Consider the following 63,782-nt stretch of genomic DNA (forward strand, 5'->3'; position numbering starts at 1 on the left):
GTAAATTTTTGACAATACTTATTTTTACATTTGGAAAATGTAATTTTAGGCATTTATTAATATCATATCTATTTTTATTACATCTTCTTTAGTTTTTTCTCTAATTTTTTATAATGTATATTATGAATATATTATCCAAAAAGCCCTTAACGGCTGAACAAAAGACTTTACAAATGGAAGAAGGAAGTTATTCAACCTGAGGTATCCTGATGACATAACACTTATTGCTTTATCAGAAATTAAAATTAAAGAACTCATTGTTCAAATAGATGCTGCTTGTTCAGACCTGGAACTCTCAATTAATATGAGCAAAACTAAGCTTATGATTATTGACCGCGAGCTAATAAAGTAGCACCATTATCTTTAATGCATAACTTAGAAAGAGTCAACGATCTCATTTATCTGGGGTCTCTCATCAGCAATGGTGGCGGGTGTGAGGATACGATGACGTGTTGGTATTGCCAAAAGTGCAATGAGTCGGCTGGTGAAGATTTGAAAGAATCGCAGTATAACCATTAACACCAAAAACAGACTGATAAAGGCTTTGGCTTTCTCAGTGTTTATGAACGGTGTGGAGTGTAAGAGAACATGAAAAGGTAAAAAATCGAGACATTAGAAATTTGGTGTTTGCGGCAAATGTATTTTTACTTTACGTACTTTAATGTATTTTTTTTCACCACAACAGTCCAGGAGGCCCAATTACCGTGGTGTATTACATCACAGAATACCCAGGCTTGAGAAAAATCACATTTGATTTTTGTGTTCTTACCGGGAATCGAACCCGGAACCTTCCGTGTGTGAGTCAAGCGTCTTGGCCACTACACCATGGAGGCCGCCAGGAATGTTGTGGATTCCGTGGACAGCCAGACATACAAACATATCTATACTCTAGGAACTAGACATAAGAGAAAGACTAACATCCATGTGCGAGAAAAGAATCCCGAGTTCTCTGGATACAATTCCAGGGGGAGCTTTGATAGTTTGAAGAAAATTGTCCTGAAAAAAAGAAAGGACAAGGCCGCGTGGACCTCAACTGACAAGATGGAGTGGTTTAGACACTGAACTATCAGGACTATCATTGACAAATCCCTACAGAACAGCACAATACTATTCCAGATGGAGGGAGACTGTCCGCGGACGAGCCATGTCTAAATTCGGGCGTAATCACCATCTTCAGATATCAGGCACGGATTGAGACATTAATGCCTACAAAACAATACAAGACCATTCCAGATGGAGGAAAACTGTCCATTTCTATTTAGTGCTTATTATTCCACATTGATAGTTTAAGCTCTTTGACTTCACAAAAATATACCGACGGGAAAATTAATGAAATATGGATATTCAAATGCCAATGACAGGTTGCAAGCCTTGTAAATGACTTCAGACTTCAATCTCCATTCTTAAAAATGTTTTGGATCTGTCAAAGAGAAATAAAAATGTTTTTTCAGGCGTGATTTAAACAGAGCCAGTGTAAAAATATATTTGATAGAGGATGAGAGATGATTCCACAGTCGAGCCGCATGGACACTATGAGACAGAATTTAACAGATGTTGTTAAATAAAAGAAAACATTATAACTGTTTTGTTGATTACACATTTATTATATATTTATTATTTCATCTCCGTAAATACATACTCACATACTGCATACAATCACAACATCACGTTATCCCTTTCAACCCGGGTGGTTAATAAATATAAATACGTCATTTGAAATTTTATATTTATTTGGTATTTTAAAAATAGTATGCACAAATGTTTGTAGACGAGGTTGAATTTCACTGCGTAGAGAGCTATTAAAATTGAAATTTACTGCAATAAAGATGGAAAAAATAATTAAAAAGGGAATGTGGAAGTCTCCACAGGTACAGGTATTCATCTCTGAAAGGGTTAAACGTAGCCCTCCGGCATATGAGATATTAAATTGAAAACATTTATAAATCAAAGTGTATTTATTTTTGATAACCGACAAAGTTTTTAATTAAAATCTGAAAGTAATTTGTAATAGGGAGTTTTAAATAATTTTAATATTAACTTTCATTTGAAAATATTTATGTTTGTTTGTGTTCGTGATTATCCCTAGAGTAAAATAAAAAGATATTCAACACCCACCATTAACCCGGATACAACAACAAAATAAATATTTAAAGTTAACGTATTTCAACAGAGATGAAGAACATTTTAGAGAAGGTAATAAATAATGGATACATTGAAGGAATATAGATGTTCAAATATGGGCAGAATGGTGAATGTTACACAGTGTGTAAAGTTGCCACTTAAACCAGCCAATGACAGGTCATAAGCCCTGTAGATGCTTAGACTTTTATATTACCTTACCTAAAATATTCTTCATCTCTGTTTTAATAAGTTAATATTAACAGCTAACCAGGGAGTTGAATCCAATCCTTGTCTACAAAGATCTGGACAAACTCAAAATACTGTTTTTACACTTTTTTGTCAAAAAGTTTGCCCATTTAACAAGGGTACATACCCCGTTCCAAGCGAGGCAATTACATAATAATAATTTACAAGTTAATTTATTTCAATAAAAGAACGGACAAAATTACTATTACACCTATGCGCATACACATACATTTTATGGAACGAATTACCATTGCCGCACATACGTTGATTTAAATAATTTAGGCGGTCAAAATTATTTTACCGAGCACTTTGACTTTAAATTATAAATTGTACTCTTTAGTATTGCCCTTTGTAAAATTTAAATATTTTCCCGGCCAAAAAGTAAAGAAAAAAAGCGTGAACCTAAAAAACACCAAATTTATTTTTAATGATGAAAAAAAAAATTTAGGCACAGACTGCGAGTACATATTTTGGATTTGATTATTCATTTAAAAATAATTCTAAATCCGTATCTAAAATGTTTAATTCGATATTTGGGTCAGCTCGTAGTAACATATTTATTGTTTCAGGGCAAAATGATCTTGGTTGAGTTTTTTTTATATTTGTTTCACGCTACTTAATGATAATGAGTCTGAACTCAATAATAGTCGACTGTTTAATCAAGGTTACATTTCTCCCTCTAGAACTTTCTTGTGTAGTTTTCACGGTATAACCAAAAGTACTTATTCCGGGCCTCTATCCTGCCTCTTTCGTCAAGACGATAAGGCATTTTCAGTTATTCTTTTTAACTGAGCTTCATTGGTTTTGAGAAATAATGCTTATTTTTTATGGGATTTAAACCCTTTTTCTTCTATTGATGTTTTAAGGTACGCAAATCTTTGTTTTAAAGTGCGTAAATTATCTAATGTAGCACCGTTACTTGACAAAAGGTGATTTTCCATAAATGTGTTTACTTTTTTCATACAAATTAGGCAAATATTGCTGTTGTATTTCACCAGAAAGATATTAACGGCTCACTGTTTTTGTACTTGAGGTACCAGGTGTACCTAAAATAAAATGAAATCGCAGTTTATTACATTTTAAAAGAAGTTGTTTTTATTTATGTCATCCTAAAAAAAACCTATAACTTGGCCATCCGCAGCTATCCGCACTCAAATTTTATGTTATTATTTAGCCCAATATATGTATGAAGTATACAGCACAATAACAAACATTACACGGTAAGAGGCGATAATATAACAAAATGTCTTATAAACATGAAAATTAAAATGAAAAATCATTTCAAAACAACCTTTTTATGAAGTTCTACAAATAGTATAAAATTAAGTTAAAAATCGTGCAGAAGTATCAAGACATATAAATTATTATCTGAGTAATTCGAATCCATTACAATAATTTTAAAAAAATAGGTGGACATTTATACAGAACAAAAACATCATTAAAAAATACTAGGCAGATCAACATATAAAATAACAAACAAAAAAAAACATTTAAAAAATAAATTAAAATTGACAAGGGTTTTTCAAGAACAACAGTCAAGTAAGTGTCAAAATGTCACGTCTTCCCAGCATATGCCCCCGGGACTGAATCTGAATTATTTAAACAATCACTTTGCCCTCTTGTATAAAATGATTAAGATACGTTGCAATTGGAGTACCAATGTAGCAGGGGCGAAACGTCCATATAATCGATTATTCGCAGCTTACCATTATATTTCACTACCAATAATAATGTTTTATAGTAGTTTTAATTATAGGAGAATTAATAAAATAATCTATATTTATTATAAATTAACGTCACTGTTTATATCTTCCTCAAAAAATAAATATAAGCTGCTAAATGCGCATCCAGCGCATTGCCCGGTTCCGATTATTGCAGCTTATTTTTCAATACAAAATGTATACTGTATTTTAACATTCAAAAACCCAGTGCGTATATTTTCCTTGCTAAGTTCACTCGCAGATTACAGATATTATTTCAAGCTTCTCTATTTGGAGAGTAGCATTTCGAGCGTTTTATCTTAAACCATTTTCGTTTGATAGTATTCTGTTGACATATGACGCCAGTTTTTTAGTCCGCGCGTTTTAGCGAGTGGCGCCCCGCTCGGTGTCGTCAATTTCTTGCATTATTCATTCTCAGTTTAGAAGGAAACGGAGCTGACGGTCGGCGCGGCGCAACGCGGCTGTCACGACGGTCACGTGACATTTTTGTTGCAATATTATTGCGAATATTTCTAGTGAATGTTATTGTTATGTTATGTTAAGTAATGTAATATGTAAAGTTAAAATTATGTATTTTGGCATAAATTAATTAATTTAAATCTAATCTTATTGTTTTTTTTTTAATTTTTCAGAAAAAAAATATATATTAAAAGAAAAAATATTTTTTTGTGTACATAATGGGAGTGACATCTTATAATAGAATGTTTACTTAAGTTATTAATTGTTGTTTGTTTGTTGGGTTATTGGTTAAAATTCTTTTGGTTAAAAATAAGTAGGTATTGCGTCTTCTGTTGCCAGCAGGTGAAACTGGAGCTGGAGAGATGAAATTGTTTTTACACAAAACCATAAAAAAAAATCCGTGTACCTGGATATACTTTTTTTTATACGCCTCCACTCATTTGCGAGATTACTTATATGTATGTAGTATGTATGTACATGCAGGTACAAATTATGAAAAAAAATAAAGCTTACCTATTAAAAAAGTCACCGTTCGCCACTGCAATGTAGTGCCTTATGCACCAGTGTTTGCAATTAGGGAAAAAATAATAATTATGGTTTTATACTTACTTGTCCCTGCATAAAATACTGTGAAATTGCCCAGATTATTAAACACCTTGTCGACTACAAACACTGTGAAAATGACATATTTTTGTATGTAAATTGGTCCATCAAATTCAGGAACTATAGATTCATACATCAATGGATGTGATCTAAAACAAAAGAAAACATTATTTGTATTTTATGGGTTTTCCTCGGGAGACAAAATCGAATTATTATTATAAGAGTCCTTTATTTAAAATGACAACAAAACATCATTATTGGTACATAATATTTTCCTTGTATAAAATTAATGTAAATACCTGTACTTCAATATTACCTTCTCAAAAATATATAAAATATGCCATCTAGACCGACAAGACAAAATCTTCTGTTTTACACAGAAAACGCGTCAACCAACTACTTTAAACAATCTACAATACCTAGAATATGCGACCAATATAACAATATATTTACCGAGGCTGATATTTTTTGTGACAATGTATGTAAATTTAGGTCAAAAATTATAGAAATTTTGAGAGAAGCAGATATTTAACTTTATTATTATAAACATTTTTTTCATTTCGTTTCTTTTACATTTATTATATTGAACATAATTTAAATTATTGTATTAAGTTTAAACATTTTTTTGGTGTGTGCATGAGTTTCTTACACTAATATACAAAGAAATTGGCAATATTTTTGTACATAATGTTTGTTTACCTAATAAAATAAATATATAAATAAATAAAATGTTCTCCCTCTCTGTTGTTATAAATTTAGGTAAAAAACCTCCCAAAAGGAATTAAGAAAATAAAATATTTCCAAATAAATTGAAATTTGAAAAGAAAATTAGAGGGCTTTTATCGAAAATAATCATCGGAAACATTCTAGCATCCCTCGTATTTGTGAAACATTAAAAAATAATTTTAATAATCTAGATATAGTTTTTAACACTTATAGAGTGAACACAATTGTCGTTCAATGTTTATTTTATATTAAAGAAACGTACATTGGTTCGAGTTCAGTAATTCGGTAAAACAGCGATGATCTAATTAAATCACAATAAAAATTGTTAACACAATTTACTGTGAGCAACTCGATAAACTTGAACGACTTCAGAATACATGCATAAGGTACATTTTTGGTCTTAGGAAATATGACCACATTTCTGATTATCGTAGGCAACTGAAATGGCTCAAAATTAGACAGCGGAGAGACTATCACTCCCTCTCACTTCTGTTCAATGTACTTCATAGTCCTAACGCTCCTATATACCTGCGTGAAAAATTTCAACGCTTACCCTCCACCTCTCTTCATCACCTTCCTTTTTTTTCCTTCCCACTGTCCCCTTGTTTTGTCTTTATTTCTTTTATTTGAATTTATATGAATAACATTGTTTCAATAACTTACTATTTAATTTTTATATTGTTTAAACAATTGTTATTATAATAAACTGAATACATGTTATTGAATGGCAACGCTCTAATATTTTTAAACACAGGTAAACGTCGTTTTGCACCGGTTCGATTTACGCCGATTTTCAACTACGCCGGTTGGTGCCGGCGTGGAATTTTCGGTAGACGACAGTAGGCACCGTGATTATAATAGCAGACACACTTTTACATTTTATTTTATTCTATTACCATGTACGGGAGCAGCCTATTATATGTGTAAAATTGTTTCTGAGTAAATTTTCGTTTTGTTTTTAAGAAAAATAAAATGGTATGAATATATTTTTTATTTTATTATTATTAAAATTAAAAGAATATTCAAATATTTGTAGTTTACGCCATGATTCTGCAAGAAAGGAAGCAACAATCAAAGCAAATAAAATTGGATGCTTTTTTTAAAAAAGTGTCCAGCCAATGACAGGTCATAAGGCCTGTAAATGCCTAGACTTCCATATTCCCTTCTCAAAAACGTTTTCCCTCTTTGTTGAATTAAATTAAAATAAACATATTTGATTGTTTTTAGACTTTTGATACAGAACTTAACCTTATAATATCTTCCATTATGTTTGTGTTCATTTTACGTCAGGGTTTCGTTCCGAGAGACTCAAACGACGTTTACCTTTAGATATTTTTAATAGTCTTCATGAATAAACACTTAACCTGTAGATCGGTTTGAATTATTAATAAATAAAATTAATCAGTCCCGTTTTTGAAAAAAAATATTTTTTTGGTACATTTTCAAGAAACTTGGCCGCATAATTAAATGCTCTTCTTTTAACCGCGCATAAGAAAACATTTTTGTTTTTCCAATTTCCCGTAGGGATGAAGTGACTAACTAATGATTTTCTTGATACCACCTCCCAATCGCACTTTCCTTTGATCAATCAATCATTTGTCTTATCCTCAAGAAGCATTTATTACGTCTCAGGACATAAATAATACAATTTTAACAGGAAAATATGTTTTACCGAGGATATTAATAAATCACCGAGGTGTAAAAGGATTTTCTTCTATTATAAAGTCTTGTAGGACTTTTCGTTTTTTTTATTTTATTCATTTATTACAACAGAGATGAAGAACATTTTAGAGAAGCTAATACAGAAGTCTAGGCAGCTACAGGGCTTATGATCTGTCATATGCATCACAAATATGGAATCCTATGTACAATATGCAGATATCACGCATTGAAAATATTCGAAAAAAAATCGTAAAGTTCATGTGTTTCCGGTTAAAACTTGAGTTTAAATCCTATCAGTATATTCAAATATGTAAAAAACATCACCTTTTGCCTCTACAAAAACGTCGTGAAATAGCGGATATAATTTATTTACTAAAAATTGCCTCTGGTTCAATCAACTGTCCTGAACTACTATGCAAACTTTCTATTAATGTTCCTTCTAAAGTTTTAAGAAATAACCCTCTTCTTCACATACCTCTTGTTTCATCTAATTATAGGGAAAATTCATATTTATGGCGAACTTTTAATAATTTTAATGTAATAAATAAATCATTTAACATGTATTGATTTGCAAATGATATTAATGACGTACGGCGTTTGCTTTTGAAATAATTCGTAGTATTTTTTCTTTTCTTTTGAATTTACATTAAATTACTATTCATTTTATGTTCGAGAATATTTTTTAACTTACTGTGATACTTAAATTTATTTCAACACAGAGGGAAAATTTTGAGAAGGGGATATGGAAGTCTAGGAATTTACAGGGCTTATGACCTGTCATTGGCTGGTTTAAGTGGACACTTTACACACTGTGTAACATTCACCATTCTGCCCATGTTTGAACATCCACATTTCCTCAAATCTTCCATCTGTTGACTTTTGTGAAGTAAAAGAGCTGAAACCTTTATCACGTGGGTGAGATTCATGATACTACTTGTGAAAACCTGTAATTGGCTTATTTGTTATTTGTTTTGTTATTTATATACACAAGATTATTATAGCAGTTGGTTATTCAAATAAATAAATTAAAATAAAATAAAATAAATAAATAAGCTGGTTCATGTGGCCACTTTACACACTGTGTAACAGTCACTATTCTGTCTATATTTGAACATCTTTATCCTTACAATTCTTTCATCTGTTGATGTTTGTGAAGTTTAAGAAATGAGGGTTTTTATATGTTATATAATTTAAGAGATAAGATTATGTATATATATTAGAACTTAATTATAAGCACCTGCTGACAAACTGCATTTTATGTAGTTCAGTAGGACTTTATAATTTGTATTTTAATTTTTTTATGTTTTTAATAAATAAAAAAGTTTAAAAAACGTAACATTTACCGTTTTACCCATATTTGAACATCCATATTCTTTCAATTCTTCCCTCTGTTGATGTTTGTGAAGTTGAAGAGCTAATACTTTTATTGATGTGGGTGAGATTCATCTATCTGAATTAATTCACCTACTAGGTAACTTCTGAAAACCCCGAAAGACTTTCATTTTCTTTCTCGAAAATGTTTTCCTTTTCTGTTGCAATAAATTTGGATCATACTTACTCCCTAGGGAGTAAAATCTATCTTTTCTAAAAATACTTAAAACTTAAAAACATCTTACTTTAAAAAGTTGACAACAGAATCTGGAAGTTTAGTAGTATCCTTGACGCACATCCCGGGTCTCGGGTTCGGTACCCTATCTTCCTGGACAGCGAACCTAGACCTTTCTCCAGAGGACCAGTCAGAGAAGGGTCCTTGGAAAGGACGGTCCAGAGCTGATGATGAGAAGGAACAGACGACGGACCCCTTCATCACAGAGCCAATCCCCGAGGTAAAGATGGCGTAGAGGTGGTTGTCTTCTGGGACTCTGTAGATACTTTCTGCGGGCAAATAAAAACGTTTTGCTATTATATCCAATGCCATGAAGAGTCTCATTGACATCAATAATAACAATCATCTTTCAAATTCAATAATAATGATTAAATCTACTTCTTCAATTATTTAACTCTTGTATAATATCAGTAATGGGTGCAAATTTTGGCACCTTACCTAAACTCAAATTACCAAACTTCTGAGTTTTGAAAGACGGTCTCAAAGAGCATATAAGGTTATTAGGCACAACTCTTAAAACTCTCTTCTGTTCCCTAGTTTGCCCGCACTTAGAGTATTCCTCTGTTATTTGGTCTTCATATTATGATGTTCACATCAAAAAGAATTGAATCAATTCAACATCGATTTTTAAGAAAAATATGCTGGAGGTTGGTCTTACTAAAATACCTATAATGAGTTAGAAACTAGCTTGATAAAATTAAATATCCCAACAAGAAACCTTAGACATAACTTCCTTTTTCATAACGATAACCATAGAATTAATTACGGTTTTCATTCTCCTATGCCTAGAATTCTTAGGTCTGCTAACAAACATACCAGTCTTGATTTTATTAATAACAAGTTGTATTCTTTCATACGATCGCTAAATCAAATTCAATTGTAAACACCTCTCTCCCGCTTCCACTCCCACCAAGTCTACTATATACCATTGTGTCTTTCTACTTTCTTTTATAATAATGTTCTATGTATACATATGTCCTTAAAAATGCCCATTGGGCGTATATATAAATATATGAATAAGATGATTCAATTTCATAACTAACATTGAAGTCCGAGAATGGACGCAGCAGCCTCCCACAACAAGTCTTGAGGATGCGGTGATGGACCTAGCTTTAACATGTGCTACGTATGTCTCATCAGAACTTAAACCCAAGTTGCCTCTTTTTTACGCCTGCAGGCTTCCGCCGTCCTAAAAGATTATCGATGACAATCTTCCGTCTTTATTCTGCGGAACTAAGGGACGCGGTATTGACGTGGGAGGAGGCGAGAGTGCTGGCTGACAATAGAGATGTGTCAAAAAAAGAATAAATATATTTCAATATAACATACTCGTAAAACAAAAGTACACACTTCATCCCATAAACCATACTCCAATTAAAAAAACTTTAACAACACCAACACACATAAAATCATCTGTACCCATTCTTATAATGTGTTGTAGTCCTGTTGAGTAACTTTTATAATATTGTGTTGTGTACGTAATTGGTGCTGTGATAGGTTTACGTTTTTTATGTAATAATTGTTATATACCATGGGTGACTAAAGCGTTTAGAATTAAATATCAAACTCACGTCAAAACCCAGCGAGCGGTTAAATAAAGACTAAATACCCGTCGGGCAAGACTGAGCGATTGTGCATGAATGAAGTGTCATAAATTTAGAGGGTTCCGGGTGCGTCTATGTGTACAAATAGGTCGATGGTTATATTTAAGAACACCGAACCTGTTTCTATGGTATACTTAATAATGTTCAATCTTAAGAGAAAACAAGGTTCAACTTGTCTTCATACAAACGTATTTTGTACAGATGTTTACTATTGGCGTGTCCCAATTGATTTGTTTTTTTTTTAAAAGATCATAATGGGAACTAGAACCATCCAAAAACCCGTAAAAAACACAATTTTATCTGTTGGCGTTGGGCGCACGGTGCACAACAAAAAACTTTTTTTGAAAAACGCAAAACGTACCGGTATAGAAAATCATATTCTGATACTCTGTCTAAAAGGAGAGAACGAAACGTCAATTTTGTCTATTCCAATAAAAGATCTGAGATGCAGTTGTCTTTTTCGCACAGTATCGGGGGGCTTTTGCAAGACAGTGACAGGAAAACAATGTTCAAATACCTATTTATGAAAATTCTCTATCCTCACAATTTATGTAAACCCAAACATAAAAATAATAATGTATACGTGTATATCTTATTTGGACTAAATACAATAATTGATATCAAACTTTCGATTGTGTTCATTTAATCTGCACACGAGTATGTATTAAAATCTAGCAATAGCAAAGTATTGCCGGGAAAAATAAACGTATTACTTGCGTTTAAAACTAAAATAAAACAACTGAGACCTCGCTTCCTCTACATTTATGCATTTTTCCATGCGCGCAAGACAATTATTCCGACTTTTGACATGTCCTTCACTGTTTCTTGCACCCATCAACTAGCATCATAAATTATTTTTGCCGTTCTTTCGCTGTCCATTCGTTTTACATGTCCACATGAACACAGTACACTTTTCTTGATTTTGTCGATAGTGCTTGTCTCAGTGTTAAGTAATGCACGGATCTCGACATTTGTGTATCATAAATAATTTCACCACTCATTCGCCTTAGAGATTCGCATTTCGACAGCATTCAGACTGCTCAAAGATGTTTTTCCAATTCCATACTTCGCTCCCATATATAGGGGAAGGCACCAAAGTCCCGATTGCAATGGGAAGTTTACATTTATATTGAATTTTATCTACAAAGTAAAACTAAGTTTTCTGTATGAAAAGCAGAATACGCATACATTTTTTTCTTCTAAACATGATCAATTATACCATTGAAGTTACCAATTACCAATGAAGATACTTTAAATGTTCATGAAAATACACTCATTTTTGTACACACATATCGGTTTTTCTTTATAGACAGTCAAAGATAACTCTGCTTACTTCCCATTGTAATCGGGGCCTTGGACTTCATTGTGAACTTGTTATTTTGTATTCTACGACAAACATATATTTGCCAGAGTTGAAGATAGTAAAAAATATAAGAAAATAATCAAATCACACTTAAAGAAAGGCGCTTTAATGAAATTTTGTTGCATGGAATAAATTTCATCTTGAACAGGTTTCATAAGGATTAAAACGTCCTTTGATTCAAGGACCATTACTCACCCAACTGGTCATAATGCGGAGTCAAACAGGTAATCCGCGCCTTTGCGTACGTTGTCCAATGCCTTTTATCCTTTGAACCTCCCCTATCTGCTGAACATACCCGAGCAGCCACGGAGACGGCCGAATGCCTATCAGAATACCCGTCAGTAGGGTTGCAAGGATCCTTCTCTCGCATGAAAAGATATGTGTAGTTTCCAAACTGCTGAATAGATATGAATTCAGGATCTGAAACAAATCATACAGTTTTTTTAAAAATTATTTTATGTCAAATTATTCATTATTATACATAAACCCCTACGAATCGTGAATTTGTAAAAATTTTATAATTATCTTTATTTATAGTTTTGCTCCGGAGTCAAATCTTTTTGGTTTTTATTTCCTTGGATGGTTGTATCTGTTTGTTATTTTTAAGAACTATTTTATTTCCATTCTACACTGCATTCCTCCCGACTGTTCCCCTATCCGCCACCCGGGAACGCGTTCTCTAGCGTTTGCAAGTTCCGTGAAGGAGGAATATACGGTCTTGAAGCCATGTCACTCACTGCTAGAAATGTCCACACAATTAGTGCTCTCAATGGTCCATGGGAAGGCAAACGTCTCCTTCGGACACCAAATAAGGTATGAAAAGATAAGACATCGAACAAAGGCGTTTGATATCGCATAAAGAGTAGGCAGACAAAAATGGCAGTGCACGGGTCATGTGACGAGACGAGAATTTGATAGGTAAAAGGAAAGTAAAAAGACCACAAAGAAGATGGTCTGACGACATCGTTGAACTCGTAAAACATGGATGGAAACAGAGTGCCTAGGGCAGAAAAACATGGAAAAAATTAGAAGAAGCAGTGGCGAGATACGGACTGATAAGAAGAAGAAGAAAAAAGCTTTATACCTAGAGTTTAAGGCCATGATTTATAAATCTAGTTTGTCAGCCTTGATTATGAGCTGTGTACCTATATCGACCTTCGAGATAACATGTGACTTTGCTCTGAAAAAGTTACATATTTTATTCTCCAAACAAGCAAGAGTTTTCGAGAATCCCAGTACACTCAGAATCCCGTACAATTCAGTACACGAAGCAAAATACTCCCTCATGTTGGAGAGCGTTCAGAAAAAAATCTGAGGTATCACTGCATGATATGGTATGATCGTTATTTATTTAATTTATTTAATTTATTTAATTTATTTAATTTATTTAATTTATTTAATTTATTTAATTTATTTTATTTATTTTATTTATTTTATTTATTTTATTTATTTTATTTATTTTATTTATTTTATTTATTTTATTTATTTTATTTATTTTATTTATTTTATTTGTTTTATTTGTTTTATTTATTTTATTTATTTTATTTATTTTATTTATTTTATTTATTTTATTTATTTTATTTATTTTATTTATTTTATTTATTTTATTTATTTTATTTATTTTATTTATTTTATTTATTTTATTTATTTTATTTATTTTATTTATTTTATTTATTTTATTTATTTTATTTATTTTATTTATTTTATTATTATTATTTTATTTTTTTTATTCATTTTATTTCATTTGGAAGGGGGTATCTCACTAACCCATATTTATTTAGGCTGTAAAGATGATATATTAAAAATTCTCCCATTTTGAAGAATTTTGCATTTTTATGTTCCTGTTGGATTTCGCCGACAGTGTCAGCGCATTTTGTTTTACCTTCGGACTTCTAGAACCAACCTGCTTCTTGCTATGCCAATTGAAAGAACAGTCAGGCAGCTAAATATTATCACTTTGGAGATCAATATCTTTCAGATCAGTGAAACAATGAAGATGCAAATACTCTTGATATTAGACACATGGACAGTATTATATTGCCCAATGGTTTCAGGTAAGACTCTCCCAATTTTCGGCATAACTGTTTCAGTTAAAACTGGCAGTCGTTAAAAATATTTGATAAAAGAGAAGTACCTACTCGTATTTCAAAATGTTTGTTGTTTTCTTTTCCCTGTATTTTAGAAGTTATTTATTTTTTATTTTTTTTAAATTGAATAATACTCAAAATACCTTTGTCCGAAAGTGGTATTTATTTATTTATTCATATTTTTCGATTACAAACTATAAATTAATAATAAAAATAATGTGACCTCACTGGGGTTTCCCGTGCCGAGGACACTTAACAATTTAGTTTTTTTTTTTATTACATTTGAGAATAAACAAAGAAGACTCACTTAAAAAACAAACATAATTAAACAAATATTCAGACAGTTTTAAAAACAAGGTATTTATATACATCTACATTATTTATATTACAAAACACTACAAAACACACAATGAAAACAACAAAAACCTAGCAATAGCCATACAGTTGTGGAGCAGTTGATTCAGCATTGGTATGGGCGAATGAGACAATCCATTTTACTTCTACCTAGCTCCACTATCCATTTTTTTATAGCCTTTTTAAACATTTTCTCATTACTAATTGCTTTAATAGATAGTGGAAGTAGGTTATAGATTTTAATTGAATAATACTCAAAATCCCTTTGTCTGAAAGTGGTATTAGTTTGTATTTGTTTAAGTTGTTTATGTGTTGAGGATCTAGTGATTATATTATTTGTATGTGATGTATTGTGGGGGTTATGTCTTTCATTTGAGTAAGAGTAGTGTTTGAATCTATAAGTGAGTATTGTTTTAGCGTATAATTGTTTTGGTGTCATAAGTTGTGATTTATGGAATATTTCTTCAGTGGATGTCTGTATCGGGACTCTGAGTATTATTTTAATGATGGATTTTTGTGCAACCAATACACTATTTAGAACTGTGTCACTCGCACCACCCCAACCGATTATACCGTACTCCAAAATTGATTGGCACAATGCAAAATAAATCTTTAAAAGTTCCTGTACATTAATTATATTTCGAATTGTTTTGAATAAATACGTTAATTTCTTAAGTTTATTAGTAACATTTTCAATCTGCTGTTTCCACTTTAAATTTATATCAATAATAACTCCTAAGTATTTGACATTGTCTGTCCTATCCAGTATTGGGCAATTACAATGAGCACTTTGAGGACAATTATTATTATGTAGTTTGATGTTAAAATCAGCATTTTGTGAATAGGTTCTAGAACTGATTTGAAATGGAATGAAGTTAGTTTTAGATTTATTAAGAGTTAAGTAATTAGTATCTAGCCATGCCTTTACTATATTCAGATATCTTTCGGATTTTTCGTATGTTTCCTTCCATGTCTTATCTTTGAATAATAGAACGGTGTCATCAGCAAAACTTATAACAGAACCATCAATGTTTAAATGGCACAGATCATTTATGTATATTAAGAATAAGATTGGTCCTAGAATACTACCTTGAGGTACTCCGTAGGTAATATTGGTTTGGTCACTTATTTTATTATTTATTTTGACAACTTGTTTTCTGTCGTGCATATAACTTTGAAATAATTTTAGTTCTTTATTGTCGATGCCTATTCCTCTAAGTTTTTGGAAAAGTGTAACATGATTTATAGTATCAAATGCTTTAGATAGATCGAGAAAGATACCAATACATTTATCACCTCTATCCAAATGGGTAGTTATAAACTGGATCATTTTTGCTATTGCATCTGTTGTTCCTTTTTTTTCTCGAAAGCCGAATTGATTTTCTGACAAAATGTTATTATTTTCTAGATATGTAGATAATTGAAGTTTGATAACTTTTTCAATAATTTTTGAAAATGTATTTAATATAGTTATGGGTCTATAGTTAATTATGTCTAATTTATTTCCGTTCTTATATACGGGTATTACGGATCCTAATTTTAAACTATTTGGAAAGGTGCTTTCTTCTATGGTTTTATTAATAAGGAAGCAAAGTGGCTTCAATATATTATTGCATATGGTTTTAACAGTTTTCATTGTAATTTCGTCAGTACCTGAAGAGCTACTAGCCTTCATAGAATTAATGATGATTTTGATTTCGTCTTCAGTCGTTGGAGAGATTTTAAATACTGATTTAGATTTGGTGGTACTAGCAAAGGCTAAATGGGTACCAGGTCTATCAATTTTTTCTGCCAAATTGGATCCAACTTTGGCGAAGTAATTATTTATAAAATTGAGTAGTTCTTCAGAATTTTCCTCAAAATTGATATTTTTATCTTCCTTTCTAATTTCAGTTGGTTGTAAAGTGCCTTTATTAGTAGTATAGGACATCTCTCTTATAATTTGCCAAAATCTTTTTGGGTCATTATTTTCCTGGATGAGGGTTTTGTAGTAATTTTCTCTAGATGTTTTTACAAGTTTAGAACAAAGATTACGATATTGTTTGTACAATTTAAGTAGGTTAATGTCATAAATGTTATTCTTTGTTTGTTGATGTAGTTTATCTCTTTTCCTAATGCTTTTAAGCAGACCTTGTGTTATCCATGGTTTTTTTGTTTTATTTTTATGTGCAATTTTAATGGTGGGAGATTCAGATTGACGTATTGTTGTCTGTAGGAATTCAATGAAATAATTCCAGCTATCTTCTAGGTTGCTGATTGAATATAGTTCATCCCAATTTTTCGATGTTAATGAGTTGGTTAGTTTATCATAATCAATTTTATTTTTAATTGAAGAATAATTATGAGAATTCTGGGTGAGCTCTGTTTGAGTAGTAAAAATAAGAGTATAATGGTCGGTTATAGTGGATTGGTGAATTACCGTGTTAAAGTCTTTATTCGACTTAATCATTATATGATCTATGCAAGTTCCAGTTGTATTTACACTGGCTGGGTTAATATCTACACGAGTAGGTTGATTTATGGCACTCAGTAGGCCATGAGCAAGGAGAAGAAATTCATAGTCATTTGCTCTAGCGTGTCGATGTTCTGAATCCAGAGTGTTGATGTTGATGTCTCCAATAAGATATAAATTCCTGATATCTCGTATTTCAGTGAGTGTGGAGTCCAAGGTATGAAGAAATGGAGATATATCTTTAACTGATGGAGATCTATATATTCCCAGTATACATGTGTCATTATTTATAGTCAGTTTCAGACAATTTGCATGTTCAATAGAGACTTCTACCACTGTGGCGTAAATGTTATTTTTTATATACACAATCACTCCGTCATTTTGTTGGTGATGTTTGGTAGTATTGAAAACTTTATAGTTTTTTATGTTTTTCGGAGTATATTTATTAAGATTTATTCTGCATTCTGAAAGGATTATAATGTCAAATTCATGTTTTATTTCATGAAGCATTACTATAAATTCTTCAAAATTTTTGTTTATACTTCTAATATTTTGGTGCATGATTTTTAATTGTGGTGTATATTTGGTAGTAAGAACTGTATTTAAATCAGATATAGAGGTTGTCACTATTGTTTTTGGTGAACAATTTTGATCAAAATAATCTATATTATCAGGAAGCATAATGTAAAAAAGTATACATAAAATTCATTTGGCACAAGCCATAAGTAGCTAGATGAATTTTCTCATTATATCTTTAAAATGTTTAATCTGGAAGATTTCAGAGTCATCCGATTTTCTGGCCAAAATCTTTCCATTTTTAAACCACACAAATTTGTAGTCCTTTTCCTTAGATATAATTTTTGTATTCCAAAATAGGTCCTTGTAGTATTTGGATTTTGCTTCGTTTATGTAAATTTTTGAATTTTCAGCACAGATGTCTTTTAAGATTTGGGGATTTTTTTTAGAATTTACGATTGTCTTAAGTTTGTCGTGTTCGTTAAACTTACATATGAGTAGACGGGGTTTGTTTGCTATCGCCTGAGGAATAATAGCCTTGTCCAAGGGGTCTAGTTGTATACCAAAAGATTTTGCTATTCTATTGGAAGCTTCTAGAGTAGTTTCCGATGGTAAAATTTTTATGCCACTTATTTCCACCGAATTTTTTAGGGTTGTTTGCTCAGCCTCTGCAAGTTTTATTTCAATAGCAGTAATTCTGTCTTCATATATTTTACATTCTAATACTAATTTTTCATGTTTCTTTGGTAAATCCATCAGTACTTTTAGATTCGAATTTATCTCTTCATATTTAACATTAATAAAATCTTGGAATTTTTTAATATCCAAGAACTCTGCTTCCATTTTACGGAATAAATCTGTTTTTAGTTCAGTAAACTTTTTGTCTATATATTCCATGAACTTCTGCTCTGTGGAATTCGATCTTGTAGACATTGTTAGTTTATGGTTTTTTTATTTAAATAAGTTCAGTAGTCTATGGTCTCTTTTAATAATATTTATCCGTGAATATTGGATGAAGTCTTAGAGTATGTACATCTATATACTCCAAGGATGAAGTAAACAAATCAATGTGACAATACTCACAGTGTAAAATATCAAATCCGAAGATTGAGAACTGTCATTAAGAAACACACAATTTCACAACAATTTATAAACTCACACGAAGAAGAAATGTATTGATTTGTTGGTTTGAACATTTATCAATTACAAAAGATGTTTTTTTAAACTAGTATAGAAAATAAATACCAGTTGCAAATACGTATTAAGATCCATTTATTTAATAAAAAAATACATTCGTAATTACGATTTTTAATTAAAAACATTTTAAAATAAGATATTAGATCACAGGCCATTAGAATTTGACTTTCAATAATGCAAATAATAATGAAAAAAAATCAGGTGCTCTAACGAGAGTCGAACTGTGAATCCCATTTTAGGCGAGATTACAAATCGCAACCTAATGAATAATCTTCTCTATGGCGCCATCATTCCCTTTCCGCATCTAATGGTGCATAGAGCATGGAATCGGTACACCTATTGCAGCGTATCTCGATATTTTTTGTTACGTGAAAGTAAGATGATAAGTCATACGCTTCAAATACCAGTCCAGGAACAATGAAATATTCTAGTGTAAACACACCCTTTTAAATAAATATTTCAAATCAACCACTTCATGAATCGAACCTGCGACCTCTCGCATGGTAGGCAAACGCGTTGAACATTACATTGCGATGCCGACTAGAGAAGATTACTAGCAATTAGGAAACAAAACCTTGACATTAGTATTAGATTTATTAAGGGAAAAATAAAATCGTAAAGTTTGATTTCGTTTGAAAGAGTTCAAAGTTTTATTTGTAACGTTATTTTGGTCCAATTCATTTGAACTTCAGCCGGAAGAGATTTTGTAATATATATGAGTGAACTCTCTCCACTTAGCAACTCTGGTATTTAAGGACCTTGGCTCAGAGGGTGAGAATAGCCATAAAAACATTTTTAAAGTAATAAAGGTCCATTAAATAATGTTCAATCAAAAAAAAAAAACTAATTAAAAAAAATAAACTGCTACTCATAGCATAAAAAAAAAAGAATTTTTTAATTCCCGCAAAAACGGTGATTCCATTGGCCACGCCTCTAATACGTCACGATTCATGTTTATTTGTTCCTGCCATTAAAATTTGTGGAGAACAATTTCACGAATCTTGACATCACCAAGGCCAAGGCCAAACTTGTCGCGTTTTTCTACAAACGCATTTTAAAAAAAAAACATTTTTTACATTTGTGTTTGAAAACATTTCTCTACAATATCCATATTGATTTGAAAAACACAATTAATTATTCTAAATGCATTTCAAATATTTTTATCGGTATTCGTAGTATGTGATATTTTCCTATTGATTTGCGAGGACCCGTCACAGTGAATCTAAACAGATCGCGGTGACGTCAGGAGCTTATTTTGCACTGACTCCATCTACAAGAACAAGAACTGTACAGCTGACGGATGATGTGATACCTTTAGCGGGATTTTGCTGGAATAAATAGCAAAAAAACTAAATTACAAACGTGCTGAAATAAAGCGCTACTTTTGCAGGAACAATATTAATCAAACATGAAATAATCATTGTACTTTGAAAAACAAAAGCTCTCTTAACAAAAGCCTTCGCTCTTTGTTCATGTTTATGGCAAATAAAATTTGGCCGAAATGAAATTCTCAACTCGGAAATAACTTCCGATTAGTCGTAAACTGCGGGAAGAAAAAGTAACTGGGTGGAATAATACCGTGAAATGTGTGTAACTTGGATAAATCGACCGTGAATGAGTGATTCTAACGGACTAATAACTAAACTCGCCTTCGAATAAGCTTCAACACATTTTTTCTACCCTACCTAATACTAAAACACTTATTTTCTCTAAGCTTTCAACCATTTTCAGTAGTTCCGCTGTTATTTCACATTAAAATAAATTTCATTCTCGTTTTTCAAAGCGTTCTTCCTTTCCCAGAATGTACGAGTATATAAAGAACAACTAATAAATGAACTAAAAAACGCCTAAAAACACCGTAAAAAAATTTGGCTTGTCTACATTTATTTCAATTTTTTAAATGATTTTCATAGTAATGATCATTTTATTTTATTAAATTATTCAGATGTGTACCAATTAACAAATTACAACAGGGATGAATAATATTGTAAATAAGGGAATATGGAAGTCCAGGCCTTTACAGGGCTTATGACCTGTCATTGGCTGGTTTAGGTGGCCGCTTTACACACTGTGTAACATTCACCATTCTGCCTATGTTTGAACATCCATATTTCTTCAATTCTTCCATTTGTTGATTTAAGTAAAGAATGCAGTTGTCCGGTTTCTATTTGTTTTTAAATTTTAAATTTTTAAAAACGCAAATCTGAATTTATTTACACGATTTATCACATATTATACTACAGAAAAAAACGTATTCCTAACTCTATGAGGCCAAGAGCCCTGTGTTGAGTTGGGATACAAAATAATGAAAAGTGGAAGCATACGCATTATGAAACAGTACCAAAAATAAAATGATTACATAAACATACATTTCAATAAACATCTGGACCACACGTTTACTGGTGCCTAAATCTATACAAAATATCTCAGTAGTTACCTGCAATGGTCTCTTGCGTCGGACAAAATCTAAAATTGTACACTTCTCTTGAACATGGCTTTCGTTTTGGAGAACCTAATATATTCATCCAGGAAATTTAACTCCCATGGAGCCACTGAAGATAAATTTCTCTTGGAAAAAAATGCAAAGTTTGGGAAAGGCCTTTATCCTGCAGTAAAGAAAAAGAGGCTGAAAAGGGAAGAAAAAAAGAAAAGAATTGGATAAAAATCATGTGAAATTGATTTAAGTTGTTGTAGATATCCAAAGTTTGCTTCCTTTTATATGTCCCATTTACGACTCGTTAAAATGGCTTGCTTTTGTGTGAATTGTAAGAATGTAAATTCTTTTTTCTTTGAAAAAAAAATCTTTTCTCATTTCATTTTGCTTCCGAAGCCACAATTATGATGATTTAGAATCATTTCACCAGAGCCAACAAACGCGAAAAATCTACCTATTATTAAGCTCTACTGAGGATGAGTGTAGATGGGTGAATGGGGTAAAGCTTATTTAATATGGATTTAAAAAAAAACAAGAAATCGGTCTTTGAATGTTTTATTTTAAGGAGCCTAATGCTTCAACAGAGATGAAAAAACTTTACCACATACCATACACCATATCTGAGAACATAAGTCTCCTTGGCGATGCCCACATACACGGAAAAGTTTCTCTTTGCCGAACGAAAAAAGCTACCCGAATCAGCTTTCTGTAATCCGGTATCATGGCATCTTTTTCCTTAAGTAATTAATCCAGAAGAACATAATATGCATTTTATTTGATTGAGAAAAGAGGGAAATGATTTTTTTACAGACTGGGATTAAATAGATTGGATATGATTAATTCACTGAAATTATTACAAAACTTTTTAAAAGCCTTGAAATTATTTTTGAAATCCACCAGATCTGTATATTCGAAAAGACCTATAACAGAGCCGTGGATTGTAGCGAGTAGCTCCATTCGAGGTATAAAAGGACAAGGCCACTGGATGTGTTCGTTGATAGACATCTTTATGAATTTGCTGATTTTAACATATTTATAATTTTTGCAAGTTATGCATATAAATTTAAAACTACCGATTTCTCTAAAAACCTACTCTAGAAGTACAATCAGTGATTTGATGATTGCATTAAATTTTTTTAATGATTATGAAAATATTTTATACATGTTTTAATAAAAAATAATGAAGAAGGTATTTGGTGCTGTAAACCAGAATAAAGTTTAGAGAAGACGATTTATTTTTGAATTAGAGGCACTCTATGACAAACCCAATATTGTGTAATTCATAAAAATAAGAATATTGCAATGGGTGTTCCATGTCTACAGCATTAACTCGGCAAACCTACTAATACTGTGGCAACAATACTATAAAATATGGTAAAAATGCAGTCATCAATAGACTTCACTCTCTAGGCAATGCGTACCTGGACGTTGGTGACTCATTTCAGATGAAATTTAGTACTTATAGAACGACTTTTCTCCTGTATTTCATTGGTAACAGTTCTAGGTAACTATTTGTTACTATTGTTAAGAATTGTTTAGACTTCTTTACAAGTGTTTTTTTTTTTTTTTTTTCGTTTCTTTTCTTGGATTAATTTATAAGAAATATTTCTCTTCATAATTTTTTGTACATCATTTTATACATCATTTTATACATAAATATATACTTTTAACCTAGGTATTAGTTTTAAATAATAATACATATATTTTTCGTTTAATGTTATTCAAAATTGTTTTCTTAGTTTTTTTTTCAACTAGTTCAAAGTATTTCTAATACCAAAATGTCTTTTTTTATCGATAATTCTATAACTGTTAATATTTTATTCTTTTTATTTTATTCTTTTTTATTCGTTTATCCTTTTTAGACTTTCTTAATTTGTTAATTAATAATATTTATTTATCATTTATTTATTCATATATATGTACATTACAAAATAAAATATCTTAATTCATACATATATAAATAATTAGGTAAAATTAGGTATATGTAAAAAAAACACATTAGTATACATAATATCCAAAGAATAATATGTTAAAAAAGTAAGAGAATCTTGTAACGAAAAACTCCCTCAGATACGTGAAAAATGTCAATGTCCAAAGTGATATTGTTCAACATAGAGATAGCCCTTCCAACAGGCATAACCATTGGCAGGTTGGTCCTGTATATTGGAATGTGAAACAGTCTATGTTGACGCTGTCTAAGGTAATTATCAGGAACATAAAAGCTAATGCTCCGCATAATTTCAGGGTTGTCAATAATACCGCGCAACAATCGAAAGAAGTGCGTTGTTAAATACACATTCCTTCTAGTCTTCAAACTGCTGTAACCAAGCATACCCTGGAGAAACTCAGTGGGATAAAGCCATGGATAATATCCGCACTCCCTCATGTAGAGAAACCGAAGAAATTTCTTCTGAACCCTCTCCACCATAAGAGAGTACTTCAACTCACACGGTCCCCAAATCATCGAGCCACTCTCGAGTCTACTTCGCACCAACGAGTTATAAAGAATTCTCAGTACTCGTGTACTACCAAAAACCCTAGCAGTACGCAAGACGAATCCTAACATCTTCAATGAACTACTACAAACTGTTTCGATCTGATCATGAAATGTCAGGGAACTCACAAAAGTGATGATGCCTAGATCTTTAACCTTCGCAATCCGTATAAGATTCTGGTCATTCATTCTATAGCGGAAGAATAGCGTTTTGTGGGCCCTGGTGAAAGACATAACTGAGCATTTTGAATATTGAACAATAATTTATTTCGTCTTCCCATTCAGATACGTTTAATATATCCGTTTGGAGAGAACGAAAATCATCCAAAGTTTTAACCCTCAAAAATAGTTTCAAGTCATCCGCGAATAATAAAAAACGCGATTTGACTACACTTTTTTAATATCATTGATAAAAATAGAGAACAGTAATGGACCCAAGTTGGATCCCTGGGGAACACCTGAGTAAGTATTAAAAATTTTTGATGCAAACAAGCCATGTGAAACGTATAATATTGTTTTAAATGCTCTGTATTACTTTTAATTAGGCTGCAATGAAAGTATATTTAATTGTTTTTGTAACTAATATGTAAAAGGCGCTAAGTGCCGTTTATTTCAATAAAAATTAACCTTTTCGAGCCTAAGGAGCGTATATTGGGTCCCCCGAAAACTTATTTTTTCAATAAATTTATTATTAATCATCATATTAATATATTTTTTTGCATATTCCAACATCATAATGTTAATAATGTATGAAAATACTCCATATTTCTTTCAATAATAATTCACATTTGTTTTTGCTTTCCCCGTGCAAACAACAAATATTACAATTCATTGCTTTTGCAGTGGTGGCCAGCATTTTGTATACCATGAGCCAATTTATTCACATTCAAGGTCAGATGCGCCATACAACTCGAATTTTTTACCTTCTTTCGTTAATGTTTGGGGTTGTAAAATAGATATAGGAATAGGAACTGCTTCGCTTATGAGAGGAAAATGAATTTTTAATCACGGAATTCAATAAATTATTTTCAATAAAAAATAATGGCCACAAGAATGCAATGCGTCACCTGTGATCGTTCAATGCGCCGCATTTGGCGCATGCGCCACGGTTAGGCCACCACTACTCTACAGTTTAAAATGATATACGTTGGTCAGTGTGCAAGTGCGCTTTTTGGTATTTGGTCGCTTTTTTCAGCTGTAACCACAAAAATCCGGATTTCATATTTTACATTTAACATGCGTACCCCCTTCCAACTCCCCGCTCTACCACCTTGCTAACGGGTAGCGCGACATTAGATCAAATCATTCAACGTGTCACAGACAAATCAGCGCGATAGCCGGATAGAATCCTCTCTAACAGTATTTTATGAAAACATGTATGAAATTTGCAGAAAACTCGAAATATTGTTTCAAAATAGTTTCATAAACATTACCATGACAATCGTTAAGACATTTTTTTAAGTCGTATTTATAGCATTTTAGATGGGTTATTATTGGTACGTCTTCAGGAACTCGCAAAAAAGTTCACGTTCAGGCTCATCAATCATCGTACTACAAATAAAATTATTAGTATCACTCCCTTTCTATCAATTTTTTATTTACAACCCTTTAACCATAAACCTAAAATTGTTCTTTTTCAGTAAATGATTAATTAATTGAAACACAGAATAAGAAAAAATTGAGAAGGGAGCATGCAAGCCGCTGGCCTATTTAAGTGGCCACTTTACACTCTGTGTAAAGTTCACTATGTTTTCTATGTTTAAACTCCCACATTATCTCAAATCTCCCACCTGTTGACTTTTGTAGGTACAAATTTGAATAAGGTTATAGTCCTTGATTTCCATTTTCTAATAGTGAGTTATTTACGATTCATTGAAAATGATCCAAACGTATAATATTTGGGTAAATCATGAATAGGTAAAAATTATTATTTTTATTTAAAAAAAAACCTAAACCCTTATTGATGTGGGTAAAATTCATCTAGTTGAATTATTTGATAAAATGATGGTCTACAACGCCTGAAAATATCTTTACATTTTTGTATCGGTTAGTTAAATCAACAATATTTTGAGTGTGTCCAAATCTTTTTTTTTTGTTTGTCTAAAGACATTTGGATATACTCAAAATATCGCTGATGAACGCAAATGTTTTAAATTAAATGCTAACAAAAATATTGATTTTGCTTTAGAATTCTGACTAATTTCTCGTTTTTTTTCTGATCCATATAAATCGGGCTTAAGGGGTGAAAATGTAACGGAATGTTAGTTTGGGGAGACCACCCTTAATTGGGAAGGCGCTGATCAAAGGGAATTATTTTTTTCATATTACAACCCCAAATTGAGAAATCGCACAAGGATTGGGCGAAACGTAGATCTCCACAAAATACAATATATTCTTTATTCATTGGCTTATATACAAGGTAAAGAATGGATTTTTTTACTGTGAACAAGGATTTTTTAAACGTAGATGAAGCTGTTGAGAATATGAAAGTCTAAGCATTTACAGAGCATACGCTTTACTATCGTGATCTTACATTTAAAACATTAATCATTATCAACAATATTTTGAGTTTGTTCAAATTTTTGTAGACAAGGACTGGATTCAACTCCCTGGGACTCTTCATCTCTGTTGTAATATGTTAATATAAACAGCTCCCCAGGGAGTTGAATCCAGTCCTTGTCTACAAAAATTTGGACAAACTCAAAATATTGTTGATAAATCCACCTGGTACATGAAGAAGTATAGAAATTAAAAAAAATAACATTTTCAGGCGTTGGCTAGTATGTGGGTAAAATAATTCAATTACACGAATCTCACCCGCATAAATAATGGTTTCAGCTCTTTAACTTCACAAACATCAAAAGACGAAAGAATTGAAGGAATATAGATGTTCAAATATGGGCAGAATGGTGAATGTTACACAGTGTGTAAAATGGCCACTTAAACCAGACATTGACAGGTCATAAGCCCTGTAGATGCCTAGACTTCTACATTACCTTCTCTCAAATGTTCTTCATCTCTGTTGTAATATGTTAATTAATCATTATGTACAATAATATAATCTCCAATGCCTTGAATATGCGAGCAATATGAATATTCTTACTCTAGTTTAATGTTACTACATTCTGTCCCAAAATGAGTTAGCATGTAATTCCTAGGAGTTTTATATGATTATAAAAATATATTTAAAATAGTAATTGTCATAAAATTGACAATCATCATTATTCCTTTTCCGCAGCTTATGGTGCATAGAGCACTGCATTAGTACACCAATCGCAGCGTATCTTGATATTTTGTTACATAAAAGTAAGATGATCAGCCTTACGCTTCAGGGGGACGGGGACTATGAAATTTCCTGGTGAGAAAACACCATACAAAAAAAATATTTCATAATAACCATGTCGGGATTTGAAAACGATACCTCTCGCGAGGTAGGCAAATTTTAAAATTGTGGCCATTTAAACCAGCCAACTACAAGTTACATGCTTAGACTCCCATTATTGTTTCTATATGTATGAATTAAGATATTTTATTTTGTAGTGTACATATATATGAATAAATAAATGAAAAAAATGAAAAAAAGTCAAAGTAAGTAAAAAAACACAAAAAATCTACTAAAATAAGAATAATACTGGCGGCCTCCGTGGTGTAGTGGTCAAGACGCTTGACTCACGCACGGAAGGTTCCGGGTTCAATTCCCGGTGAGAACACAAAAATTAAAATGTGATTTTTCTCAAGCCTGGGTGTTCTGTGATGTGATTCACCACTGTAATTGGACCTCCTGGCCTGTTGTGGTGCAAAAATAAAAATAAAATAAAAAAATACTAAATTAACTTATTTAAAGAACACGAAATGATTTAAACAAGTAGTTTTCAATAAAAACATGCCTTAGAAATGTAAAATTAGAATCGTTTTTCCGCTCAAACACTTGCTGTTTTTATATAAACCAGATTATTCACTGCTCTCAAATGTTCTCCATCACTGTTGTAATATGCAAGTATAAAAAATGTTTTATTTTATCATTTAAGCTTTTAGAAGTATATTTATCAGTCACCAAAAGAGATCTGTTTTTGATTTGCACTTACAAGTCTTATGAAAAATATGTAATTTATTTATTTTCTAAGTGCGGAGTCGTTTCCTTTGAGAGATAATTATATAAAAACAGTATTTTATCACCCTCTAAGAACGTTTTACTCTGGAATGTCAATTAGGTACTTCTTATTTTTTCATTTTTTCTTTTATTTCTTTAGCACTTCAGAGAATTTTAAAAGAAAATTTTAGACTAAGTGTTGAGCAAAAAATAAACTCATTTTCATTGAATGAAAAATTATTTAAAAACTGTTATTTGCGGATAACTTGAAACTTTTCTTAAAGGTGACAACTATGGACGATTTTCATCTTTTCCAAGCGGATATATCTTATAAATGTGGTTGTGGAAAGCGTAACAAACTTAGGTAAAATGTTTCCAAGTTTTTGGGCCCAAAAAACTTCATTTTTCGCTGCAAAATGAATGACCGGAATCTGATATGAACTTCAAATATTAAGGATCTGGGCGTTAGATTTGTGAGCACCCTGACATTCCATGTACACATAGAGAAAATCAGTGGTAATACATTGAATATGTAAGGATTTGTTTTTGAAAATACCCGCGTACTGAGAACTATTTACAACTCCTTGGTGCGAAGTAGACTCGAGAGAGGCTCGATAGAAGCGGATATATCTAATATATGTGAATGCGGAAGACGAAACAAACTTCGGTCTAATGTTTTCAAGTGTTCAGTCACGTCTTTCACTAGGGCCAAAAAAACTCTATTTTTTCGCTTCAAAATGAATGAACAAAATCTGACACGAATATCAAATGTTAAGGATCTGGGCGTTAGATTTGTGAGCACCCTGACATTCCATGTACACATAGAGAAAATCAGTGGTAATACATTGAATATGTAAGGATTTGTTTTTGAAAATACCCGCGTACTGAGAACTATTTACAACTCCTTGGTGCGAAGTAGACTCGAGAGAGGCTCGATGATTTGGGGGCCACATGAACTGAAGTACTCTCTTATGATAGATAAAATCCAAAAGAAGTTTCTGAGATATCTCTACATGAGAGAGTACGGGTCCTTGGCTCTACCCGACCGAGTTTCTCCGGGGTATGCTTGGCTACATGTAATGAGTATTTGACTACACATTTTAATCAATTGATGCGCGGTATGGTCGATAATCTTGAGATTATAATGAGCATTGGTTTGTATGTTCACATCAGCATCAGCATAGATTGTTTTATATTCCGATATACAGGACTTACCTGACGATACTTATGCCTGTTATAAAGACTATCGCTATGCTGAACAACATCGCTCTGAATATTGATCTGTTCCATGTATCCATGTATCCATGTATCCAAAGGGGTTTTCCGGAGCAGGATTCTCCTACTACCTTAACAAAAGCCTCCTATAGCTGCTCTCAGATAAAAAAATTGTATAGCAAAATCGAGTGTTGCGAACTCCGCCTCGAGGTATAGTATTTAACGCATTCCTCTACCATTTTTGAGGTTCCGGGTACAATTCCTGGGATGGTCGACATAAAATATTGAATGAAAAGATGGTGGTGAAAAAAAATCCTTGATATTAAAATATTCGGGAAAATCATAAAAATGCAAATATTTATTATTTATACAGTATATTATTGGCCTTGTGGTGAAAGGTTGGTCATCTTACCTTCATTTTAAAAAAAATGATAAAAAAATGCAGTGTCCTATGAACCATTAGGTTTGAAAAGAAAATTAAGATTATAATGATATTTATACAAGACATTCATCAATTTACATAATTCTTGTTTTTTATGGTTTATTAGGTTAGTTTATCTTAAGAATTAATATAAACTTTCAATAACATTACAATTTTATATCGAAAAAGTCTGAAGAACATATTTTTAAAATTAAATGTTAATATTTCAAGGCTTTCCAATTCATTTCTTTCTTTAGGTTACTTATTCTACAGGTTTAAACTCTTAATTTTTCATTATATAACTCTAGTATTCAAAGGAGGCATTTTTGTACACAATCGATGCTGACGTATTCAATGGGTAATTTTAAATGTATTTTTTTACCTTTGAGTTCTCATGATTAAGCCGAACATTTCAATTAAGGGCCCATTTTCAACGAGTTGTAAATAACTCACAACCGTACATTCACGGAGACTAGACCGCTGTGCACGAGCAAACCACGAGCCCACTGCGTGATATCGCATGATTGGCCTATTTCACACCATGGCAAAAATAACGGCATGATGAAATACAATAAAATGAATCGATATTTATTGCTTTACAATTATTCACTTATAAAATGCCTAGCAAACGCAATATCCAGTACACCGTAAGACCCACTAATATCTTGTCAATTTCCTTTCGCAGGATTTTTACCTGAGAGTACTCGATAAATTTAAATGTTGATAAAAATTATCATTAAAATCTTTTTTGTTAAGATTTACTTTATTATTTATATTGGGTTGTGATTCCGTGGCTAGTATTGCGGAATCATGAATCAGAGGTCTAAGGTTCGAACCTTACTCTACCCCAACTTGATTTACATTTTCTGATAATGAGTTATTTACAACTCATTAAAAATGTTCACCAAAATTTAAATATTTGACAAAATTATAAGAGTTTTTTGTAATTTTTTTTTTTTAAATAATATATTAACCGACGCGTTTTTGTTGATATTTTTATTAAATTCATCAACTATGGAGGTAAAAAAAAAAAAAATATATTATCTAATTCAAATAGGTCTAATAAATGTCAATCCATTATAATTTTACCGTGGCGTTTAGATTAAGATAATATGTGTGAAATAGGCTATCCTCCGTCGGGTATCACGCGGCTGGTTTGTTTATTTGGAAATTCTTGTAAAAATGAACAGATTTTATTCGAGTGTGAATCAAGTTGTGGTGGAGCGGGGTTCTAACCTCGGACCTTTGGTCCGTGAGTCCACGACACTAGCCACTGGACCAAAACCCGGTCATTGTGTTTTATTTGCTTATTACAAGGTCGTGGTTCTGGGGATCTCAGATCCCAATAAACCAAGGGTTGCAATAAAATTAATTATAAATAATGGTCACCCTATAATACCTATTAAGCTTATCCCATCCCTCCATCTCCTTTACTTTTTTCATTAATTTTCAAACAAGAGAATATTTTAATAATTTAATCAGTTCATGTTTGTCCTAATCAGTGCATGTGCTTATTAAAATGCACGCCCTATTGGTTTTATACTTTTGTGCAACAACTATGGTGAAGGTGTATAGTGTGCAGTGGCGAGCCGTGCTTTATTTTATAGGTAATCTATTAAAAATGTTCATTAATTTATACTACATATAAGTACTTACATAACACGTAAGTAATGTAATTATAAATGACTATTTTTTTGTAATTCTGGGAAAATCAACTCAAACAACAATTATTATTAACCACGCGATAAACGTAGTTTTATTCTACACTATTTTAATACCATACTTGCACAAAAGTTTATCAACAAATACCACAATGACATTCCGCAGGTATTTCCATTATGATCTGTCATTGACAGTACTGTCAAGACTTGAGCACTGGCCGATTTCTTTTAAAATGAATAATACCTAAAACGGCCACTGCGTATCCCATCAAAGAAAAATAGTCCTTCGGAAATAATGTTCGAAATACTAGTTTCCAAATAGAGAATCTTCTAAAAATATTTGTAATCTGCAAGTTTCTTTTAGTACTAAAAAAGTCGACCTGGGTTAAAGACGAAAAATACAGTGTACTTTTTTGTATGGAAGAATAAGCTGAGGTAATCGGCTAGTTTCATCGTTCAGTAAGAATGGGCTGGGCGCGCTTTATATATATTTTTTTGTAGAAAGATATAAACGGTGATTTATAACAAATGACAATTACTTAATTTTTTTTCCCATAAACATGGTTACTATAATTTATTATTATTTAAAGTCAAATATAATGGTAAGCTGTGCATAATCGCTTACTTTGACGATTCGCCCCTGATAGTGTGTTTTGTATGTTGGTTTGCATGTTGGTTTAATTGGTGTCCTGACGAAGAGACGGGTACGTCTCAAAACCGGCAGACATAAATCGGTTAGTGGTTATATCCAAATATTTAATAACATTTAGTAAAATGTTTGACCACAAAGTTAATGCTTTGAATATTAATAATTATAAATAGTTTTCGTCACGTGTATATTTCCGCTATGATAGTTGAGTTTTTATTTCATGGCCGGGAAACCATGTTGTCCCCTCGCGGGTCTTTACGACTATGGTGAACTGAATTGTGGGCGAATTTTTCGCCTTTTGTTACGTAGAACTATCTCCTGGCATTCCCTAAATTCTAACTAAATCCGTTTGACACCGCCACCGGTACCTATAGATTATCTCAACAAAGACTGTGATTTCGCAGACGATAATATTATGACTTGTCACTGGCTATAACATTGAGAAGATCAAGTTGCACACCGTGTGTTTAAAACTATTTCGCCTATGTTTTGACATCAATTTACCTTTATTTTATTAAATTTTGCTTCACTATTGTCTAGTGTCTACATACGATGACGTGATATAATCTCTCTTATTACTTTTTTTTTTTTCTTTTTTTATTTAAATTTTATTGATAAACCTTAAGGGTTACATACATTTAACAAAATGTTTTCACTTTTAAAATTCACATTCTACTGTTAATAATAATATTTTTAACATCTTTTGTAAAGGTTGTCTGAGTCTTTTGTTTAGTTTTGTCTGGTAGTTTATTGTATAATTTCAGTCCATGGTTTATAAGTCTCGATTGTCCTTTTCTCGTTTTAAAAGATTGTATATGATATTTTTCTGATATTCTCGTATTGTGTTCATGTTTACTACATTTTTTTTCAAGTTTTAATTCTTCGTCTACAATTACATCAGTGGCTAATTTATGAATAAATTTTAAAGATTCTAGTTTAAAGAGTTCGTTACGTTTAATTGTTAAGTTTGTTCAAAAAGTTCTTCAGTTGCTGTTAGATAGGGAAGGTCATATACTAACTTTAATATTTTATTTTGCTGTCTTTGTAGTCTGTTTATGTTATTTTGATATCCTGTTCCCCATAGTAGTTGCATATAACATATTTTAGTTTTTACATATGCTTCATGCATTAATTTTTTTTCCTTTATTGGAACAATGTTTTTGATTTAAAAAAATAGACTCGATAAAGTTGCCACTTTGCTAATTAAATTGTTGATATGAATTGTCCATGTCAATTGTCTGTCTATTGTTAGTCCTAAGTATTTAACATGTTCAATTTCAGTTTTTATGATGCAGTTATTTTTTTGATCTTTAAATGGACATTTTTACACCGGATTTAGAAAGTAAAATTTGTACAAATATGCAGGATTTTAACTTTTAAAAAATATACTTGCCATGCTCAGAATGAATGTGACGCCGATACAGCAATAAATTTGTATAAGAGAGAGCACGAAGATAGAACTCATAACAGGGAAAACAGAGACGTAAAATAAATTTACTCGGATATTTGCAGTGAGCGGGGTTGCACGCATGTAAGATGACAATCAGATATATCATTTTTAGTTTATCGTGCTATAACAGGACTCAATTAACTTTTATTTTGATCAATTATGCAAACCGTATGTTCTCGTGTTATTTTTTTTATGTTGACACTTCAAAATATCATCACCGGGTTCAAAGGAATTTTTACTACAGCCTTAAATTTCATTTATATATCATCTGTTGATTTTTTATACAGCTGAAACCAAATTATTTTGCCTTTAAGGAAATACATTTTTTTTACATATTTAACATAAATCTGAATCTTTTAGCGTTTAACAGTCTGTGATAGCCGTAATATTTTTTTTAAATAAATAATTTTAATTACTCACTATCCATCCATTTCGTGTCGTATTTCAATGTCCTTAAGTAGCCATGGTGAGTTGTCGTATTTAACAAGTCCCATCGGGCGTACAGGGGGTCTGGGGATCCTGCCGACGCTCTGCTTGCGGCGTGGAGGCTACCTGTGCCAACGGGAGCCTTAAAAGTAGAAGAAGGAAAATCCTCTTCAAACTTTTTATCCGGAACTGAAAAAGAGTTAACAATATTTTTATTATAATGAAATTTTCATAGACAAGACCGCTCTCGAGATTAACAACATTTATAGAGAGAGGAAAGACATTTTAAATGTATCTCCTGCTTAACTTTTAACTTTTTATTTTGACTTTTGATTTTATCTTTCAATTTGAACTTTTTAATTTTAATTCTTAATTTTAACTTTTAATTTCAACTATTAATTTTTTAAAATTTTATTTTCGTATGATTTGTTACAATATATTTTTATTAAAGGCTATATAAAATCAGACAAGTCGTAAAATTCATAAAATAAGTCGGCCTCGTGGTGAAGTGGTCAGCGCGTTTGCCTACCATACAAGAGATCTCGGGATCGATTCCCGAGATGGTTGAGATGAAATATTCATTTAAAAATGTGTTTTTACAACATAATATTTCAAAGTCCCTGGTAAGATTGATCATCTTACTGTCATGTAACAAAAATGATCAAGATATACTGCGATTAGTATACCAATGCAGTGCCCTATGCACCATTAGGTGCGGAAAAGGAATGATGATGATGTTGCAAAATAATAAAGGATAATACATTATTGACAAATTTGTCACAATTTTTTTTATTTTATTATTTTGAAGGAATAACCCGCTAAGCCTCTATTTAGAGGCTTGTAAGCAGATGAAATAGAGAGGATATGGAAGTAGATAATGAAAAATACACCACAACACCCAGACCAATTGAAAAAAAAACCTTTCTTGCGACTGGCGGGAATCAAGCCGCGACTCCAGTTTCACAGTTGGCCGTCTAACCAACTGCGCCACGGTGCCTGTCGTGTTCCCTTGTTCTCTTAATTTGAAAGAAAACGGACACAAATAATGTTCACACTAACGAATTAGTCAATAATTAATATCATCTTCACCGTACACTGCGCAAATATCGCGAGCAGCTTTATTCCCTCGATTGAACGCGAACACAAAAAGGTGTTTTAAATGCTATTTTTCAATTTCGTCTAATGGACATTTCATTTTAAAGGCTTGTAATCAAATAAAATTATAAGTTACGTTAAAGCAACAACAATCTCGTAGAGCAGATGATTTTCTTTCGAATGACGTATAGCATTTACCATTGTGTTTTACTTTTTATGCTCATTTTTATTTTGAAAAAACGGACGCAAATTATGTCAATACCAAATATAATAGTTGTATTTCGAACATGATAAAATTTACTAAGTTTCATTTTACTAGAAAAAAATAGAATATTTATTTTTAATTAATTAAGGTCTTACCTTCTCTCTGCAATGGAGGCCCTTGTTCAGGCGTGTTAGAATATGGGTTTTCAGTTGCTAGGGGCGCTTTTAGAAGGGTGTTTTCTGACATTGCTCCTGGATTTAAAGTTAAAAGGGAACAACTTCGAGTGGTCGGAGAAGGGGAACACCGCCCCGTTCCTCTGCCTACCCTGGCTCGATGAACATGGCGAGGTAGGTGCTTTAAATCCTTCTGTGGACAAAAATAATAATCAAAAATGTGTCTAAAACTTTCCACACACACTTCAATAAAATACTAATAGAAACTTTTTTTAAAAACTTTTTTATGGTCTATTTAGAGATGAAACATAAAACTGGGAGAGGAAGAAAGAAAGCAAGGTGAACGCAGTCGAAATGCGATCTCTTATTTATTTATTTTTCAGAAACAAACAGTCGACAATGATATAATAACATAAAAAAGATACGGCTTAAAAACAGACCAGCGATGTTTCTAAATCAAAAGAATACATATTAAATTCTGGTACTACAAAAGGGTGTGTTTATGTGTATTTGTACAAGAGTAAGTGTAGAGGTGTATTTGTGTGGGATTAAGTGTTCAGGTGTGTGTAAGTGTGCGCATCACTTAATAGTAAGTGGGATCGTATCGCAACCAGAAAGAATAAGTCTTAATTTAATTTTTAAATAAATTAAGGGGCGTGTTAAATATATCAATACATGAAAAAAAAATCATTATAGTTAGAGCAAGAACGAAAGAGGAATTATTTTCTTGTCACGCGAAAGAGGAAATTAAGAGTCATTTTCTTTTTTTTCTCTTTTTTAATCTCTTAGACGAATGTGTGGAATCAATACACGGTTTTTCAGGGCCAGACCGCGAAACTTCAGAGGAACATTCCTCATGGTATGTTTTTAAAATTTTTCCAAAAACTCATTTTGAAAAAAAAAAAAATATGGTCTCAAAATGGAATAAATCTTTAATTTCTCGGACTAGCATCTCTTCCGCAAACACCTACTCCTCCCCAACAAAAAAAATACGATAAAAACGTATTTGAACAACGAAACGATACGCACCAGACGCGGACAAGGGAAGCGGCGGGGTAGGAGAGGGGTAGGGGTTTGTGGAGGGACTGCTAGTTCGATAAATTAAAGATTTTCTCCATTTTGAAATCATAATTTGTTTTATTTTTTTTAATGACTTTTTGAAAAAAAAAAAATAAACTTACCATGAGGAAAGTTTCTCGGAAGTTTTGCGGTCTGGCCCTGAAAAATCGTGTATATGACAGGTTAGCGAAGAGTGCAAATCTGAGACAGGTTTAATAATTGATAAGGTTAAGAAAGGGTTACTGGGATTGTTTGGTCACGTAGAACGAATGGATGACGAAAGAATGGTAAAACAGATATTAATACATGGCGAGAATCAACGGTAACATAAGACGAGGACGATCAAGAAAGACGTGGTTGAAGTCTGGTCATATTTAAAGCAAACACAACCTAAGTGCATATTGAGAAGCTAGGAATGTATGTCAGGATGGACGTGTGTAGCGGTCCACTCTGTCTGCCTACCCCTAAGGGGAAATGGCGCGATGGTAGCAGTAGTAAAAGTCATAGGATGACAGGAATTCGATCTAAAACAAACAAACCAGCTATAAGCCAGTTACAATATTTTGAGTTTGACCAAATTTTTGTAGATGAAAGACTGGACTTTACCCATTCATGGGCCCAGTAAATACCTGGACTTCCATATTCCCTTCTCTAAAATGTTCTCTTTCTCTGTTGTAATTCGTTAATCATAAGCCAATTGTCACACTAATATATTAAGGTTATATCAACTACTATAATAAGCAGATAAATATATACATATTCTAGGGGTGGGGTTCATCATCATCCCCCTTTCTGCTCCCAGTGGTGTACAAGGTACTGCATTGGTTAACCAAATTCAGCGTAGTTTAGTAATCTGTTATATGAAGATAAGGTGATCAGTCTTACGCTTCAGTAGCTCAATCACAAATAACCATCGACGTGCTAATAAGCTACGTAATAACAATTTCTCACCATGGTTGTTTACGTATTCGCGATCACGATGCAACATCTGTGAACACCTAATATTGAATGTCAAAATATTTACGTTTCGCGACGTATAATCCTGCTAGGCAACCACATATTTGAATTACACCCGTAGAAATATGGAAAATATTCCAAAACTGCTATTTTGATTTAATCATTTATTATTTATCTTGCTATTTATTTCATTTAGCCGGCGGTTGGCAAGCCAAATCAACAAAAGCAGTCGCCATAGTAATTGTAATTTATTTTTTACTTTTTTGTATTAGATACTCCTTACTATTTTGCAAATGCAATATATTGAATTATTTTTTATAGTTCATGCCGATTTTTCGCCAGTGAACTGTATTTATTTACGAGAAAATTAAAAAACAAACCAACACGAGCGTTGACTTAGAGATTACACTCGTGTCGACTTACAACTGCGATAACTTAAGAATGTTTTTAATTTATTAGCATGTTTTTAAGCACGTCGATAGTTATTTGTGATAGGTTGTCAGTATAAGATAATGACAGATCATTTCCTCGATTGCAGTTTCAAATCCAAAGTAACCCACCAGATCGTGACCCGACAAGTATCGGCACAGCAACTGACGGTGCCACGACAGAAGAAGAACTACTATGGAGATAGAACAATAGGGAGCGTAGAACAAAAACTGTATAATTTAATACCAGCTAAAAATGTGGAGGAAAAAAACCTAAATTCATTAAAAAAAATAGTCAAAAACTTATTAAAAACAGTAAGTAAAACTTAAGTGTGCACATAAATATATTTTATTCTTCATTTATTATTAAACTATGTACTTTAACTTTTATAAATTTAAAAAAAAAAAGTATAATTTGACCCGCAGACAAGCTTCGGCTTTGCGGAAACAAAAATATAATTATGTATGTAACTTATTTGTTAAAATAAATAAAACTTAACATATTACAAGAGAGATGAAGAACATTTAAGAGAAGGTAATATAGAAGTCTAGGCATCTACAGGGCTTATGACCTGTCATTGGCTGGTTTAAGTGGCTACTTTAGACACTGTGTAACATTCACCATTCTGCCCATATTTGAACATCTGTATTCCTTCAATTCTTTCATCTGTTGATGTTTGTGAAGTTAAAGAGCTGAAACCTTTATTTGTACGGGTGAGATGTAATTGAATTATTTCACCTAAATACTAGGCAACACCTGAAAATGTTATTTTTTCAATTCACAAGCTCCCCAGGGAGTTTAATCTAGTCCTTGTCTACAAAAATTTGGACAAACTCAAAATATTGTTGATTAATAAAACTAAAAAAAAAAAAAAAAAGGTACCAGTCCAGGAAGAATGAAACATATATTACATCCTCGGATTACAAAGGGGTAATTATTCTTATTTTGAAATAGAGCAATCTCTTAATCTGTCTTCATTGGAGAGACGTAGAACTGAGATGGACCTTATATGCATTTTCAAAATACTTAATGCTTTAAGTGATGTCCCATCTCTGTTGCAATCAATTTCTTTTTATGATCCCAACCGTGTCACCAGAAGTCAAAATCTGCTATTTATAAAATCTTCTAAGGGCAACTTTGGTTTTTATGCCCCAATGTCCAGAATGTGTAGATTAGTCAATTCATCACACGAATTGGAATTTTTTGGGATAGATCTTCCGGCTTTTCGTAGATCTCTTCGTGACTAAACAGTGTGGGATGAAGTTGGATTGGCATGGTTTAGCTCAAAGTTTTTGGTCTTTCGTTTTTTTTAATATATTGTATACAATTATTGTTTTGCCCTTGTTTGTCTTTGCTAAATAGTTTTATGTTCTTTCTGTTCAGTTTCTTGTATTTATGTTTATTCATGTAACTGTTGTAATTGGCTTTGGCCGTATGTAAATAATAAATAAATTAATATATTTATTTTAAAATTTTTTCCAATTGATTTGCTTTTCCAGGATTTTTACCGGAAAGTAGAGAGTATCTGTTAAGTCAAAAATGTTTGTCTAGGGTTCTTTATTTTTTTCACACTCGGAACCCTATATTTTGTACGCCCAGACACATTTCATTTGTTTGTTTAATAATTGCTGGATTTTTATAGAGAAACGTAATCCAATCGTTTTATATTTGTTTTCTTGCGATGTAAAATGAATTACTGTGAAAGTATTATTTCAGTCCATTTAACACAACAATAAATTCAGTTGCCGAGCTTTGTGTCTGTCGTTTAAATTACGATACATAAAACTAATGACATTATTTTACTTTGTTCTCGTTTGCGGTACCCTGTATTAAGTCATTTGTACAGAATGAAATGTAGGGTTGCCAAAAATAACATAAAAACGGTATAAATTTAGGCCAGCAAATAACACGTCAGAATATTATTATACTATATTGATTGAACCCTTTATAGGACAACTAGAATAAAGTGGTAGATAAATACACCACCGGAAATGAGGTATTCACTTCTAATATTTCATATTGTAGTCCTTAAAATTTAGCTTGATTAAAATGACAGCTGCCAAACTAATTTCACTGGTGATGGGAATTACTCATCACTGATCATGTAGTGATTGAATTGATTTTATCGATGTATAATAATATAAATTGATATACAAACCCAAAAACAAGCCTATTATAGTATATTTAAGACAATTATTTACTAAAAAATACAGATGAAAGAATTAAAGGAAAATAGATGTTCAAATATGGGCAGAATGGTGAATGTTACACAGTGTGTAAAGTGGCCACTTAAACCAGCCAATGACAAGTCATAAGCCCTGTAGATGTGTAGATTTCTATATTATCTTATCTTAAATGTTCTACATCTCAGTTGTAATAATGTGAACAGCTCCCCAGGGAGTTAAATCCAGTCTTTGTTTACAAAAATTTGGACAAACTCAAATTATTGTTAATAAATTCACTTGGTTCATGAAGAAGTACAGAAATAGAAAAAATACAATTTTCAGGCGTTGCCTAGTATGTAGGTGAAATAATTGAATTAGATAAATCTCACCTGCATAAATAAAGGTTTCAGTTCTTTAACTTCACAAACATCAATAGATGATAGAATTGAAGGAATATAGATGTTCAAATATGGGCAGAATGGAGAATGTTACACAATGTGTAAAGTGGGCTCTTAAACCAGCCAATTGCAGGTCATAAGCCCTGTAGATGCCTAAACTTCTATATTACCTTCTCTTAAATGTTCTTCATCTCTGTTGTGATATGTTAAAAAATAAGACATTACTTACTTTTTTTCATGAATAACAACAAATTAATTATTTTTTTATTCGATCGATTTATATTGATCAATTTGCCCCATCTCTAACATTTTTGCAAAATGACGTAACCTTGTAAGAGCGTCTTTAATAATTAGGTTAATTTTGGTTTTAAAGCCGATTTTATGCAATTGTGTTGATTTATATGTCAAGCATTGTATAAAAAAAAAAAATAACATGCCAGATACGAATGATTTTTCGTGTGTCACTCCCAAGATGTTACTTAAAGTTATGTCGTCACTTTTGCTTACAACTGTCATTCTTATCAAGCTCTATTTTAAGGACTATAATAATAAATCATTTGATTGAACAAAACAACCGATTCCCTTCGAGTATCTAATAGAAAACGGTTTTAATGTACAGAATAATGATTTTTAAAATCTTGATATTATATTTAACGTTTTTAAAAATCTCTTTTGGACTAGAGCGGAAAAAACAATCATTTAAGAAAATGTCATAAATTTAAACAAGCATGTTTTTTATTTAATATTTTGTGTTCATTATTATAATAGTGAATACAGTGTTACGAGTATTATAATAAACAGTACAAATTACATTACAGAAAATATGGATACACACTTATTGATAAACAATAAAGATAGCACATTTGGTTAAAATGTAATGTAACCTTTTTTTAAATCAACATCCTGTAGATTTTTAATGCGTTTGTGTTAGTTTTGCGAACGCGCCAGCTTTAGTCAAACAGTTGCTAGGCAAACTTAATTGGATTTTTTTTTGCTTCCAGCAGGAGGGAATCATTCGAAATATTTCGTGAATGTTTGAATGTCTTTAGTGAAACAGGAAAGTCTTTAAACATTTTAAAAAAGAGTACTGGTGCCGGCATCGATGTATGGGAGCGAAGTATGGACTATGAAAAACAGGTTTGAAAATCGGCGGAATACTGTCGAAATGCGATCTCTCAGGCAAACGTGTGGTAAAACAATTTATTTATTTTACAGTTTTAAAATGTAGAGTTTCTTTGTTTCAGGTCCCGACTAGCTAGGAAATTCCTTTGTTTAGGAAGGACTTTCTTTTTTACATGTTTTTTTTATTTCATTGAATGATGCTCAATAAATTAAAATAATAATAATAACATCAAAAACATTCAAAATTAATACAAATTAGAAATCATGTAAGTAATAACAAAATTATTAAATAATTTATAGAAATTAGAAAATAAAACATTAATATAAATTTGAATATAATATAATAATAAAAATTGAAGCATAAATATAAATTAGAAAATATACCATTAATAATTAGGAAATGAGACATGGTTATTATAAATTAGAAAACGTAACGATAATAATAAAAACTGAAGCATAAATACAAATTATAAAATATAGCATTCGTAATTAAGAAATAAAACATAAGTATAAATTGGAAAACATACCGATAATAATAAAAATTGAAACATAAGTTTGAAAATATACCGATAATAATAAAAATTGAAAAACAAATATAAATTAGAGAATATACCATTAATAGTTAAGAAATGAGACATAGTTATTATAAATTAGAAAACATACAGATAAAAATAAAAGTTAAAACATAAATAAAAATTATAAAATATAGCATTCGTAATTAAGAAATGAAACATAAATATAAATTGGAAAATACCTTGATAATAATAAAAATTGAAACATTAATTTGAAAATATACCGACAATAATAATAATAAAAATTGAAGAACAAATATAAATAAGAGAATATTCTATTTATAATTTAAAAAATGAAACATACGTGTTAATACTAGTAATAATAAGAAAATTAAAACAAACGTAAATGAATAAACAGAAAAAGTAAAAAATAACATATAAATAAAAACAATAAGGAGATATTTGGCAATCAAAACAACAATGTACGATAGATGCACAAATGTCGAGATCTGTACATTACGCAAGGTTAGATAAGCATCAGCGACAAAACCAAGAAAGGAGTTCTGCGATGGTGTCGACACGTAAACCGAATGGACAGTGAAAGGACGGCCAAAAAGATTCACAATGGGAATGCTGACGAATGTAAGACCGAGAAAGACATGGCATGATCAAATCTAAAAAATATTTGAAGATGGAATATAGCACACGTGCATGAGAATATGCATAAATGTAGAGTGATATGGCGTCTCTGTCTACCCTCGCGGAGAAACGGCGTGATGTTTTTTTTTGTTTGTAAATAGAGGCCAAATAACCATCAAAGCCATGTAGAGGTAAGTAGACACTTTGGACCAGTTTCGAATTTGTTCATTGCCAACTTTTACTATTCGTATTTTTATTTTGTTCACCCCTGTTTCGAATAAGAACTCCCTGTAGCTTAAAGACCAACTAGGACCTACCCGTTTACTAAGTTCCTACTCACTTTGTACTCCGATGTCTTCTTTGATTCCAGATTAATCCGCAGATTAAAAACAAATGAGATTCTAGGTCATTTTAAATTTAATCCGCAGATTATAGAATTCTTGCAATTTGTAATTAACAAAAAGGATTTGGCTTCAGGGTCTGTCTTGAAACCGTTTTCAAAATTTTAATAGCATTTGCTGTTTTCTCAAAAATACATTATACTGACGAAGAAATACCGTGCATCGTTTTGTATTGTTATGTGTTGCGTTGTTGTGTAGTGTTGTTTTGTGGTGGGTTGTGTTGTGATCTAATAGTAATAACCTAATATAGTCGCCTTTATGGTGAAAAACCATTTTATGATTATTGACTACGAAGTTTGCTACGGCATACAGGAATACAACGAGCCGTAGGTACTTGGGTTGAGAATTGCAAGCCCTAACCGAAACTGTTTGTTACACGTTTGTTGATAAACTAAAAACCAAACTAAAACCGAACCAAAAATTAAGAATGCTTCTGTTCAATGCAATTGAACGTAGTTATGCAGAAAGCAGCCAGCCATATAAAAATTTAACTGAAATAATAGCACCTTTGTGAAAAGAGTCAAGAATCAAATCTACACAACAGTTGGAATGTTTTTGGCTTTGGAAAATGATGAACAGTGAATACATTCGTTTTTTTTATATTCCAAACAAGAATCTAATTTTGTACTTGACCAGTTTTAATAGTTTTTGTGCTGTAAGATTTTTCAAGTCCTGTTAGTGTTTTCTGAGAAAAAGCGTGGCTCTCAAGGACTTCTGCCCAAACCTTTTCTTGGAAGATCTGAGTAAAAATTATTTCTGAAAGTTAAATCTTCTTCTTCTTCTCGGTTAAGATCGATTAATTTGGTATCAAATAAAAGCTAACTCCTAAGACTTTAAGTTTCAGCTGTTCTTTCCACTCATCTACTTACTATGCACTGGGTATCGCAAATCCGTCTAACTTCTTGACACTAGATTTTGCCTCTTTTGGGTTCCCTGCGATTGCCTTTAGTACTTTCATCTCTGACGTTCTGAGCAGTTATTTGGTTTTTATATTTAGTTTTTCTATATAGTTTTTCTACTTGGTTTTTCGTATGTTTTATTTTTTCTCTATCTATCCTCGCCTCCTCTGTTGTATTCACCATGATTTGGTCTGACACACGTTTTGTATATCCAAATTATGCTTCCAATAATCATGTGTTCGTTGTACTATACGATATTTCTTAGGCATCCAAATGTTTACTAACTGAGATGGATATGTTCTTATCATTACTGTGGCTGCATCATCTGCATGGCATGTGATGTTAATAACCTTATCTCCCTTAGTAGCTTCACTACTTTTTTTTTATTCTTAAAAGCGTTTTTTTTTTATGGTAATTCTGCTTGAGAAAAGGTTTTAGGCGTATATATTGTTGTGCTATATTTAGTTATAAAGGTGCTAAACTTGCTTTGTTTCTTTGTTGTTTTCAATGTGTGTTATTTTCTACATGTTCATATTATTTATGTCCCAAATTGAGTTGTTGTAACTCTTGGGAATGAAATTCACCGTAATATACTTGTAGAATAATTTGTGTTTTATGATTTATAAAAAAAAAAAAAAAATACTGTTTTTGTGATCGACACTATTTTCAGAAGGTGATAATTACAGTTTTTTTGTATGAAAGCGGTCAGTCTATTTTTAGCAGAACATAGAGTTGACCTTACAGCACCCGATAACACCAATATCTCATACAAAATAAAACCTATAACCGATGCTCAAAAATATTCAGTAAATATGAACAAATATGGAATGAGAGAGTGTGTTTTGTTCTGTTGTGTTGCAAAGTTTTGCGTTGCGTTGCGTTGCATTCATTGTGTTGTGTTGCGCTATGTTGCATTGTTTCGTGTTGTTGTGTTGCTTTGTTGTAATTTGTTAAATTGTGTTGTGTTGCTTTATGTTGCGTAGCGTTACGTTGTAGTGTGTTTCCTTGCGTTGTTTTGTGTTGTGTCATAAATAATTTATATAATATCATACAAAATTCATGTTAATTTTTTTTCAAACCAAGCATTATTTTTAATCCAGCTAATATTACTCGAATGTTTGAACATTGACAGAATCATAAAAATACAGTGTTTTATTAATAACTGGTAGTAGACAAAAACAGGTCATAAGAGGTTCTCCATCTCTGTTAAAATATTTAATTAAATTCTTTACAAAGATAAAGACATTCTCAAAATATCAATGGAACGGAATTCCGATTAATTCACAAAAATGAAGACATGTTTCTAATTACAGGTATTTAAATATTCAAAAGAATTTATTAAGGATTAAGATGACTTTCGTGTTCCTTAATATAACGGAAATTACTAGTCAACAACAGTCCTCCAGGATAAAGATTTAAATTAAAATTGGCTTCTGTGTTATATCAAACATTTTAAGGTTGGGTTTTATTATTTTTTTTCTAAGCATTTTTTTTCAGCTGATAGACATATTTATTTATGTATATTTATGAAAATAAAATATGTAATATAATTATTAACCAATATTCAATTTAAGGAAAATCGCGGTATTACTTTTTTTCATACAAACGTATTCTCGTATTTTCTCACTGGTTTAAAGCACTAGAGAAAAAAAACACACTACAGATATTTATCATTGGCATGTCTTTTGTCTGGTTTATCGATTAATTATTTCTTTTGGAAGCTAGGGCCTTCCAAAAACACTTAAAAGCACCCAATTTTCTGAGACAAATATTTTTAGAAAACGCAAGGGTAGGGACACAATTTTTTTCTTTAAAAAAAAATCGCTTCAGTTTAGGGGTGAGAAAAATTGGGATACGATACTTCAATTTTTCTAAATTTTAGGTATGCATAATCAGTAAAATAATACATTTATTATTTTCGCGTTTCAGTACTTTATAATAAAATTTACGAATTTTGCAGAGAACTCGACATATTATAAAACAGTTTTATAAACTCTACCATGACAATCATAAGAATATATTTTTTATGTTGAATTTAGAGCATTTTAGCCGGGGTGTTCCTGGTACCACCCTTCTTGGAAACTCACTGATTTTTTTCCTCTTGAGGCTCGAAAAGGTTCGTACTTCTAATGCTTGCTTTCCATTATTTAAAACTGATTAATGATGCCATCACTTAAACAATCATTAATCAAACACACTTCTGAAATTTCATTAGAACTATTCCGACAAAGGCCGACAATAAACTTGTCCAGCGGATACTAGAACAATAAATAAATTAAAACCTAATTGCCTCTGAGACACCTTTGTGAAATATTGTACTGTAAAAGGTAGAATTCTTCGCTCATTTATTTAACGAAAGACTACCTTAATCCCAACTCCAAGCTAATTGGGCAAATGATTTATCTTCTCAATGATTTTATCTATTATATTCTTGAAACTGTTACTTACATAAAACGCGATAATCTTTGGCGTAAATTTAAGACACGTGTTTTAACAGAAATTTTAACATTTTTGTCAACAATATTTTGAGACTGTTCAGATAATTTTACTCAAGTGTTTGTACCAACTCCATATGTTTGTATTGTTTAGAATATTCTGTGTCTATCCATATACGTCTCACTTCCCATTTTTCCTAGCCCAGCTCGACGCAACAATAATCACTATACCACTGCATTCCTCTTGAGCATGTTTTGTACCAACGGATTGCGCTTTGTAAGGGATGAGTTCACATTGACCTATTTTTCCAGACTGATTAGAGGTTTTAACGAAAACTCAGCCGTTTTGGATGGTTATCTCCAATAGCATCAGCACAGACAGTGTTACTTCCCGGCTTCCTGCTTCTGGTTATGCGGTTGTAAGATCAGTTAAGCAGCTGAAAATTATCACTTTGGAAATCAAAATCTTTCACATCAGTGAAACTATGCTAAAGAGGCAAAAACTCTTGCTTTCAGAGAGTACGAGGTGCGTTCAGAAAATAACAAGAACTTTTTATGTCTGTGGATTTGTAAATTTTCTGACTGTCAATTTTTTTATATTGGTTTAAATCCCCTTAAAGTATGCTAAAATTTTCAGCTGTATTAATTGTTCACTTTGTCTGTGGCAGCCGCTAAAGTTGGACGTGTTTTTATGAACTCGCTCGTTTGATGATTTTCGTTTGTTTAAAAAATTGGATCAAAGAATTTTTGTGTAAAAAATTAAATACTGTCTAAAAAAGTATGTGAAATATTAACACAGACCTATGGTGAGTCTGTTATGAGTAAAAAAGATTTTACGAGTGGTATAAGCATTTCCGAGATGGCCGTAAAGACGTTGAAGACGAACGGCCAGGACGCCCCAGCACATCAACAACTTATAAAAACGTGGAAAAAGCTAATGAAATGGTTATTAACGATCACCGAATCACAATCAAAGAAGCCGCTGTTGACATATTAAAATAATACTCAGAGTCCCGATACAGACATCTACTGAAGAAATATTCCATAAATCACAACTTATGACACCAAAACAATTATACGCTAAAACAATACTCACTTATAGATTCAAAAACTACTCTTACTCAAATAAAAGACATAACCTCCACAATACATCACATACAAATAATATAATCACTAGATTCTTAACACATAGACAACTTAAACAAATACAAACTAAAACCACTTTCGGGCAAAGGGATTTTGAGTATTAATCTATTAAAATCTATAACCTACTTCCACTATCTATTAAAACAATTAGTAATGAGAAAATGTTTAAAAAGGCTATAAAAAAATAGATAGTGGAGCTAGGTAGAAGTAAAATGGATTTTCTCATTCGCCCATACCAATATTGAATCAACTGCTCCACAGGTGTATAGCTTAAATAAGGTTTTTGTTATTTTCATCGTGTGTTTGGTAATATAAATAATATAGATGTACATAAATACCTTGTTTATTAAACTGTCTGAATATTTGTTAATTCTCTTCGTTTTTTTAAGTTATTCTTCTTTGTTTATTCTCTAATTTAATTTAAAAAAAGTATATTGTTAAGTGTCCTCGGCACGGAAAACCCCAGTGAGGTCATATTATTTTTATTATTAATTATAGTTTGTAAGTAAAAAATATGAATAAATAAATAAATGAAAATTGGGTCATGTAATGAATTTTTTTCGAATGGTATGAAACGCGTGGCAGCAAAATTTGTTCCAGAATTTTTGAATTTCAAACAAAAACAGCGGCGAATAAAAGTTGCTCAGGAGTCACTAAATGAAGTCAACGACGATGCAGAATTAAGGGAACGTGTTATAACAGGTGACGAAACATGAGTTTATGAATATGACGTCGAAACTAAGGCTCGATCGTCCCAGCGGAGGCATTCTGGAAAGCCAAGACGAAAATCGCCGAGCACGCCGAACACGTCCAACCTTAGCGGCTGCCACAGACAAAGTAAGCAATGAATTCAGCTGAAAATGTTAGCATACTTCAGGGGCATGTATACCAACATAATAAAACAATTGACAATCGAACTCTCTTAACCTGCAATATTTGAAAATTTCCGTTATTTTCTCAACAAATCTCGTATAATACCTTGATAATGTCAAACCATTGCTCAAGGGTTCCTGGTTTGATATATTGTCCCAATATAACGCCTTAAATATTTTGTTATTTGTAATGTTATTTTGGTTATATATGTTAATTTGAATTGGAATTTGAATCACGCGTGTGAGTACATGTCAAAAACATTAAATCGCTAGTACCCAACTAACACCACCCATGTCTAGTGAAGTGTCCTAACAAACACTATCTGCCTATGCCCGCGTCCAACAAGACCGCCAGCTTCATCAGACGGTTCCACCACCACGTTACGCCTCAACACGTTAGTGGTTAGTGGAGTTGCGCAACCTTCTCTTCAAATACAGTCCGATCTCTTTTTTTTCTCCTCCGGGATGAGGTTTATCTGTTTACCTCTCCTACTCAACAACTAAGCAACTAGAGATTTCATCCCATAGGAAGTTATTAATGTCAATGTATGCAACAAAACTTATCTGCATTGTATTTATTGGCATGTACAGGGTAGGCCTTAACTGTGTCCGCGGTTTGTTTTGTTATTTTTTCAATAATCATAGGGTGGGCGCGGTGCGGGGGGTAGCGTTAGACGCGCTATTTTGTGGAATTTTTAGTCACCATAGAGCCATTCACGGAAAGGCAGTGCGCGTTTTGTGTTTGCACATATTACGTAAACAATTATTCCGTGACGATTTTGAGACGAATATATCGTGCTCACTTCGGTTTACGAAAAATTTATTATTCGAGCACTGTTAAGTAAATAACAGCATTTATCGATACTATTCCTGGCCGATTACCTTTCGTTCGCATCCTTTTTTTGACCCATACTTATGGTACCTACCTAACATCAAGATAGAAGATATTCAAAATTAGAGGATTCGGATTTAGAACAAAAAACCAAACAAAATTTTTGACTTTACATTAAATCGGATAAAAAGTGGTTGGAATCGTCGCGCGTCGTGGAAAACATTGTTATATTTTAAAGTTCATTTTGTCATCCAGTGCCAGAAATTGAAGAAAATTCCGATCATATTAAAGGTAGGTATTCATTCCATGTTCTTATCCTTTCTCAAATATTTCACAATCACAAAACTTTATTTTTTTTTATTTTTTTTTTTTATTTATTTGATTTAATAGCATAATTATACATTTTTACAATTTAAAAAAAAAAAAAAAAAATTTCACTTGTTATATTTTTACTAAAACTAAAATCCCACCAAGCCACTTTTTGTAGCTTGTTGGAGGAGATTATATTTATACTGACTTAATAATATTATTTACATTTATAAAATTATTTACATTTATGAAATTCGATTTTCATTTACAGTCCGCCTTTTCGTTAACAAGCACCAAGCCAAGAAGTTTTAGTGGGCATTTTTTTCCAATTTATGTTACAGCTTAATTTTAAGAAGTATTTTTCTAAAGTGTATTTTTGTAATTATATTTCTTTTGTAAATAATATATGTATGGAAAAATAAACAAATAAAAAAAAACGCAAACGTTATTTGGAAATGGATATATATATGAGAGACAACCTACTGAACCGTAAGAATTATGAATGAAGACCGCCCGAAGTCAGCGAGGATACCAGAAGTTAGTCAGCGTGTTAGTGAATCGGTAAGGGAAAATCCACAACAATCGACTCGCAAGAGAAGCCAAGCCTTAAACAACAAGAGACTTACGAAGAATTTTAAGCCACGATTTACATCTGAAAGCCTATAAAATTCAGCTGACGTAAGAGTTGAAGCCGAATGATACCGGCTGTCAACCGTTTGAAGAAGATGTTCCCGGGAAACTCATTTCACGAAGAGGAGACATTGAGTGGCCCCCACGGAACCCAAATCTCAGCCCGTGTAATTATTATTTTTTGTGGGTGGTAAAATCAAAAGTCAATGAAGACAATCCAACAACAATAAATCAGTGAAAACAAAACATTGTGCGGAAAATTAACGCCATCCCACGGGCAACTTGTCAACGTGTTTTTGAGAATTTGCGACTCCGCCTTATACAATGTCAACAAGCAGGTGAAACTCACTTGGACTATATAATATTTAAAACTTAGACATCATCAAAATTTGCAATTATTGAAGTTTTTGAAAGTATAAATAAAACATTTCTAAGTTCCACAATTATTTATTTTTTGTTAATTGAAACTTGGTATACCGTTAAACCCTGTATAAATTTTTACCACGTATATTTTTCTATTATTATTTTGATTATTTACAAATGTATTGATTTATGTAGAGAAGTGTCCAGACTTAACACGAAATTTCCTAACAAGTCGGGACATAAAAATTATAATTGTGCTTTGATAAAATTGTGTATTTTATTCATTTATTTATTTATTTATACTTTTAAATTGTTTGTATTCTTTTTTTTATACAGAATAATGTTCCCTCACTGGGGTGTCCCGTGCCGAGGGAAACATTTTACAAAAAGTGAAACATGCCTAAGATAATAATATTGAACAAATTTATGAAGTATATTTAACAAAGTTAGAAAAAATTAACAAAATAAGAACAATAAAAAAAACGTAATTAAACCAATTAACGTAATCATAATTAACATAATAAACAATAAAAAACAAAAATATTCATAAAAAACATAACCAATTTATATAGACTAATTAATAACATTCATAAACAGTGCATACATTTTACATATTTGGCTTGATCCACTCATCGATCCGTGCGCAACCCACCTCCACTATCCATTTCTTAATAGCAATTTTATATTTTGAGAACTTATGGACAATGAAAGTAGATTGTTAACTTTAACCGAGTAGTAGGTCAATCCTCTTTGACCGAAGGTTGTATTTATTTTTTTATTTTTTTGCAGCATCAGGGTGGAGTATTTATTACGTGAATGAAATAAATAAATAAAGTGGAAAATCAGAGAATTAGAAAATTGAATAAATAAATTCGTAAGTATTTTTTAATAACCTTTTTGGAATTCGCCAAGAGAAGTTATTAGTTTGGAATACAATGCTAATGTTTTTAAACATAAACTTTGGTCTAGAAAACTAAGTTTTTAGATAAATAAACGGGTACTTTCTGAAACATGTAAATTCTAGGTTATATAATTCAATAAAGACTCAAAATATTGTTTATAAAACAAAAAAGTATAAAAAAAAATATATAAAAATTAAAAACGATTTTTTTTTAGGCGTTGCCAAGTATGTAGCAGAGGCGAATCGACTATATAAGCGATTATGCACAGCTTACCATTATATTTGACATTCGATAAAAATGTTTTATAGTAAACATGTTTATAGGTATATAAAATGAATAATTGTTATTTATTATAAATCACCAGCACGGGGTTATATCTTCTTTATAAAAAATATCCACAAAGTGCGCCCAGCGCCCAAAAATTACCTATTAATGAAACTAACCGATAACATCAGCTTATTCCTCCATCCAAAAAAGTACAATAAATTTTTCGTTTTTAATCTAGTCGCGTTTTCTTAGTACAAATATTATTTGAAGATTCTCTATTTGGAAATTAGTATTTCAAAAATTATTTTCGAAGAACTATTTTTCTTTCATAGGATACCGTTTACATATTATATCATGTATCACATGGAACATGTGGCGTTTGCAGTGGCCGCGCAGAATGTCACCAACATCAATAAAGGTTTCAGCTGTTAAACTTCACACAGATCAACAGGTGGAAGAATTGAAGGAATATAGATGGTCAAACATAGGCAGAATGGTAAATGTTACACATTGTGTAAAGTGGCCACTTAAACCGGCCAATAACAGGTTATAAGCTTTGTAAATGCCTTGACTTCTAAATCTCTTCCATAAAATGTTATTTGTCTCTGTTAGAATATGAGGGTACTACTTGCAAACCCGGAAAAATCTAAAAAAAGCGAAATATTAATTGAAACATATTCAGAATACATTTTTTTACAATAATTATAACATTATCAGTTAAAAATACGGCTTTAATTGTAAGAACTTGACTTTTAAATTATCGGGTTTATTGCAAACATGGCACCCTTTACTTGAGTATTGTAAAGTTGGAATGTATAAAATTAAATATATTATTTCACTACTGTTTCTTGACATAATCATGCTTATGTCATCTCTGCTTACGAATAAAATATTTAATGATTACAATAAGAAATTGAGGTTTTAAACAAAAGTTGAAGTAATGTATTGTATCCGTTTTTTTGATTAGCTCAAAATAAAGAAAGATGGATTTTGCCACTTACTATTTAATAATTCCTTTTCCATAATTTATAAAATAAACTAAATATTTTAAAATTTTAATCAATAATAATAAACTATAAAAGAAATGGGTCTGTAAAAATCCACACGTACAAGCTAAACTATCGTAAAATTTATTTATTTGTGGGAATAGATTGACAACCTGCAACGGAGCACAATGGACACTAACTGATGAGTCGGCTCAAGTAATGCAGGGAACTAATTGAGCTAGTCATTTTTGGCAGATTTAAGGGGTGAAACTAAATGCGCTTGTGATTTAACGATAGTTTAGGTTTCTAGGGTTAAATAAACTCTTCCATCCATTGACTTTTGTGAAGTAAAAGCGCTGAGACCTTAAAAGCAGGTTAAATTTTAAATACTTAACTGTTAAATTTGTTGCAACAGAGAGGGAAAACATTTTTGAAAAGGGAATATGGAATATAAACATATTCCCTTCTCAAAAATGTTTTATTTATTTAACATTATGTACATAATTTTATTTGTACATTGGCGGGCTTATTGCCAAATGGCATTTTTTTTTCAACCAACCAATAAAATAAAAGTTTTATTTTTATAATTCAAGTTACAGAACATATGCAATAGAAAAAAATATTAAAAAGCTAGATATATAAAAATAGAAATAAACGGATTTGTTTATAAATTACCTTAAATCAAAACTATTACTAAATGGATGTTGGATGCTCGATACCTTCGACCTCGGGACTGTAAACAAGGCCTGCCCTCTCGCGATACGCGTGTTCGAAGAAAACAGGGAACGTTTGATTTTAGGTAAACTAATTGACGTTATGGTTTTGAGTGTCAATCCTGGAATTAATGAAAGGAGTAAGGACATACGGTTTCCTCCCTTTGGCACTGGTCCAGAAAGACACCGTTATCGTTTGCACTGGTCACTTTGCACGTTTTCTTGTATGTTGGTGATTCGAAATCACTGTCACGCTCGCGATACGGTTTTCGTTGTTGTGTTTTATTGTTGTGTTGTCACGCGTTGCTTTCTTGACTCGCCGTCAGGGAGGAGTAGGTACATTGGGATTCAAAACAAGGACCACCGGAATCAAAGGAAAGAACGGCTTGACACTTGAATAAAAGAAAATGAATCCGAAACAATGGGAAAAAGGAAAAAAGAGGAAAGAGGAAAGGAGGATAGATTAAGGAAGAGAAAGGGAATGTTTCTTCAGACGTGATTTAAACAGAGATAATGTAGTAACATCTTTGATGGTGGATGGGAGATGATTCCACAGTCGAGCCGCATGGACACTATATGAGTTAGAGAAGAAAGAAAGAAAGTCAATTGTCTATTGTATGCTGACGATGCCGTACTTCTTGCTAACAACAAAGAGGAACTGCAATTCTTGGTAACAAAGGTCTACGATGTATGCAAGGGAAGCGATTTGCTAATGAATGTCGGTAAATCGAATGTGATGGTTTTTGAAAGAGGTAAAACTATGTACGATAGATGCACAAATGTTGAGATCCGTACATCATGTAAGGCTGAGACAAGCATTATCGACAAAATCAAGAAAGGAGCTCTGCGCTGGTTTGGACATGTATAACGAATAGACAGCAAAAGCACGGCTAAGAATATTTACAGTGCGAAAGTTGATGGATGCAGAAATAGAGGAAGACCGAAAAAGACATGGCCTGACCAAATCCAACAAATACTTGAAGATGGACATGTCAAAAGTCGGAATAATCGGCGCGCGTGCATAAGAAGATGTATGAATGTAGAAGAAGCAAGATCTGTATGCAAAGATATAGTGTTGTGGCGTTCTATCCTCTTTGCCTACCCTTACGGGGAAACGGCGTGATGGTTTGTTGTTGTTTTTGCTTCCATGTGTTCTTAGATGTTCTCGTCAGATAAATTGCTTGTCTCATCTCAACACAGGACTTTTAGTCCCATGGAGTTGGGACTTATTGACTCAAATAATGTACAATAACCTTATGTATGTAAATAAATATATAAATAAAATAAAATAAATGTTCAACGCAACATTTTTGCGATTCTTTTAAGGATTACCCATTTTGTTTTACACGTGCATATTCACAACTAATTTAAAAAATATTTAATTTGTTGAATTAAATAATTTTCTACCATAAAAAAACAAGTCATATCTTTTGTCGTTTAATGTGCATACTAAGTATTTTTATTTATTTTTAATTACTATGTATTAGTGTTTTGGATAGATAGAACAAAATGATAAGCTTCCCCCCTCTCCCTTTTCCCTTCTGCTATTCCACGAACCCCCTTTCCAACCACCTCCTCCCGCGAGCTCCTTGTCAAAAAATTGGCAGCCCACCCCTGACAACAATGGAACCACAGTTTGTCTTATTATAATAATATTTAATTATTTAATTTTTTTATTTTTATTATTTTACATATTTATTACAGCAATATACAAGTAATTATTTATACAACAAATTAATTCAGTAGTAAAAGTAAGCATAAATATTTTTTATTTTTGCTGTTGGTTCATCTAAACTGCCTAACTAGGGATAGCTTCCCCGTTCTAAGGCAGTAAATTATGTATTTTATAATGATATTTTAAAGTATTTACAGTTTTATCATAATGTGTGCTTTTTCAGTCTTAAAGGTAAACAATGAATATCCAGAGAAAACATAAATAATACCAAAATCTCTATATCCTAAGTCCTAAGTCATTACTTGTAAAACAAGCAACCAGCTTACGTCCTTCTACATCGGACAACAAATTCTCCGACTCCCTCCGACCAATATGGATTAAAAATGCAGTCAACACCTTCCTCAGCCTGGCAATCCCACCACATTTCCATGAAACTGGGATAAGGTTATATACCCTCGGGCCTATATAATATTGCTGCCATTATTTGCATTATATATTTCCTTAACGAACGAATGAAATAATTAAAATAAAACTTACGTATATAATTAAGTCTCTCGGGTTGTGTGCATTCGTTCCACAAATGTATAGCATGCTATCTCCGATATCTTCTATTATTCGAATATGGTTTCTGCATTCGTAATTCTGTAAAAAAAATAAATTATTAGTCCCGTATTAAGATGAAATTATAAAAGCTTATGTAAGAAGTACTGGAAGACAACCATTTTCCGACTTTTTATGTGTACCCGTTTCAAGACTTTTCTACCCTTATACTCACTACGCCAACGTGCAAACACTAAAATACACTTTCACATTTACCATCTCTGTATTATACATAGTATTTACAAAAAAATCATAAATTACATGCAGAGTAAAAAGGAATGCAAACACTACTGTTAAGTTCTAAATTTGTATCTTTATATATATATATATAATTCTTCTGTTCGTGTGATGTCACTGCCTCCATGGCACAAGGGTTTGACTCACATACGAAAGGTTCCAGGTATGATTCCCGGTAAAAACACACAAAAAAGTTCTGTTCTGTGCTGTTCTGTGCTGTAATTATAATTCGATCTCCTGGCCTGTTGTGGTATAAAAAAATCCACAGTTAATGACATCATCATCACCATTATCACGCTCAGTAGTGCATAAGACATTGCATTAGTAAACCAAATGCAATGTATTTCGATCATCAGTTGCATGAAGGTGAGTTGATCAGTCTTACGCTTCAGGGGCCAGTCTGGAAAAATTAAATATTGCGATTCGAAAAACCTTTACAGTCAATATTTCATGTCCAGGAATCGAACCCAGGACTTCAATAATGGTAGGCGAACATGTAAACCACTACACAACGAGGCGTATTTGATTGGTCACTCTTTCTTTATTTATTTATTTACACACATAAGTTTATTGTACATTATTTGAGACATAAGTCCCAACTCCATGAGACTAAAGGTCCTGGGTTCAGGTGGGACTAGCAATTAGTTGACACAGAGACATGAGTATATCACAAATATAGGATCAGAAACATAAGAAATATTATTTTTTTAATACATATATACATGAACATGGCACATCAACATGGTAAACAGTAAACTCAAGCATTCGGAAAATCATCAAGGAGTTTCCTACTCAAATCCCTCCCACTAAGGAAAATCCAGTCCTTAACTCCTTTCTTGAAAATAATTTTTATTCTTGAGAGCTTAATACGTTCTTCCAAAATATTGAGCACTCTCGGTGCGATAAATGAGAGATGTCTATGAGCAAAAGTCGTAAATTTTGTGTTCGGGCGGGTTATGAATGAAGTTTTGTGTGTGAAATTGAACCAGAGCTCTGGACATGTGCTTTCGACTTGATGGCTGCTCTCATGTACATTAAGTACAAAATTTTAAAAAAAGGTTTTATGAAAGTAAGTCGATCCGTGTCTTAAATTTAACAATCTTCGAATATTTATTTGTTTATTGAAATGTACAATACTGGACAACTGATAATTATAATTTACATAATTATATGAAAGGTACTACATGTATGTACGAGTATTCCATTAAAACAATAGTGAACAAAAACAATGAAATCCCTAATATACAATTTATTTATTTATTTTATTTTATTTTATTGAAATAAAAGGCACTTAGAGCCTTTGACATATTAGTTACAAATACAATTAAATATACATACATGTAAGCATAAGTAATACAGAGCATTAAAAATAATATGATTAATTTAGAAAGTCTAAGAAATATAAACTATATAAAAGAATAAAATATTACCAGTTATAGAATTATCGATAAAAAAAGATAATTTGGTATTAGAAATACTTTGAACCAGTTAAAAAAAACTAAGAAGACAATTTTGAATAACATTACAAAAAAATATATATGTATTATTATTGAAAACTAATATTCAGGTAAATAGTATATGTTTATGTATAAAAATATATAATGATGTAAAAAAAATGATAAAGAGAAATATTTTTTACTTATAAATTAATTCAAGAAAAGAAACGAAAAAAGAAAAAAAAACACTAATAAAGAAGTTTAAAACAAATTTTTAACAAAAGTAACAAATAGTTACCTAGAACTATTACCAATAAAATAAAGAAGAAGAGCCGTTCTATATGTAATAAATTTCATGTGAAATGAGAACATAGTTAGAGAAGAAGAATCTAAAGCTGGTAATCCCAACATGGAAAAGATTCACATCTCTTAATAAGCTTTTCAACAGACTAATCGTCTTCCCCACAGGCATCATCAGTGGTAAATTTGTCATGTATTCAAGAAGAACGAATGGTCTGTATTGCCTAGCGCTTAAGTAGTTGCTCAGAAGATATACTATATTCTTTTTGTTTTAATTTACCTATTTTTTTACACCTACGCGCCCTCTCTAAGTAAAATATGGCTTGATATTAATTTAATAAGTAATAAATGTATGCAGATAAATCAACTTTAGTTCATAAACACAAATTAAACGTGTGTAATTTAGATTTTAGTAACAAAATTTCGAGTGAACTTTACGGGGAGTGCGCGTATTATTTCTTCTCTTGATACATTATTAAATTTAATAACTTCCATCTATAATGTGTAATAAATGGGAGTCAATTAGACGTATTTGGTGCTGTACTTGAGAAATAATAATTCTCTATGGAGCTCTAGTATAACAGGTTAGTATTGATTTTATGTGAACTTTCCAGGCACCACCTTCAGCATAGTATTTAGTTTTTATTTTTATTTTATATTATTTTTCAAGGTTAAACGTTACGAGTACCTTATATCTTCTTCTTCAGTCTTATTCTCTGCATTGCTGTATAAAGGCCTCTTCCAAACGTCCCCATTCCTTCCAATCACCCGCTTTCATCATCCATGTTTTTCCAGCTATCGAAACAATGTCATCAATTCATCTTTTCTGTGGCCTTCCAACACTTCTTTTGTTTGCCCATTATCTCCACCTTATTATTCTGGGTGTCCTTGCACGATCCAGGATAGCCACGATTCTAGTTTGAGGGCATATTTCTTCATTTGTTTTTCTGTCTCTTAGATATACACCAAGCATCTGTCTTTCATAGATCGTTGCGTGCTTTTTAGTTTCTGGCTACTTTTCTGTGTTACAGACACGGTAAGTCTTGTCTTTTTAAGCAAACAGGGACTTCAACAATGTTTTGAGTATGTCCAAATGTTTGCAGACAGACTGAACAGGTAGACATGCCACTTAAACCATCCAATGACGGGTTATAAGCCCTGTTAATGCCTAGACTTACATATTTTCTTTTCAAAAATGTTTTCCCTCTCTGTTGCAACAAATTTAAATAGAGACTTGTTGATTTTGATTTTTTTTCATATGCTTTTACATACTTACATATATATTTATATACATTGGTATTTCGTACAAACATATTACAATAGAATTAAGTGAACAAACGAAATAACACCAGATAATAAAAAATAAACTTGAATTACAAAATACAGGTATCTTTAAAAACAAGAAAACAAAAAAACATAACATAATGTTGTTCCAATACAGAATGAGTAATGTAATAATAACTGAAAATAAAAATAGAAGGTACATTCTGTTCATATAAAAATATTTTTTAAAAACGGAATATTGTATAAATAAAAAAATTGCAATATATCTTTAAAAAAAGAATAAGAAAGAGAAAATAGAAACAAAAATACCAATACAATATGGTTATAATTCTTTTTCTTAGTCGTTTGCTCTTGGCAGAGCAGTTCGCGGTCGCATTGGCAGGATGGAAGCACGTCGTTACAATCCGCCTCCACCTGCTTCTGCAGGCCTCCTGAAGAGGGACGCCAGTCGCTTCTGTAACCGAGTCTGTCCATCTGGTAGGACTTCATCCGCGAGATCGAGTTCCCTCTATTCGTCCTTGTACCACTAATCATTTCATATTGTATCTTCGTCTCGTAACGAGTCCGAAGTACCCGAAAACACGGATCTGTACAAAGGAAGAAAGACGTTGTTTAATAGCCAGTTCTTGGATTATAGAGACATTAGTCCTATGAGCTGTCCATGGTATTCGCACCATTCTACGCCAACGCCACATTTCAAAAGCGTCTATCTTTCTTCATTCTCTTTCTCTCAGGGTCCTCGTTTCTGCGGCATACAATAATATTGGAAAACTTAGGGTTTTCACCATTTTTATTTTGGTAGACTTGGTCATACTGCGTTGTTGCCAAACTTTTTTTCGAGCTCTCCATCGTTAAGCATGCAATGCCATTTTGTCTCTATTTACTATCATCGAGCTCAGATAAAAATACCCATTCACGACCTCGCAAATTCCAATTTCAGTAATTTCTAATCTATTCTCATTTCTCCGGTTAATTATCATCATTTTGGTTTTTTCCCCTGTTGATTTCAAGGCCAAAATTATTGCTAGTATTTTTTAGCAAACGGAAAAGTTCGCTTGTCATCTTCATTATTGGCAAGGTTTTTCGTATTCGTGTCATCAGCGTGTCTCAAATTCGATATTCGTCTTCCATTAATAGAGATGCCTTTGTCCTAGTTTTCCAATACTATTCCAACTATATATTCTGTATAAATATTGAATAGTAAGGGTGACAAGATACATCCCTGGCGAACTCCAGCATGAGTTTCAAATACATCCAAGTCGGCGCTATCCAGTCTCACCGTAGAGAGTTACCTTCATGTAGACTTCTTAATAGAAAAAAAATTTACTAGGTAGGTACTCCCATTTCATCTAAAATAGTCTATAACTTTTCCCATTTCACCGAGTCAAATCCTTTTTTAAGTTTACATAAATTATGTACAGCGCTGAGTTGAATTCTCTTGCTTTTTCGTTAACCTGTCTTAAAATAAGGATTTGTTTTCGAGTACCTTATCCTTTAATAAATCTTGCTCGCTCTTCAGCTATCTGTTCTGAGAGGAATGCTTTCAATCGTTTGTTTAAAATAAAAATATTTATTTTGCTTTCATGAGAAATAAGTGATAAAAGTAAATATTTCAACACTTCTTTGTGGAGCTTTTTTTATGTAGTAGTATAAAAACAGAATAACACCAATCCTTTGGCCATTTAACTGTATTTCAAGTTATTCCATGGTTACAATATAGGATCAGTAATGTTATAATAATAGGAAATATATTCTGTTAATAAACAGTAACGAAATTTTCAGTGCTTACTAAGAAAGTGCCGAAATTTGACTATTTATTATAAAATAATTTCTGTATAATATAGTGCTACCTATCTATGTTCATTTAAAAATACAAATGATACGTTTTTTCTTGTATCACGTAAAATTACTCCAATATCAAAAGTAATCACAAACAAGTTTATCTGACATCTTAATCAAAGTAAAATAATAATAATCAGAAACTTTGAGCGGGAAATAATGCGTATAATAATAACAAGCAAAATTAACAAGCGGATAGATTCCTTGGTACCTATACTCTACACTACGCATACAGATGCGTTTCTACTATCATCTCCCAGGGAACAGCCAAATGTGAACCAAGTGTTTTTACAGTTATTTACTAGGATTATTATTTATATTTTCGACACTTGACACTTGTGCAATATTTACACACATGTCCACCCTCATTCCAATACAACACCCACTCACTTACACTCACACAAACACACTAGTGTGTATTGTACGTGTATTTAATGTTTTTCTGTGGATATCTGTCATTGGTTTTATTCTCTGTATACTTTATTTGTTATATTTTTTTTTTATGTATTACTGTTGATATCCCCAAAAATACAATAAAAAATAGAACTTAATATTCTGTTTATCTTGTATTTTATAATTTTATTTACCTAACTGCTTTAAACCTTTAACTCCATTTCTTTAGATAATTTTTTTTTTTTTTTATTTTTTTTTTTTTAAACCAATCATACTTCTGAACGCAGTTCTATATTTTACTTCTTCATATTGTTTTTTTTTATTTATTTATGTTGTTTATACACTCGTCTTTTTATTTTAATTTTTAAACCAACTTCTTAACACTGATCCTATCTTTAATTTATTTATATTGTATTTTTTTAAATTTATGTTGTTTATATACTCATCTTCTTTTTTTATACCAACTTTACTTCTAAACATTAAACATTCTGTGAATTATGTAACTTAGTAGACATTATAATAATAAATATGTACATCTCCGTTCCCCTCTTTATCCTCTCTTCAAGAATTCTTGTCCTAATCCCGTCCAATTTACAGTAACTTAATGTTCTTAAAATAAATATTTAAAAAATCTTGGAAAATTGAAAAATATTTACGAGTACATGAAAATAACATTTTTATATGTAGTAGTTATATGTATTTATTTGATATGTAAAATATTTTCTTTCATAACTTTGTATACTATGTGGAAATCTGTTATTAGTTCTGAGTTTATACACTATATCTGTTTGTTTACTATAAATATGTATGTAGAACTGTTGATTTCCCAAATAAAATAAATAAATAAACACTGATCTATCTTTTATTGCTTTATATTGTATTTTTTAAATGTTATGTTGTTTATATACTCATGTTTTATATAACTTCCATGTATGTAAAAGCCTTGTGGGCGTGAAAAATTAATAAAAAAAATAAGAAAATTTTTTTTTGGTCTAAGTTTTTTTATAGAATGTATCTTTTTTCTAAATCCACTGAACTTTCTCATTGTCAGACCCGTGGGGAATAATGACGCTTAAAATATGACATTTTGAGTACAGAGCGGCATTACGCCTATTTTTTGACAAATTTCCATAATTTTATGCGCGTGTGTTTATCTCGTAAAACATTTCTATCCTCCATTATCGCCGTTCTAGCTGGAGATCATTTGTTACACGGCGCGGTGACACTCAAGATAAAAAATATCCAAGATGGCGGCGATATTCATTTGTCACCTAAATCCCCACACCCCCTCCGATTCACACACTTCCACTGTTTCCATAAATTTCAATTTCCCTGTACATTACTCGGATTGAAAAATATTATAAAATGTCAAAATTCGCGGCTAAAAACTTGTCACTTATTTTTTTGTTGCCATAGACAAACTACGAAGACCGTTTCAATATTTTTTTTTCTGAATTTCGAAAAATAAATTTTCAAGTTTTACGTAGGTAGAAGTAGATTGAAATAAATTAATTGTTTATTAATCAAATGAAAATACGAGTACCTAATCACATGCTTAACAAAATAAAATTACTGATAAAATTAGTATACAATAATATATAGTTATTCGTTTGATAAAGTGGCCCATTTCCAGAATTCATCTGTCCAGTTTTTTATTAAAAATTAACTGAGTTTTGTGGCCAGCGGTTCAATTTACGCGAAAGTTATTCCCTGTCCAGAAAAGAAAAATTCATTCGATTCATTGACTACACATTTATTCAAATTTCGAATTTAATGTGTAGTTGAATCCTTCGCTCAGAGATGGCGGGATCGCTCTCCGTCCATGGAGGCACGATCGCGCCGGCGAACATCGTGCGTGTTGAAACGATTTTCGGAACGTATTTTTTTTTTAATTTTACGCTGGCGCTTTCAACTCCTTCTTGAAGATTCAACACGCAGCCTGTTGCTAATAAAATAATAGAAATCCTCCCCAGTGAAGTGCTCACCCAATTAAACATACTCGTGAACGCCTTTGTCTATGCCCTTTTTTTACTGAAATGATTGTCGTAAATATCAAGTATGCCATTTCATTGGTTATTAAAAGAGGCACATAAATCTTAAACCCAAAACTAGTCTTTGACAGTCAGTATAACGGCTTGAAACATCATCCAATTTCAAACTGAATCTCGTCCGTCAGCTCCCCATTTCCAAATAATATAATCCTGTCCATTTAAAGGTGTAAAATATTAAAATAAACTTCCTAATGAACTAAATATCATTATAAAATACATAATTTACTTCCTTAGAACGGGGAAGCTATCTCTAGTTAGGCAGTTTAGATGAACCAACAGCAAAAATAAAAACTATATATTTTTACTACTGAATTAATTTGTTGTATAAATAATTACCTGTATATTGCTGTAATAAATATGTAAAATAATAAAAATAAAAAAAAAACTATCAAAAATAATATATCAGTAAATAAATTTAAAGTTTAGAAATTTTTTGAACTCGTGTAAAAACAACATTAAATTTTAATTAGTATGAATGTATTATTGTTTTATGTTTTCTCTTTATATATCCTATCTTTTCATGTACTCGTATTTAAAATTATATAAATTTTTATTAATAAACAACTAGGACAGACTAAAACAGTGTAAGTCACTCTTCAAGCAGAAGAGTTAGTTTTTTTTTTTTGAGAGTTACAGTGATACTCGTAACATTTACTAGATGTGTAAAAGTACAAAAGTAGATATGTTTAGAATTTTACAAAAACATGTACTTTTTATGAAATTTATGAATAAAAAAAAAAAAATAACATATCAGTAAATAAATTTAAAGTTTATCTAAAGAAATTTTTTGAACTCGTGTAAAAACGACATTAAATTTTAATTAGTATGAATGTATTATTGTTTTTTTTTTTTCTTTATTTATTTTTTTTTTTTTTCATGTACTCGTATTTAAAATTTAATA

At 31.7% G+C, this 63,782-nt stretch overlaps 1 protein-coding gene across 1 annotated transcript; it reads right to left on the minus strand.

Moving 5' to 3' along the window:
* Positions 1–5,156: 5,156 nt before the first annotated feature.
* Positions 5,157–59,087, minus strand: LOC148270710 (semaphorin-2A-like; the record flags this gene model as incomplete). The annotated part of the gene is made up of 7 exons (XM_088242276.1): positions 58,908–59,087; positions 55,279–55,383; positions 35,013–35,223; positions 33,552–33,746; positions 12,307–12,531; positions 9,155–9,413; positions 5,157–5,299 (listed from the first exon to the last, which is right to left on the minus strand). Coding segments are annotated over exons 1-7 (1,318 nt in total), but the record flags the coding sequence as incomplete, so codon positions are not given.
* Between the last annotated feature and the right edge of the window lie 4,695 nt (positions 59,088–63,782).

The sequence above is a fragment of the Micrasema longulum genome, unplaced genomic scaffold, assembly GCF_059751315.1.
Source record: "Micrasema longulum isolate JH-2025_06_02 unplaced genomic scaffold, ASM5975131v1 h1tg003559l, whole genome shotgun sequence".
In the NCBI taxonomy this organism is placed as follows: domain Eukaryota; kingdom Metazoa; phylum Arthropoda; class Insecta; order Trichoptera; family Brachycentridae; genus Micrasema; species Micrasema longulum.